Source organism: Astyanax mexicanus, unplaced genomic scaffold (assembly GCF_023375975.1).
Source record: "Astyanax mexicanus isolate ESR-SI-001 unplaced genomic scaffold, AstMex3_surface scaffold_37, whole genome shotgun sequence".
NCBI classification, from domain to species: domain Eukaryota; kingdom Metazoa; phylum Chordata; class Actinopteri; order Characiformes; family Acestrorhamphidae; genus Astyanax; species Astyanax mexicanus.
Window position 1 is genome coordinate 868,161 of NW_026040047.1, and position 72,089 is coordinate 940,249.

The following is a 72,089-nucleotide window of genomic DNA, read 5'->3' on the forward strand; positions in this document are numbered from 1 at the left end:
ATATTTTAAATTGGTGTGTAAATTCTGCTGTAAGGATATTTGCTAGATCTCTCTGCGTGTGATCCGTTAACAGGCTGAAGACACTGCCCCGCCCAGACCACCCCTACCCCTTCACTACGATGAGGACACGCCCCCCGCAGTCCCGCCCCTCCCAAAAGAGACGTCTATCATCAGACACACATCAGTGCGGGGCCTGAAGAGGCAGTCCGACGAGAGGAAGCGCGACCGAGAGAGCAGCTTTGTTAATGGAGACGGCAGGGTCGGTTGAGTTTACGTCTCAAAGATGATTTATTTATTTATTTATTTAATTCTATTTAAAACATGAGCCAACAAAAAACATACATCAACCCCATGCTCAATTAATGCTTACTGTCTAATCAATCACTAATGAGCATTACAAAAACAGATTCAATACTGCAGCAGTTTTAAGATAAGAATGAATGTAATGATGGATAGAGTCACAGTTTGTTTAACATGTGGAAATCATGGTTCAGCATAAGTTTAGTACAATTGGTAAAAAATAAAAATAAAACATTATATAAATCCTGCACTCATGTTTCAGTTTTTTCCATTTAGGCTCTATTTAATGATCTAAAGCTTAACCCCACCCCTCAGGGAACTCAGGGCACATTGTTAACTTACTTATGGCTTAGGTTTTTCAGGCAGGATTCAGTGGAACACCAAATGTATTAATCGTACCACCCCAGTGCAGTGTAATATCTTTACCATGGTGGTTCAGGATAAATGCACATACCGGTACCTGACTCTCTGATTCAGCTCTTAGTTCATCTCCTCATTTTCTAGTGTAATAATTCAGTTGAGATCCTGTGTGTGTGTGTGTGTGTGTGCGCAGGAAGAATTACGTTCTTACTTGAGTGAACCGGAGCTACCTGGCAGTAAGCTGATGTCAGTTCACCTTTCTGACGAGACGGAAGGAGGCTACCTCACACTCCCAAACAGAGGTGTGTTTCTGATCTACTTCTCCTACTGACTTCTTGTAAATAAATAATAAACAGGTTTGATTTTATTTGAACACCAGAACATGATAAAGAGTGACTAAAACTTTACACTGAACAAACGAAACAACGCGACACTAGCAAGACCCTCCTGACTTTATCCCGACACTGGTAATTTGTCTGTGACAGTAAAATCACTTGAAAATTGTTTGGTGTAAGCTAATAAATGAGTACTTTTAATATTATTAATTATAGTGCTTCGGTTCTGTTTATAAACAGAAATAAAAGGTCACAGCTACACATTCTAAGACAAGAAGCCACAGTAATCTACTCTCTCCTAAATCGTTTTTTTATCTGATTAGCTGAAATCTGCACTCAGTACTGAGTGGTGAATACTGTGTGTTTAAAGCCTCAGATTGTTAGATAGTAAAACAAACAGCACAGAAATATAGGATTATTGGCAGGGCCCACACCTCCAGAATCAAAATATGTTCTGTAGTATATTTTAATATTTAATACATGTCTAAATAATACACCACTGCTGCTTCCTTTCATTCAGTTTTTTAATCAGGTTTAATGTTGAAATTGTGTTTCTGAACCTTTACATTTTTTATCTGTAGCTCTGACTTTGAGATTTTCAGTCCATTTACATAATTGTTTTTTTGTTTACTTTTGGTTGAGTAAAGGCATTAGCTCATTAACATATTTGGTTATTTTGGTTGGCTGTTAGTTGGGTCATGTGTGAGGACACTGAGGACCCACACCGAATCTTATAGACAGGATTTAAATACAGTATTAAACAACTTGTTTGGTGTTTGTTTTTCCCATCGTTTGTCTGTATTTCTGAATCATGGTCTGTGTTTCTTTAGTGAATGTGGACTATAAGGGTTTTCTCTCTGTTCTCCAGGTCTGTCAGGCTCCTTGTTCAGGCTGAACCAGTCCACTGTTTCCTCTTACAGCACGTTGAGGAGAGACCCTTCAATGATGGTGAGCTACTGAACAGGCTACTGAAGATTTTCCATCCAGTATTTAATCAATAAACATCTAGTTTCTGGTGTAATTTCATACATAAGGAGCACTGGATTATAAGGCACATTATTCAACACTAGTAAGGAACAGAGGTGTTGCCATGTTTATTTTCTAATTCAGCAGGTCTCACCAGTTTACTAAACAAAACTGTACTTCTTAAACATTTTCTTTTAAAGTCAAACGAGTGCTGTATGTAAATCTACAAAGATTTCTCTCCTGAAAACTGTTTATTTGGGTGAGTAAAGCACTTTTGTTTATTTACAGTAAGCTTAGAGATCCAGATTTCCAGTAAGGCTGGGTGCAGCAGCATTAGCTGCTGAGGAACCCTCAGTGTTTCAGTAAGCCAGGGCGATATCCGCTAGGGTTTGTCCCACGTAGCTTGTTTTAACACGGTAAACACGCAGACTACAGTCTGTTATACTTGCCTCTGAACAGCTAAAGAGCTAGCACTTAGCACGATTAGCAGCTAATGCTAATAAAGCTCCAGTCTCGGTGCTGGAGAACTAAACTGAATCTCCTAGACATCTTATATTTTATCTTTTTGTAACTTTGTGTACTATATAGACCTGCTGCTGGATGTCTAGAATTTCCCCTTGGGGATCTATCTATCTATATAACTCTGTACTTCGGTGGAGTGACTTTACTGCTCCTTACCAACCTGACTGGTAGAATTCATACATAAGGCGATTAAAAAATAAATTAAGGATTTTAGGTGTGCCTTATATGGTAAATATAGTTCTAAGTGACAGTTTGGGTTCAAGCACGAATAGGGCCAGTAGTGCCTAAAAAGGATTCATGGCAAGAAGTCGACAACAGGAGAAAATGAACGATGAGCAGATTTGGGCCTGATTTACAGACAATGCACATATTCACCACTAGTTGGCAGAAACACACCACATACAACCACTAGTAAGCATGAATTTTGCTATTAGTTTGGTTTTCTGGGCATTTTAGAGGCTACTGAAAGCTGATTTGGATCAAACTTCCCTCAGAATCCACTTGTAAATGAGACTGAAATATATTTGACATACCCCCAAATAATCTATTATTATTATTATTATTATTAATAATAATAATAATAATGTGTATGTATGTGTATGTTTATTTTTTTTATTTTTTTTTTTTTTTATTTGACATGTCACAATCCTTGATAGAGTTTTGGCCAAATGACTCTGACCTGTTTGATCAAGGAGTTTAAGTCACAAATGTTAGCCTTTTTTAAATAATTATTTACCTTCAGGGTCTGAAGATTGCAAGAATATCAAATTTTATTTAATGGTTTGAATTTTCACAGACTAGTAGGCAAAGTGCAATTTTTACACAACAGGCCACTGAAGGAAAACAGTGCATTTTTTGTAAAGACATGTAATGACAAAGCTGTAAAGGCTACAGCAGAGCATATACCTGACCAAGGTTCATATGGATAAGCTATATGTACATTTAGATATAACTAATTTTCTAGTGTAGCGCTCCAAGAGCCCAATCTATTCAACACTTTAAAGCGTGATAGCAGGCCCTGATTTACATATTGTATATGAGTTTTATCCTTATTGGTGGATGTTTAGCCTGTCAAAAGCTTGCTTAAATCTGATTGGCTAATAGCGTCAACAAAAATTAACATATGAAAATATCCTTTGGTGTACCTTTAGTGCATGGGCAGCAAAGGTAGAGCTTAATTGCTTGTACAGTTGCTTAGAAACAGATATTTGTCTGTAGCCCCGCCCCCTGGGGGTGGATATCTACATGAATTTACATGGTACCTCAGAATCAAGATGTGAAAGTGCATGTCAAATGGCATTTACAAAAACATAAGCATTGAAAAGTTGTGGTTGTTAGAGTAAATTTGGCTTTGCTTCAGGATGATTCATTTGCATATGGTGGCCATGTTGTCTAGAAATGTAAAGATTTTTTTAGTAATAATTGAGGTTCACACTCTACCGAGTTGTTTGACACCAAACATGTCAGGATTGGTCAAAAATCCACAGGCTAGTTGGCAAAAGTAGGTTTTGTATATTATGCAGATTTGCTTGACCCAAAGAATAGGCCTAAAGAAGAATTTGCAGAATAGACCTCATGGATCAGGAGTTAAAAGGGTTTGCTATCGGTCCAGTGAAGGTAATCTTTGGTGGCTGAGTCACACCTACTGTACCATGTGTTCAGATTTGGTGTCTTTAGGCCTTACAGTAAAAAATCATTTTAAAAAGAAGAAAGAATCCGTACAATTACACTACAGTCTTGAACCCTAATTAACTTTCCGACCCTTAAATCACCTGTATCGTTGTCTACAACTGAGGATCTGCTTAAACCGCATAACTTGTTTCCACAGGAAAAACCAAAGAGTGCCTTGGAGCAGCTGTACTCCACGGAGCCCCGGCAGCTCCCTCAGCGAGGGAGGATGAGTGTGGAGGAGCAGCTGGAGAGGATGAAGAGACACCAGAGGGCGCTGGTGCGCGAGCGAAAGCGCAACATTAATCAGGGCGAGCGGCAGACGTCCAGCTCGCGGTCCTCCTCTCGAACCGTCTGCTCTGACCTGGGACCAGTACGTTATCCCCTCCCCCACAGACACAGCGACCTGCGCTATGCTCCGCCCACATAGGGGCTGAAAATCAGAACCTCCTCCCAGCTTAAGCAGCGCTGCTGATGCGGCCGCCTGTTCCGCGGGGCGCAGGACCCGGCTGCAGGCTGCGCTGGTCTGCGGGGCTGCTGGGGCCGGGGACGCAGAGATCAGCAATAAGGGGTGATTGTGCTGCACGCATCTCCCGGACCTCTGACTTGTGAATGTACACATACACGAATAAGACCTAATCTGCTCTGCTTATTCTCCTTCCCACAATAGATTTTATTAGATTTTTAACTTATCTTTTATGTCTCATTTTGATTTAACCATTTATTTATAAAATCATCGTAATATATATTTTCTGATAACATTTGTAAATCTATATTTTGTATGAATTTAATATAGTGGGACGACGAATTCTGACCCGCTTCCTCATGAATTAGAATCGTGCTATTTAAAAATTGTCTGTGATTATTTCTTGTTACTCTTTAATGATTAACTGGGATAAATATTTTATATGTGGAAACATTTCTCATGCTGACAAATCTGTAAAGTGCCTCCTCATGCCTGACATGCCTCATCATCCCTCTGTGCTACAATCATACTGTGTTTCAAATCAGGGGCCAGATGTACCAAAACAGAACTGTCTCTTAGACCTTAAATTAGAACTGTGTACCTTGTAAAGATCACTGTTGGTCGTTCTGAGTGCTTTAGTGACTCTAAGCTCTGTTTCTCATTTTAATGCTGCTTCTTCTAATATTGAGCAGCCTGAACTGCTTCATTTCATCATCCATTTAGTGGTGGTCAAGCACAAGTACATTTGCAGACCGTATTTTTCGCACTGTAAGGCACACTGGATTAATAAGGCGCACTATTAATAAACCTCTGTTTTCTGCTCTATTCTCATAAATAAGGCGCACTGGATTATAAGGCGCATTAAGAGACACTAATAAGGAACAGAGAGGTCACCATGTTTTCCTATTAAATTAGTTAATTCTGTAATGCTAAGCTAGGGTGACCATATTTTCATTTGGGTAAACCAGGACACCTGGTAGCGGGTGGTGGGGGGGAGGGGGGGGTGGGGGGTTTGCTGAGGGGTGGAGCGTTGTGTGTGTGCTCTTACTGTGAAACTGCACCGGAAGGGGGGGAGAGAGGGCGCCACGCTGACAGTCACACTGTCTACTGCTCTCTGGTCCAATGAAGATAATTTAAAAACCAGGACATTTCCTCACTTTCTGAAAAAAACCCAGGACGCCCGGGACAGGACGTGAAATACGGACATGTCCCAGGAAATACGGACGTTTGGTCCCCCTAGCTAAGCTAACTAAAAAAAAAAAATTTTTTTTTAAACTAGTTCTGAATATTAATCTACACAGATTTCTTTCCTGAAAACTTGTTATTTGGGTGAGTAAATCGCATTCGTTTATTTACAGGAAGCTTAGATTTTTAGATTTCCACTGGGTGCAGCAGCATTAGCATTAGCAGCTAACCGCTTGCAGTTAGCAGCTAAAACCACCCGATAGCGCTACTCTGAAGATGTGTTCCGGTAAGCTTGGCTGATATTAGCTAGCAGCTTTTCCCAAGTAGCTTGCTTTAACAAGGTAAACGTGCAAGCTATAGTCCGACATAGTCTCCTCTGAGCGTGGTTATCATATAATGCTAATGCTGCTCCAGCAGTGCTAGCCGGGGTTAGTAGCAGGCTACCGGCCGAAACTACTTAACTCTAAACGGCAAAACAGCAGCTTTTCTGCTGGAGAATTAAACTGAAACTCCTGCGTAACACTGTACTTCAGCGCAGTGTCTTTACTGATCCTTAATACCTGAGAAGCACTGACGATTTTGTGGAAATTTTAAGGATTTTAGGTGCGCCTTATAGTGAGAAAAATACTGTAAACATACCGGACCTGGTGGATAGCACTGTCAAAATAACCTGTATGGTTTTTTTGTGGTTAAAAGACTGCACATGATACACAGACATCCTGAATATTATATCATTCAGCTCAGCTTTAGTGTGATGACAGTTGATTGTACTAGAATTTACATGGTGTTTTATGGATTACACAATATAACGTAATATAATATAACAGTAGTGTAATCAGAGTCTGGCAACAGTGACTTACTAGGTTCCGGTTCTCAGCTTGGAACCTCCAGAGCCTCGTGTGTGTATGACTGGAGTTTTGTCACTGATAGATTATAGATGTGATTTACTGTGTATTGAGCACCATCATCAGTGCTGAAGACCATTTTAAATTCAACATATATATATATATATATATATATATATATATATATATATATATATATATATATATATATATATATATATATTCCAGTCAGCAGCCAGCTTCTAGTAATAAGAACAGCAGCTTAGCATTATCTACCAAAGTGCATTATCATAGTGTGTGTGCTGCTCTGGTGAGAAAGAGCGTCTAATTTAATATTTACTGTAATCATTGTCTTCACTGCTAATAAAAATCTATAGGCAGTGAGATCACTGTAAAAAAATTCTAAAGATCCTTAATAAACAAACCAATGAAATACATTAATCACACAACACATACATTTCCCCCAGATAACCAGGTTTTGGACTAAAAAACACCAGTCTTAAAAGACTGACAGTGCTTGGTGTAACACTACAGTGATTAACCAGATACCTAAACTCAGACACTCCGTAGTCACTTTATTTATTTTCTAATGTAGATCTTTGCACAAAAACAAATAAAACAAAGGATTTAAAATGAACTGGAGGTCGATTGTCATTGCTGTAGAGATAATGTCTATCAGATGTGAAAACACTGATATTTCTGTTATTTTTTTGTTTGTGTTGGCTTGTTTAGTGGAGCAAAATATAACACAATTAATCAAATCTTTATTTGTATTATTTACTACACTGTAGATTAATATTAAAATAACTATGAAGGAACACAAACACACATGGACAAAATTGTCGGTACCCCTCGGTTAATGAAAGAAAAACCCACAATGGCACAGGGTGTCTTGAGTCTGTGCAGGATACACGCTCACTTTCAGCACATGCCGGAGACTGCCCAGCCAATCACAGCTTCAATATTAAAAGTGAATTATGATTTAATTGAATGTAATAAAACAAATAACTAATATTAATAAATAATAAATATTAAATATAATAAAAAAATATTACATATATTATAAGTCTGCCACAAGCCTGCTGTCTGAATTCGGAATTAGAGGTCGTGTGCTGAGGACTGTAGTGAAGGAGTTGTCAGATGTAGCTGAAAGATCTAGTCAGTGGTTGTGGTTCAGAAGGGCTGAGGCTGTGTGGGGAAGGGAGTGAGTTTGTGCTTCTACAGCAGGCTTGGAGGGGGTGGGTCTGGGACGCCAGACTTCACTGTTGAGCCTTCTGGAGGTGTTGTGGGCCTAATTCAGCGAAACACTGAGGAAGGAAGGTGCCTGCCTGATGAATGAAGGGGATTGGTGTGGTCTTGCTGTTCTTGTAATAATTTGTCTCATGAGTTTTTGTAGACATCTGAGTACTTGGCAGTTGAGGCACGGACCATGAACATAGTTCGCTATGCTTCTGGATTCTTGTCGAGCCGGTATCAGATGGTAGTGGTTGCTGTGTTCTGCTCACGCAACTTATAATGTGATTTATTGTGTGTGATTGTGCTTAGGTAGGGTGCTGTGGTAAGTGTGTTGTTGCCATAGTTAAAGGAAGTGAGCTTAGATTAAGGAGGGATTCTGTTTGTTCATAGGTTAATTTTCAGTAGGTCTGTTACTTGGCAGTTGAGGCAATGGACCATGAACATAGTGTTAGGCTGTGCTTCTGGATTCTTGTCGAGCCAGTATCAGATTGTGGTGGTTTTGGCTATTGTTGTTAGTTGAGTGAGTAGTAGATCCTGTCTGAGCCCTATGCATAACCCCAGCTGTTAGGTGCAGGATTTGTCAATTTCCTGTATTATATTACTTGCATACATGTGGAAGTGAGAAAATATTAGTTTAAATAATATATATGTGGGCAGTTTTGTTAACTGCATAAAAGAACATTTAAGCTCAGTTCCAGTATATAAACCCAGGTGACAAAGAAAGAGCGTGTTAGCTTATCTAAAATAGACATTATATTACTGCTTTACTGGCTGTGTAAATAGATAAGGAACCTAGTTAATTAATACGCTTATAACGTACATTTTGTTGTCTTCTCCATTTTCACGTGTGGGCGTGGATGCAGTAATGTCATTCGAAATTTTTTTAACGTTTTCCAGAGTAGGATGCTCTCATGTATCCTCTGTTGGAAGCCTCTTCGAGGAGGATTTTAAGCGGCGTATTGTAGCTGTCAATCTCATTGACAGCTACAAAAATCGTTTGATCGCAGTGATTTCCTCAAAAGGTTGTGAAACAAGCATGGCTGACTTTAATCTGTTCATTTTCACAGCATTTTTGTTTATTATAAATTTTGTCTGTGACCATTGTGGGTTTTTCTTTCATTAACTGAGGGGTACCACAAAGTTGTCCATGTGTGTATATCTAATAAGTTAGGTAGTAGACATCAGAAGTGTTCGTTTCGACTTCATAAACACCTTGATGTTAAACCACAAACAAGTTGGTTGAATTAGAACTAGAATTAGAATTAGAGTTGGAGCTCAGAGTGAAGGAACAGCCGTTAACAAGAGCTCAGCACCTTTTGAACTCCTTTAATGCAGCTGAAGAACCATTTTAGGTTCTACCTCATGAAGCCACTGAGAATGGGCAAAGTTGGCATCAGAGCGAAACGAGCTACTTTGAAGAATCAAAAGCATAAAATATATTTTGGCTTGACGTGTTTTACTGCTGGGTAGACATCATATCATTTGCCTCTTCCTCTAAATCCAGCATGATTTAATGGTGATGGGTTTTCTGCATTTATACTGTGTATGATGACTCCATGCTGTGGTGATTTGTGGTGAATGAATTTATGTCTGTTTGTACAGCTTTGCACTGATGTTATCACCACTCCATCCACCCCTCGCTTGATCTACATTAGTTTGGAGTGCTCATCAAACTAATGATGCAGCAGCTGTTTGTGTTAGTAAGTCTGAATGTGATGTATGTATTTCAGTTTACAGAAGGAGTCAGTTTAATAGACAGTGTTTTTCAGGTTAAGTAATGCAGCTTTTGGTTCCTCAGTTCTGTGAATTGCTTTAGATTAATAGATCTAAAAAGCTGTTGAGGCTCCTGTAGTCTCCACAGATGTTATTGCTTTATGCTGTATGCTGTTTGTGGTGGGTGTGGTTAAGGCAGGAGCAGGGCTTTGATTTGCAGATGTCTGAAAGCACTGTGCTGAAGGCGGGGCATCAAACTGCAGAGAGGACAGGAGAGAAAGAGACGACTCCGCCCACTGGATCACAGAAACCAGGAGAATGGCTCAGGGTTCTGGCCAGACCTGTGGAACTGCAAGACCTGGAGCATGAGGACATTGATCTGGAACTCGATCGAGAAGTATGTGTCGCCATGACAAAAAATATGATCTTATTATAAATTATGATTTTCATTTATTTATTTACACCTCTTCCCAGACTGTACCCATCCCAAAGTGCCTCCAGGACACACAGCATGAGGAACCTTTAATCTACAATAAGGGAGAAGAGAGCACCCACAGTGTTAAATGATAGGTCAGTATCTAAAGAGGGATGAAAAGCACGACTTTACCTAGATGAGGTGATTTTTTAAAGAAACACTATAATATATTACATCCACTGTATATCACACCCACACTTTGATTAGTAGGTTTAGTGGGTGTGTGTTTGAGTAAGAGGACTTTAAAGCTTACTCTTAAACACTACCCTTTCCTCAGGCTGTATGTGGGTCTCTAATGAAGTTTAATTAGTCTGAAAACACATTTTACAAATGAAAGACCTTTAAAATAGCAGACTGCCTTAGATAAAAAAATTAGTGGAGGGCAGGAGGTCAGATATTGTGAAGCGTGCTGAAGAGCTCGTTACCTGCTGCTGAGCTGGATCACTTGGACACATTGTGGGTGAGAGTTGGCTTTGTGTGTTGTCTAGAAATTTCATATAAATAAGCATTTACGAACCAAAATTGTATCATATGATACAGAATCATGACATTTCAGTGTTCCACTTCTAAAATCACAAGCCATTAAACCAAGCTAAACTGCTTGAATTTTTGCACCAGGAGTAAAGCAGCATAAAGTTATACAAAAGCAGTGTGTAAGACTGGTGGAGGAGAACATGATGCCAAGATGCATGAAAACTATGATTAAAAACCAGGGTTATTCCACCAAATATTGATTATTTCTGAACTCTTAAAACTTTATGAATATGAACTTGTTTTCTTTGCATTATTTGAGGTCTGAAAGCTCTGCATCTTTTTTTTTTTGTCTAAATCTAAATGACAACAATTTAATTTATTTGGAATTTAGGAGAAATGAATCGAATAAAACAACAATGTTCATTTTACTCAAACATAAACCTATAAATAGCAAAACCAGAGAAACTGATTCAGAAACTGAAGTGGTCTCTTCATTTTGTCCAGAGCTGTAGATAACATCAAATACTAGTGCATCTCAATATATATAAATACACTGCTCAAACAAAATCTCAATTAATAAAATATTCCAGTTTCTTTATTACATATTGGAATGCGTTGAGAACAAAATAACACATAGAAATATAAAAATAATATAGATTTTATTTTATATAAAATGAAAATATAAAAATAATCAATGTAAATCAAAATTATTACTCCATGAAGGTCTGGATTTTTAATCGTACTCAAAATCAAAGTGGAAAATCAAATGACAGGCTGATCCAACTTCAGTGGGAATTCTTTAAGATGAGTTAAAATGAGGCTCAGTGGTGTGTGTGGCTCCACGTGCCTGAATCATCTCCCTACAACGCCTGGGCTGCTCCTGATGAGGCGGAGGAATCTCCTCTCAGACCTGGATTAGAGCTTCAGTCTGTGGTGCAGTGTGGTTCTGCTAGATGGAGCGAGACATGATGTTACAGATGTGCTGGATTGGATTCAGGTCTGGGGAATGCTGACACACTCCAGCCACGTGAGGTCCTGCATTGTCCTGCATCAGAAGGATACCAGGACCCACTGCACCAGCATATGGTCTCACAATGGGTCTGAGGATCTTATCCCGCGGTCAGGCTACCTCTGGCGAGCACATGGAGGTCTGTGCTGCTCTCCAAAGAAATGCCTCCCCACACCATTACTGACCCACTGCCAAACCGGTCACGCTGGTGGATGTTGCAGCAGCAGAACGTTCTCCACGGCGTCTCCAGACTCACGTCACGTCTGTCACACGTGCTCAGTGTGAACCTGCTCTCATCTGTGAAGAGCACAGTGGGCCAGTGATGAATCTGCCCATCCTGGTGTTCTCTGGCAAATGCCGATCACCCTGCACGGTGTTGGGCTGTGAGCTCAAGCCCCACTTGTGGACGTCGGGCCCTCATACCACCCTAATGGCGTCTGTTTCTGACAGTTTGAGCAGAAACATGAATATTAATGGCCTGCTGGAGGTCATTTTGCAGGGCTCTTGCAGTACTCCACCTGCTCCTCCTTGCACAAAGGTGGAGGTAGCGATCCTGCTGCTGGGTTGTTGCCTTTCTACGTCCTCCTCCATGTCTCCTGGTGTAGTGGCCTGTCTCCTGTATCTGCTCCATGCTCTGGACTCTGTGCTGCTGACGGACACTGCAAACCTTCTTGCCACAGCTCGCATTAACATGCCATCCTGGATGAGCTGCACTACCTGAGCCACTTGTGTGGGTTGTAGAGTCCGTCTCATGCTACCACGAGTGTGAAAGCACCACCAACATTCAAAAGTGACCAAAACATCAGCCAGAAAGCCCAGGTACTGAGAAGTGGTCCGTGGTCCCCACCTGCAGAAACTTTATAGGGGTTGTCTTGCTAATTGCCAACAATTACCACCTGGTGTCAGTTCCATTCACACAACAGCAGGTTAAATTGATTCTCAATCAGTGTTGCTTTCTAACTGGACAGTTAGATTTCACAGAAGTTTGTTTAAGCTGTTCATACACTACACAACTTTGAAAAGACTCTGAAAAGACTTTTAACAGACTGAAGTCTCACACCCTCTCACATCTGAAGACTCGTCACAGACTTTTTACTCACAGAATAAGATTTTACAACGACTGGGGATCAATCACTGCAAGACTGCAACTAGATTCTTTCTGAGATTATTTCCCATCATGCTTCTGGTGGAGTTTAAATACAATACATATTACATATAAACTTACAATTAATGTGTATTTTTAATATTGTGATTTATCAGAGACTCACAACTTTTGTCCCCATCAACAGTTTATTTTTCTGCCACACTGTTAGTTCTTGATATTTTTTATAGAATACATTTGCCTTTGTTTTATAAAGAATTTATGCAATAAAGAGCATCATTCTTGCTAAATGTGTATTTATTTGTTTGTTTGTTTGTATTAAAAATAACACCTCACAATAAAAGTAACTTTGAACATAATGACTTTAAAGTGCTACCTGTGTTTAAAAATACTGTACATATTAAAGTAAGAACCATATCAGACCTATGAACTGCTAAATGTGTTCTTTTTTAAAACCGTCATGTGAAATAATATTGTGATAATATTAAACACGGTTGATTTTATCGGAGCTCCAGGACATGAACCTGACTGACTAAAACTTTCAGTTCTAACCACCCTCACACTGAACCATCCAGATGATGCGACCGCGACTCGACTCTGGACAGACAGAAATTTGTCTGGGACAGGGAAATTGCTTGGAAGCCGGCATTACTTGGAGTTATATTGTGTTGTGTCTTTTTTAAAAAGCAGTGTATATTTAAACATCCATTCCGAAATTCCTAATGCAAACATAATCTAAGACAAACCTAAGGAACAAATGTAGAAAATAAAATCTACATTAATATTTTTCTTTTTTGACACTGATGTGTTTGGGGATGTAGAGGGCAACCTTTCCCTTAGTGCCAAAACATAAAGAGACAGAGTAAATATATAAATCTAAAACAGTTATGGACCTAAAGATAACAATGCTCATTTCAATTAAACCTGAAATTGGTATGCAGAGGATTACGGCTCCTTTCCTGCTGTAATGAGGAGAAGCTGAAAAATAATTACTCCAGTAAACTATAGATAACCAACATTTCTACTTCAATAACGTAACAAAGTATTTGTACTTAGTCACTTGACACGTCTGTTATCATGTTGCCTGCACCTCTCAATGATTTTCTAGACTGAAAGAAGTTTTTTTTATATTATACAGATTTGTCATTAATTTATATATATAATTTCATGTTGCTTTAATATAGAATGTATTACTATTCATTTAATTGACTTATGTCTGATTTTTCTTTTCAGCCAAAGCTGCAAATGAAGACGTATGAAGATTGATTGACCATATAGTCACAATTTTATGATCACCTCATTGTTTCTACACCCATTATCCCTTATTGTTTCAGCTCCACTGATCATATATAGTTCAGTCTGTTCAGTTCTATAACGACAGACTGTAGTTTTGTATCTGTTTCTTTGTATACTTTATTATTATTATCCTACTTTCACCCTGTTCTTTAATACTCAAACGCAATTTTCTAAAGCAAATTTTAGAAAGTGCCTCCCCTTTCCCCTAGTATGCCTTCTTTTTCCTTCCATTCAGCTTCTGTTCTTCTTGGAATAAGAATGAGTCTCAACATCAGATTTAGACCTTCCACAATATTTGGGGATTTGTTGGGTACATGACTTTTTTTATAAGACAGCTGGAGTTCTTGTGATAATGAAAGTACACGACTGCTCAGTGACCAATGCAGGAAATACGTGAAACATGAGCTGCGTTCCGAGAAGCTCCCTATTACAGAAATATTACACTACTAGTGCATCTCAGAAAATAAAAATATCATTTAAAATTTACTTTATTTCAGTAATTGAGCTGAAAATGTGAAACTCATATAGATGTATTAAACACAGAATGATCTGTTTTAAGAGTTAATTTCTTTTATTGTGATGATTATGAAGCTTGCAGCCAATAAAAACCCAAGAATCTGTATTTCAGAAAATTAGAATATTATATAAGACCAATTGGTACTTTTGGCAGTGTGGGCAGTGTGCCAAATCCTGCTGGAAAATGAAAACTGCATTGCGTCTCTCTCCACTCTTCCTCCAGACTCTGATCTCTTGATTTACTTTAAATAAAATGTAAAATTTACTGATGATCAGTGATGGTTTGGAGAGCCATGTCTGTCATCTGCTGGTGTTGATCCACTGTGTTTTATTATCAAGTCTAAAGTCAGTGCAGTTTTGTTTTCCCACAAAATCTTACAGCACTTCATATCTTACAGCTTCCCTCTGCTACTGACAACTTTTATAGAGATGCAGATTTCATTTTCCAGCAGGACTTGGCACACTGCCAAACGAAAGTACCAATTGGTATTATATAATATTCAGATTTTCTGAGACACTGATTTTTGGATTTTATTAGCTGTAAGCCATAATCATCAACAATGAAATAAATAAACGCTTAAAATAGATCACCATGTTTAATTCATATTTATAATATAAGTTTTACATTTTCAACTGAATTACTAATATAAAGTAACTTTTCAATGATATTCAATGTTTTTGAGATGCACTAGTATACAGTGTCACATTTTGTAGTGCTGTTTAAAATCAACAGTACACTTTTATTTCCTATATAGCTCACAGTTAAGCACCCATAATGCATCACAAAATGTACTGTACAGACAACGTATGCTTTAATATCCAGTGTATATTATAATGCAGTGCTGTGGTGTTGTGTCTGACCTCCTCAGAGTGCAGAGAGTGTGTTTGGTCGTTCCATAATCAGTTAAACAGTGAAGGAGTTAATAAATGAATCATTTTGAACAGAGGTGTGGTGTTTGTTCCAGGTCATTACATGATTTTCATACCTGCATGTTCTGTGGATACAGCAAGATTAAGATCCACTCAGTTTAAGAGCCATTGTCTCAGACCTAAAACAATGTACACCATACACTCCCTTTAAATTATCTTTAGCCACCTCAATCTAAAATCAACATCAAACTGGCCGAATCAGCATCTCTACACACCAAAGAGCACGACATAACTGCTTCAGTGTTTTAATGTGTACTGCTCTCGCTCATCATCTCTCTACTCACTGATTCAGATACTCCTATAAAATCATTTCTGATGGAATGTGCTGATTTAATTATGTAATTTCCTTTGTCTTCATTTAAATATTATATTTTGTCCTACAATTGCCTTGAAATGAAAGTAATGTCTCACTACTGTGGTAGCTTTTGTGATAATTGGTTTTGAAGTTACCAAACACTGTCTATGTACAATTAAGATAATTAAAGAAAATGTATATACATTACAGTGCAAGTGTTTTTTGTTTTTACAGCAATTCAGAATAAAAATGCTTAGAGGTATACAGAATATTCCATGTGCTCTTTTCTTCCATTGCTGGTCTGGCTACATTATACATCAGAGCCACGTTAAGTTTAGAGTACCACTGGAACACTAAATGATGATAAGCCTGTGTGTACTAAACACAAATAGTGCAAATTAGCTGCATAATCTTTATGCCTTTTATGTGTAAAGACCAACTTTATTTATATTGAATGTCTAGACATAGAAAACAAATTAGGCAGCCTCTTTTTACCACCTAAAAAGACCCAAACTGCTGGCACAAGCAAAAATGACTGAAATCACATATTGGGTAAAAAATTAAACTCGGTCAAGAACTGGAGAAGATTTGTAGGGAGTGACCAGAACAAATCAACTGATTTTTAAAAGTCATTTTCTTTCCATATTAGGAAGCCTTTACAAATGCATTTTTGAACGTTTTTTTCCTCTCCTCCTTTGAGTCCGTGTTTGTTGATTGTCCCTGTTCTTCTTGGTCTTTGCTGGGTGAATGTCTCCTTTCCTGCTTGTCTTGATCTTGCTCCTCCTGTTCCTGTGTCTTGGCGGTCTTGTCGGGGCTGTCTGATGTTCCTGGTTGGACTGTGCTCTGATTCTCAGATTGTGGATCGGGCTGCAAGATGACAGCATGTTTACAGATCAGGCAGGCTTTTTCCTTTAAGAACATATTAATCCACAGACTCATCAATCGCTCTACTTACAGGAAAGAACTGTTCAGATAAAGAATTACACACACACACAGATATCCAGACTCTCACCTCACTGAATCCCAGCCCACAGTGTCTCCTATTACGGCCAGAGATTTTACCATCTAAACCTTGTTGGTACTGATGCTCCAGCTCAGAGTTCATCCTCTGATCTTCTGCACCTGGACAGACAACAAGACAATACAAGGAGGAGCTTATTTTTATGAAGGTAAACAATGATCATACATTTCCTGGTAAGAAATCATGTAGAACAGAGAATCTCCCATCTACTTCTGCTACCCTCTGGAACAGATTTCCCACTCAGAAAGTGGAGAGAGCCTCAAAACCCAGAGCTCAGGATCCAAGACTGAAGCACCGCACAGCAGCAGCAGTGAACGCAGTAGTGTAATTCTGCATGTAAATAAGGACGTTTTGGTCTGTTTAAAACGAACTCTTTGTGTGGTTCGATTGAGAAGAGAAAAAAAACAAACTCCCCTAACAGGTCTCAAACAAACTGTGGAGTGGTTTGCTTGTGGTGAAAACGTGATCTGGTCTATATATATATATATATATATATATATATATATATATACTGCTTTTATTTGAGAGAAACTGCTGATTATGTGCAGTTTATTCTGATATATTAGCCAGATAACACTAATTACCACTGCTATGAACAAACACTGTCTCTGCTGCTCCATGCTGTTTACACACACTGCATGTGTAGCGTTCGCTACTCGAGGCCACACAACTTTGTTTACTATGTGTACATCTGCCCTGCACATCTCCTTAAAAATACTGTTTTTAAAAGCACAGAGTTTCAGAGTTCCGAGTTAAATATATGTAAATATATGTGCTGTGCTTTTCAAACAATTCCAGGCAATGTTGAGAGTCAGAAAAAAAAGCTTAAAAAGGCTTTAAATTTAAAATTAAAAATGTTTGGGCATACACTGGGTGAAGGGAGGTGCGCGGACTCCCCTAAGATCCCACTAATTGATATTTTAATTAGTTGCCAACTACTGTAACTATTTAAATTGTTTAGAATCGATTATTAGTTATTGAACTGTCCAAAATACTGCATAATACATCATCAGCTGACAGTGCTAACCTGGGATAATACTGACAATAACAACCTTTAACATAAAAAGTAGGATATATTTGGATAAATTTGCCATAAAACACCAACAAGAGTAATCAAACCAGCTGTGATTAACCGCAACATCTTTAAGCTTTTACTTTTTTGGAAATGTTTTGATATAGTGTAAAATGATCAGATTGTTTAACCTCATCAACAACCTCCCTTTAAATGTCAGCATGACCAAGATGTTGATCATGGACTTCAGGAAGCTCTAGTGGTTGGAATTATATGTTGCCACTGATAACGATTATATCAGGATAATGTGATTCTGCGATTCTGAATACATCACAAAACATTTCTCACAGCATCTGTGTTACTGAAGAGAATAAAATACTCCTAAATAAGTAAATACCAAGAATTATGGATTTATTGGTGTCAGTTTCACAGAACTTCACAACCAATATTCTTTAACACAGGTTTACCGTATTTATTTGATTATAGCGCCACCATGTGGAGTAATAAAGCAAAGGGGGGGGGGGGGTGGAACTTAGGGAGTATGTTACAATAAAAGCTGATATTTGAAACCACATATTTATTGCGACCGCAAAACAATTTAATAAATAGCATTACTAGTGCTGAGTGATTTTACGATTAATTTGATTATTCTGAATTACAGTGTTAATGCAATTTTTTAAATGATGTAATCGCAATTTTACATACAAACATTTTATCTTTTTCATCCAAAATATCCAAAAGCACTACTCATATCTAAAGTGTTTAGCTGTCTTACCTTGGATACCGGCGCCTCTCACAGACTAATGCTCATACTTTTCGTACCGAAAAATGTTCCAGCACTTTCCACTCAAAAACCTAATGGAGTAAAGCATATATAATAAATCCTACCGTTTCTAAAAACTGCAGCTTGATCACTCTTTGGTAAAGAACCATGATTATTTGTGGAAAACAATAAAAATCTCTCTATAAAAGATTTTTCTGTGACTCGTTTAATGCGCTATTACTCAATTTTCAGTCACAGACCCACGTTCTGAAGTATAACCCAGTGTCCATCAGTGTAACTCTGTGTAAACACGAGGTCAGCGCTTGATATGAATGCATGGACTTGTAAACAATGTTTTGAATCATTGATTCACTCAATGAGTCGACTCAACCCAAAGCTTCTGAACAGGTAAACTTAGGTTTGAACAATTTCTTTGTCATCTGTAGTTTGATTTTTAGTAGGGGGGACAATAAAATTAACTATAATCGAAAATCAGATTTTTTGTAAAACAAAAAACATTTTTTTAAGGTCATAATCGCCCAGCACTAGTGTTAACCACATTTGTCCTAAATAAGCTGTCCTACATCATATGAGCTATGAATTTACTGAAGAAAGCACAAGAGGGCCTCTTCTTCCTCAGACAGCCGAGGAGTTTTGGTATGGATCCTGGCATTCCTCAGTACCTTCTACAGGTGCACTGTGCAGAGTATCCTGATGGGGTGTGGGACCTGTACTGCACAGCCCAGCACAGCACATCACCCAGGTTCAAATCCCAAACCTTCTGCACTTATTGCACCAATCGCTGCCTGAGGAAGACCAAGAGTATCATACAGGACTCCACCCACCAAAACCACTGCCTGTTCTTACAGCTACCAAATGGTAGGAGGTACAAGAGCACGAAGACCAGAACCAGCTGGTTTAGAGGCAGCTTCCCAGGTGTAGTGGTGTTCAGTTCGTAACACACACAACTCCTCACATCCATCTCACTACAAAGAGAGCACATTCCCACACACTCTTATTAAACTCAATATGCTCTTTATTGTACTCACTGCACCCAATAAGACTTTTTGTATATATATCCAGCTGTGTATGTCAATAGGTTCACATATACTTTTATATTCAATAATTCTACATTACTAATTCATTAGTGAAATTAAGTATAGTCTAAGTTATGTGAAATTCTATATTTTCTTTATATTTTCGCAAGAGATTTCTTCACACAGAAAAAAAGGGTTTACTCAAGATACAAAATCACACTTCAAACAAACTTTGTTAAAAACCAATTAAAAAGCCTACAGTTCTACAACAAGATTACCTAGACAGATAAAACCAATAATGGCATGTTTGTTTTGCAATTTATATGTTTGAGTAAAATTATATTTTTTTGTTTTATTTTATAAACTGTGGACAACATTTATCCTAAATTCCAAATACAAAATTTTGTCATTTTCATGCATCTTGGCATGTTCTCCTCCACCAGTCTTACACACTGCTTTTGGATAACTTTATGCTGCTTTACTCCTGGTGCAAAAATTCAAGCAGTTCAGTTTGGTTTGATGGCTTGTGATCATCCATCTTCCTCCTGATTATGATTTTTCCCAGAGCTCTATGTATGTATGTATGTATGTAAGTATATATATATATATATATATATATATATATATATATATATATATATATATATATATATAGTGTATTTTTATTCATTATTTTACTCACCTGTACGGAATTTGGATGTTGATTTGTGATCTCCAATAACAAGTCGTCCAGTGTGTTCTTTCTAGTAACAAATTCCCCCAAAAAATACATATACAATTTTCAGATGAGTAATTAATAGCTTAATGAGTGTTTAAAACACTAGAGCTGGTTTGTGTATTAATAATGAACATTTTGGAGACTGAGATACAGGTTTATACTCACCTTTCCTGCTCCCATCAACCTTAGAAACTTCTGCTTCCTCTCATCCGTCCCCAGGTCCGCCGATTCCCACTGCGTGGATCCGGCCTGCGGAGCACATAGGCCGGGTTCAACTCCTGGATCCTACCGGTGTTTACCCCCGGAGCTCGCTTAGCTAACCCGGCTAATCTTAGCAGGAGGCTAGCGCTAACTGACCAGCTAGCATGTTAGTTATAGGGGGGGAGGTTCAGATAAATAAATTCAGTTTTATACTAATGCCAGGAGATTAGTTAAAATGTGTTTATTATTTTAATAAACGGAATATTCCGATTTATTTAGCTAAAAACAGTTTCTTTATTAGAATGAGACTAACAGTGAACGCAGCTAATGCTAATCCAAACGACTAACTGTGGATACATGACTAAACCTGCAGCCAAGCTCATATATAGTTAAATAAACTATATAAACACTTACCCACAGATATGACTATAACATATATAATATATTAGCTTTATACAGAGGCCAGTTTCACACTGCAGGATTTATTAACACCGCTAGCGTTAGATTAATACAGAAGTTAGCTAACCTTAGCTAAGCTTGCCAGATAACTAACCTACAATTAGCGGTGGATAACCCCAGGTCCAGAATGTAAAAATCCGTCCCATGGTTCTGTACCTACTGGCTGGGCGGCTCTGTGTATAGCAGAGCTGCGGCAGAGCCGCCCAGGCAGTTGGTAGAAAAACCCTGGGATGGATTTTTACTTTCTGGACCAGGGTTATCCCCTTCTACCTACAATCTCTAATTATCCCTCAAACACAAACCCGACACAACTCACTTCATCATCTGGAGACGCGGAGCGCTTCCTCCCTGTACACCTTTCTCCCGGAGAGCTCATTTTACACAACCCCCAGCTCCCACAATCACACACACATCTACACACACTCACACTGATCTTCTTCTCTTTCTGTGGTTGTTTTTGGTCAGTTTGCTATCTTAGTACATTACTCCCATCTGCTGGACTGATGTGTGATCACACTGGTCAAAATAAATAAATAAATAAATTTAAATTTTCTGCAGTTTGTGTTTCTTTTATGAACTGTAGGCTTCGTACGTATGGAAAGTAAATCCTGCCAAAAATTAAACTGAAATGAAAACACTTTTTCCAAACGTGTGAAAATATTACGACAAAATTAAAAACTAAATTAAATCACTTAGTTTTCATTTGAGTATGGATCATATGTGACAAAAATAAAATTAAAAAGGCTGCCACTATGTTTAGCCACTGAGATCGCCGATTCGAAACCTGTTCATGCAGCTTCGGCTACTGGAGCCCCGGAGGGCGCTGCGGGTGATGCTACTCAGTAGTGCTGCAGTTTAAAAAGAGCTTTTCAAAAGAGAAGTTCAAAAGGCATCACTAGTGATAGGGGGAGTCCTAATGAGTCAGTTAAGTTATTGGCTGTGTAAATTGGGGAGAAAATAGGGGGAGAAATTGATTTTATTTTCATTACCATACGGAAATTTGACTGTCAAATCTAAAATCAAAAAGCTAATTGTGAAAAAAAAAGCTTCAAGTGCTTTAAGTGTCAAAATAAAAAAAACAAACGCAAAGGAAGATTAATGCTTTCTGCAGACCAATTTGATATAGTGTACAGCGTATGGTCTGAGCACTGACAGGCGGACCGGAGTGGTAGTCATAAAAACGTCTGTTTCTTCCGACCACCAGAGGGCGCTTCTGAATGAGTGCAAAATGAACAGGGTTCATAAGAAGAAATTCCGCAAAATCAGAGTTTATAAACATGTTAATTTATATAATGTAAAATCCTCAACACAGAACAATATTAAGTACTGAGGAGATCATTTTTAATCGTTTATAAACATAAACATGCTCTCGCTGTAAGTCTTTACTGGCTGAAAACTGTTTACTGTAGAAAATTTGAAATATACAGGTTTTATATTTTAGCTTTTATGTGATATACTTTATTCTACTTTCTAAAATTAAAGGAATATCTACGAAAAGTAGTTAGTTACTATTTTAAAGAATTTATTTGAGTTCATAGCTTTTCAGCTATAGGAAACTGATCCCTCCCTCACTACACACACACACACACACACATACATACACACACACATACATACACACACACACACACACAAACACACACACACACACACATGGATTCCAGTCAATATCAGCAGATTCTTCAGAACAATGTTGAAGAATCAGTGAGAAAGTTGAAGTTAAAGCGCCGGGGCTGGATCCTTCAACAAGACAACGACCCTAAACACTAAACTCTGCTCTAAATCTACTAAAGAACAAGAAAAGAGTTCTGGAATGATCATCTCAGATCATCTCAGACCTGAATATTATTATAAATCTGTGGTGTGATTTAAAGCAGCTGTTCATGATCAGAATCATCAAACCTGACTGAACTGGAGATGATTTATAAAGAAGAATGATCCAAAATATCTTCAACCAGAAGAACCAGACTCTCATTGGAAGCTGTAGGACGAGTTTAGAGGCTGTTATTTCTGAAAAAGGAGGATCTAATAAATACTGATGTCATTTTTTCTTTTGGGGAGCCCACATTTATGCACTTGTCTAATTTGTTAAAATAATTATTGATCACTTCATTTCACTTCGTAAATATCACTGTGTCCATCTGCTATATGATATATTTAACTGAAATTGATCTAAAAAAACAATGATTTATAAAGAAAAATCAGGGGATCAAGATTGATCAGGGGTGCCCAAACTTTTACATACCACTGTATCTCTGCACTATAAAAGTCTGAATCAAGGTTCACTTAAGTTCTTGGCACAGAGTTGCAGTTTTTCTGCAGCATATCGTTTCTCCCTCTACATCGTTCACTTTATTGTGATTTGCTGATTATCTGACCCCTCTGTCGTCTCTTTTTCAGTTGGTTAAGATGAATCTGTCTATAGAGTTTCTGAAGTGGGGAGTGGAAAAAAACGTGTCCGCCTTAAACGGGGGGCCGTCTGAGTTTCCCTCCTCCAGTGATCTCCTGCCTGTGTGATGAACTGTGCTCAGTGTGCAGCAGCTCATTCTTACTTGGATGGTTCTTGCAGTTTTCTGTGGACAGCTGATGCTCATTTCCAAAACTCACTTTACATCCAGCAGCATTTTATCATACGCAGGAGGATCTTCACCCAGCCATGGTTCTAACGGGCTGTAATCAGTGCATTAAATACATGCTCTTCTTCTTCAATTTCATTTTTTGGGTGAGTTTTTATTCTATTTTATTCTAATAATTCTATGACCACCACTGTTGTAGAATTTGTAAAATCATGAGAATGAGAAGATTTTTTACAGGAGCTGACTTTTACTAAAATATTATGTACGGCAGAAAACTCCAGCAGTTTCATGTTTTTGTGTAAAGATTTGAGCAGAGCAAAGATTTGAGAGCAGAAGGTAAAAATGAATTTCTGGTATTTATCGTGTTCTAACTAAGACTGTGTCCAATTTTATTCTTGTACTGATTTAAGTTTTGGGGCTTGTTTTAGAGGACAGTACAGAAAGTGTAAAAATACAGAATTATTTTAAATTAGTCTATATAAAAAGAAAAATACACAGCGTTATTGAGTTACATAAAGCTCATTACTGTGTAACTCTGCATTTAATTAATTATGCATGTCGACATCTAATGGTTTTGCTCCCAAAGAAATGAACAGTATACCAATTTCAATATAGTGGTTTTGGTTGTGTATATTATATATGTATAACATGAAAAAAAAAAAAAACAGAGGTTTGAATTTATATCCCTTTTAAAAGAGAGTTACTAAACTGACGAAGCTGACGTGTGACATGTGTGTGATGGGAGTTCCTAACATCAGATGAAAGATAAAATTATATTCCATGTTTCTGGATGCAATTTCCCTGTTTCTGTAATTCTTTCCTGTTTTCTTGAGTAAGGGTTTGTCTTATTCTGATAAGAAAAATCCCCATTCTGGGGAGTATAGATACAGCTCTGAAAAAAAAAATAAGAGACCACTTCAGTTTCTGAATCAGTTTCTCTGATTTTACTATTTATAGGTTTATGTTTGAGTAAAATGAACATTGTTGTTTTATTGTATAAACTACAGACAACATTTCTCCCAAATTCCAAATAAAAATATTCTCATTTAGAGCATTTATTTACAGAAAATGAGAAATGACTGAAATAATAAAAAGATGCAGAGCTTTCAGACCTCAAATAATGCAAAGAAAACAAGTTCATATTCATAAAGTTTTAAGAGTTCAGAAATAATCAATATTTGGTGGAATAACCCTGGTTTTTAATCACAGTTTTTATGCATCTTGGCATCATGTTCTCCTCCACCAGTCTTACACACTGCTTTTGGATTTACACCTGGTCCAAAAATTCAAGCAGTTCAGTTTGGTTTGAAGGCTTGTGATAATCCATGATTACATTTCAGAGGTTTTTAATTTGGTAAAATTGTATCTTTTATCTGATATAGGATATATAGGAACTCCCAGCACACGTCAGTTCTCTCAGTTTAGTAACTGTCTTTTAAAAGGAATGCAAATACAAACCTCAGGTTTTGTTTATTTCATTTTATACACACAGAATATACACAACCACTATCACCATCTCTCTTAGGATCTGATACAATACAATGTGAAAACCATCCTGTATCAGCGCTTCCTCGTATTGTGTTCCTCTGGGGACAGCCTCAGTTTTCAGATTGGTGCCGTGAGTTCCTGCTCTTCCACAAACAATGCCAACAGTCAGTGATCATAAACAGTTAACATCCGTAAAGCAAAGAGCTTCTCCTTCACCCGCTAGATGTTGTGAGAACATTGCAGCCAAACCGGAAGCTTACTCAGAACTGACAGGCCTGTTATTTGTGGAAAAGGTGACCTGAGAAGATGACTGGTCCATCCCTAGAGAGTTCTGTATGAACGCTGTACAGTGTACCGCACACTCCTCTCACGTGTTTTTCTCTGTTCCAGCTCGCTGGGGGTGTTATACTGGGAATAGCTCTGTGGCTCCGACATGACACTCAGACCAGTAACCTGCTCATGCTTCAGTTTGAGGGAACCCAAGCTCCAGGAACTTTCTACATCAGTAAGTCCTGAGAACCAAACAGGCCAGGCTTTTATTCTGTATAACTGCCCTCTATAACTCTCAGCCGGTTTGTTTTTGTCACATCCAAATAAAACTGGATAACATCCTTAACCCTGTTTAGTAAAGGGTTTAATATTCAGAATTATTATTACTATAGATCAACGTGATTGCTGAATGAATCCGTTTTCTCAAAAACAACAGGACTAGTAATGGGTAATTTGTGGAGAGTCACATATTTTGTCATTTTGTCAGATGATTAAACATTGTAAACTTAGCTACCAACTATAACTATAAACTGTATGTACTAGTGCATCTTACAAATTAGAATAGTATTCAAAAGTTACTTTATTTCAGTAATTCAGTTCAGAATGTTCATATATTATATAGATGTATTAAACACAGAGTGATCTATTTGAGGCATTTGTTTCTTTTATTGTTGATGATTATGAAGCTTACAGCCAATGAAAACCCCAAAAATCAGTGTCTCAGAAAATAAGAAAATTATATAAGATCAACTGGTACTTTTGTCAGTGTGGGCAGTGTGCCAAATCCTGCTGGAAAATGAAATCTGCATCTCTATAAAAGTTGTCAGTAGCAGAGTGAAGAAGCATGAAATGCTGTAAGATTTTGTGGGAAAACAAAACTGCACTGACTTTAGACTTGATAATAAAACACAGTGGATCAACACCAGCAGATGACATGTCTCTGTGTGTCTCTCCACTCTTCCTCCAGACTCTGATCTCTTGATTTGTAAATGAGATGTAAAATTTACTGATGATCAGTGATGGTTTGGAGAGTCATGTCTGTCATCAGCTGGTGTTGATCCACTGTGTTTTATTATCAAGTCTAAAGTCAGTGCAGTTTTTACAGCACTTCAGGCTTCCCCTCCCAGATTTCATTTTCCAGCAGGACTTGGCACAATGCCCACAGTGCCAAAAGTACTGTCTTATATAATATTCTAATTTGGCTGTAAGCCAAAATCATCAACAATAAAAGAAATAAACACTTAAAATAGATCACTGGTCTTATATCTGTGTATATTAATGATTTGTCTCATATTGTTGAGTTGTGATTAAATTGATGTGTTGAGAAGATAGAGGCAGGAAACAGGACCTGCGTATATCCTCTGCACTCATGATCTGTGTGTGTTTTCACCACTACAGGCAGAGTTTATACACTCATTACATAATGAGCATATTTTGATTCACATGTTATACTCGAGTGGGATAATTCTTGGCCAGCTTTTCTTTTTTATGTATAAAGGAAGGTCATCGGGGTTAGCTTCCTATCAATACTCTGAATCAGGGCTGGACTTCTTCCTAGATCAGCCCACTACCATCACTCCTCATTAAAGGAGACGTTTCAGAGCTGGTCACTGTTTACTGGAAAATATCGAAAAAAAGTTTTGACTTAAAAAAAGTTTGTATTACCTACATAATATTTAATATGTAATTTGAATAATTATGCATGTTCATGTAAAGCTTTAAATACATATTTTAATTAGGTGATTGTTTAGTTGGCAAGAAACAAGCTGATTTTTATGTTTTAAAACAGTAAGAATGAATAAATCAGTTATTTTCCATTGTTTAACCCCTTAAAATGCCCTGTCCAGTATACGGGCTACAGGTTTAGGTGGTACACGACCTTTTTTTCTGCAATAATATAGATTATTTACATTCTTTGGGAAAACTTTGAGGGCTTTGAAATCTCCTACAGGACACTTGGGCCGGACGCACTCTTTACTCCACTTAATAATTTTAGATCAGTAACAGGAATCAACTCAAATTCTGCAGGTTTAAAAATAGACTTAAAAAAATAGACAAATGTGAAGAAACAAAAGGTTTGGAGGACATGAACTGTTTGATTTGTATTCAGAAAAATATTGATTTTAAAATGAAGTTCAGGAAAGGGAGAATTTTATGATTTTATCCATTATATTTTGGCAGATTGACTTAAATATTTTTCTATACTTTTCTATTACAATTACTATAATGTTTTTTTTTTTTTGAGTAATGTTCTTTATCCAACATGAAAGCTTTTTATGTAATGCTTGAATAGAAATCCTCAAGATTTAGTGGTGTAATGTCAGGCAGACAACGGACAAAAATCCTGGCCTGTTAAAGGGTTAAACTTAGATTTTTTTTTTTTTAGCACAACATTGTACACTTTATAACTGTACACTTTAACAAGATCATTTATTGTTTTAAGAAGCTGGGAGATACCTCCTCCCACCACCCTTTTATATATATAGCTGTGTATGGAACCACACCCTGGAGAGTATGGCGGAGAGTGACCCTAATTTTAAACTGACCAGGAAAAAGCCACATGTAACCACAGGGTGTGTTCATACTCCACCCTTACACACACTGACACACACACACACACACACACACACACATTCATATACTCCTTCCAAACATTGTACACATCTGCCGAGGATGCAGAGTTCAGAAGTTAGCGGCCATTAATTTGCATCGGGGCCGTCAGCGTGTCTCCCAGCGTTCAGTTTAACTACAAGGAGGCAGTGCAGTCTCTCCGCCCTCAGCTTTTTATAGAACCAACGCAGGCTCTTGATTTCAGGGGTTGGTCGGCTGGTTTGGCCCACCCAAGCAAAGAAAGAAAAAGATCAAAACTTTATTTTTCTTCCCTCGTCCCTTCAGTCCTGCTCCGGGCCTCCGCTGCACACCCATGTGTAATTTCAATAACCCCACACATGTGCTCATTACTCCACAAATTAGAACGTGCAGTGGATGTTTTTAGTAGGCAGGCTTGCTTAACCGCTGGTTAAACTGTTTCAGGAATAAGCTCAGGCTCGGCCACCGAGGCAAATCATTACAGCCTCCAGATGTTCAAAGCTGAAGCTGGAGTCAGCAGCCGTGATTACCCTGTGAAATCCTGCCCTTTTTTTATTCCACCTTCTGTAAAATACAATACAACCTTAGCTTTTTCATGTTGTTTTTCTCTTCTTTTTGCCATTAAATCCACTTAGAATTTAGAAACCATTCCCATCTGGTTTCAGTTTCCACACATCGGCTTCGATGCTGCAGTTGGTCTGCAGGTTTAGGTTCAGCAACAGTATGTGCTGAAAGAATGAGGTCAGCTGACTCTACCTGAATATACTGAATATAGACCAGATTATTACAACAATGGATTTATTTCTTTCCTGATGAACACGGCCATATTCCAAGATGAACAATGTCAGGATTCATGAAGCTGAGTTCAGGGTTCAGGGAGCATGAGATCATCATTTTCACACATGGATTGAGAGAGAGTTCACCACAGAGTCCAGATCTTAACCTCATTGAGAATCTTTGGGATGTGCTGGATGGAGAAGCGCTGCTTTGTGCAGCGGTTGGTCAGACTCTACCATCATCAATGCTGCTGCAAGATCTTGGTGAAAAATTTATGCAACACTGGACTGAAATAAATCCTATGACGTTGCAGAAGCTTATTGAAACAATGACACAGTGAATGCGTGCTGCAATCAAAAGGCAGTCCAACCAAATATTAGTGTGTGACCTTTTTTATTTGGTTAGGCAGTGTATATTCTCTATGTAATAATTGAAGGATTTCTTTCAGTATTTTTTTATAGTCTTTAGAAGTATCACATCAAACCTTAACTTTTAGAATAAATGTGTGTCTCACAAGTTCTGTGTAAGTTTTGCATATTTTAAAACATATATATATATATATATATATATATATATATATATATATATATATATATTTTTTTTTTTTTTTTTTTTTTTTAATTTAAAGACACTATAGGTTCTTCCTTAATTACACATTATGTGTTGTAGGAACTATACTTCGTTTGTGTTTAAGAGCCGAAAATGGTTGGATTTAACTCACCTGTTCTTTGCCAGGTTAAGTAGTTCTGATCAAGCAGAAAACGCTTGATTGCCTGCCTATGCTCTGAGGCTTCTGATCACCATCAAATTGACACCTAATTTTCTGTTTGGAACAGACTGTGACTCACTGAGGCTAATTTAGATGTTCTTCAGAAATGAAGAACACTAGAGCTGGCTCCCTGTGAGAGATGTGGTGTTTAGTCTAGTCTTCCATATGGTTGTGATTGCTCTCTTGTGTGGGCGGAGCCTCTGAAGCCCCTCCACAGTGTCTGTTATTATGGTGATGAAATGCTCAGTCCTCAGTAAACTCAACATCACCTACAAGAAAGAGAGAAGTGAGTGGACATGAGGATGTGAATATTTAGCATACTTAACTGCGACATTCAATAATGCCAGGTGTAAAAAGCCTCTGTCTGTAGCCATGGTGACAGGAGTCACCTGCTTCCATCTGCAAGCAAAGAATGGCGTCTCAGTTAAGGGGGAGAGAGACGTTCTTTGCTTTCAGGTAGAAGCAGGTGACTCCCAGGTGGACTTTTTCTAAGATCAACAACAATTTAAAAAATAGCATTTTTAAGTATTTTTTTTCAGATTTAAACTGCAGTGGGTAAAGTGTCCTGTTTTTAATAAAAACATTAAAAAAGACTTTACCCAAGTCTTCCCTATCATCTTGGCCCTTATCCTTTGCACCATAAAGGTATACAATTACAAATCAGCAAAGGGTCAGAGTGGTCTAGCGGTCTAAAGTGCTGCCACTATGATTAGGAGATTGCTGGTTTGAATCCCGTTCATGCAGCTTGCTGTCAGCTGCTGGAGCCCAGAGAGAGCACAACTGGCCTTGCTCTCTCTGGGTGGGTAGATGGTGCTTTTTCTCCTCATCACTCCTAGGGTGATGTGGATCAGCACAAGGCTGCGTCTGTGAGCTGATGCATCAAAACGCGCAGTGGTGCTACTCGGCAATGTTGCATCAGCAGCAGCTCAAAATAAGGCGGAGTCTGACTTCACGTGTATCGGAGGAGGCATGTTTAGTCTTCACCCTCCCAGTGTTGAAGCATCACTGATGATGGGGGAGCCCTAATGAGTGGGTTGGGTAACTGGTCTTGTAAATTGGGGAGAAAAAAGTCAACTTTATACCTCCCCCTCAGACTAAAGGTAATCAGGAACATTAGAGAACAGTAAAGATTAGAAGAACTGAAGCTATTTAAAGTCCTGATCATGCACATAAACTTTTGTTCGTTCCTCTAGGTGTGTATGTCCTGATAGCTGTTGGAGCAGTCATGATGTTTGTTGGATTTCTCGGTTGTTACGGAGCCATTCAAGAGTCTCAGTGCCTTCTTGGAACAGTGAGTACTGTTTTATCTTTCTGACAACAGGTAACAAACTTACCATGAAATCAGATTTCACACTATTATTGGAAAATTTTTATTTTTCTACACTGTGTAACTCGAGTCTAAACGAGCCAAGAATATGTGGTTTCTGTTTACACTAAAAACTGAGATACAATAAATGGAATAATGATTCAACTGTAAGACCTGGTCTGAACCATCAGAATAAAATCTTCTGTTCTAGTTCACCCTGGATTTCTGTTTTTCTCTCTCTCTCTCATTTAGTTCTTCACGTGTTTAGTGATCTTGTTTGCCTGTGAGGTGGCCGCAGGAATATGGGGCTTTATCAACAGAGAGACGGTAAACAACATTACGTTACATTGCTGTGCCTCTGTATTCTCCTTCTGATGAAGCTAACTGATGTTTTTCTATTCAGATCTCCACAGAGTTAATCAGCTTTTATGACGCTGCCTACATGAAAGCTGTGGATCCAGTGGAAACCCCCAGTAAACAAGCTGCTGCTAAAGTTCTGGGAGTCTTCCACGACACTGTGAGTATTAAAGGCTGCGGAGCTCCAGCTCGTGTTCTGGCCTTGCTGTAGGACACATAGCTCACTAAGACTTGGTTTTGTTAGGCTGCTTTGATGCAGATTGTGAGAAGCTGAAGTTTGATTTTTTTGAGGTCATTTACAGCATGATTTCTGTTTCAGCTGGAGTGTTGTGGTAAAGGAGATGATAATCAGTTATTCCTGGCGGTTCAGTCTTCTCTCTGTCCTGGAAGACCAATAGACCCGCTCGTCTCTCAGGTACTGTCTGTTACAGTTAGAAATGGTTTGTTTGTACTTTTCCTGTATAAATCAGCATTGTTTTGGTTTATTTTAAATTAAATAAGACTTACAATTCATTTACTGTGTTTTTCGCACTATAAAGCGCATTTAAAATCTTTAAACTTTCCCAAAAATCCTCAGAGCGTCTTATAATCCGGGGCACCTTATTTATGAATTTTACCAGTCAGGTATTAAGGAGCAGTAAAGCCACTCCACTGAAGTAAAGAGTTACACAGGAGTTTCAGTTTAGTTCTCCAGCAACTGAGACTGTAGCAGCATTAGCATTAGCATTAGAATTGCAGTTTTGTTTCCTTAGCTTAGCTAAGCTTTACAGACCTGCTGAATTAGAAGGAAAACATGGCAACACCCCTGTTCCTTACTAGTGTTGCATAGTGTGCTTTATAATCTTGCGCTTTATAGTGGGAACATTACAGTAAATTAATTATTTTTATTTTATTTTTAATATTCCTTGTTCTCTTTAAAAGACTGTAATGTGTATGAAGCTATTAATATTATTTTCCTGTTGCATGTGTATGATATGATATTACCGCTGTCAGTGGCTGTCTCGTGAGATGGGGTTAGATAAGGTTTCTGTATTTTGGAAAGTCAGCTTGAGACAGGATTTAGAATTTTAAGGCTTGTTTAGCTTGAGGCTTCAAAAATAGCTTTTGTTCACATAGACCTGCTAATTTCCACGAGCATACCCTTTTTATTCTAACATCTAGAAAACAATGGTAAAATGTAGATTTTTAAGGAAACTAGTAGCAGTAATTTATATAGTTTGAATGAACAGTACCTAAATAAACACTGGACTTACATAATGTTCTTAATTACTATGCAAGTGATATTGTCTTTCTAATTCTCCTGATTTTCCTAAATGGTCAGTGCAAATGACCCGGATTTTATAAGTATGAATCCAACTGTACTAAAATCTCCCAATGATAACAGTATTATTTTTTTTTTATGAAATGACTGATATCAGAATATAGAGAGGCTACATACAGAAAAACAAAGTACAGAACACATGTAAATCAACTAAAGGAAAATAGTACATTGCACATGTAAATAAACCAAAGAATCAGCACAGATTACATAAAATGGGGTTTACTTGTGTAGTTCGGAAGAATGAACCCTGGGGAATACAAAAGCAGGAAGAGAATAAGAAAATTGAGACATGATTGCATTTAATACATGAATACAATTAAACATTTTGGAAACATTATCTACATTTTATTATTATTATTATTTAATATAAAATGAAGACAAGAAAGATGATTGTATTAAAGTTGTTATATTTTGTATTCATTATTTACTTATTTTATATTTATATAAAACAAACAATAACACACACTTATATTTATTGGGTTTGTTTTTGGCACACTATTACTAGTGCATCTCAGAAAACCTGAATATAATGAATTTTTTTCTATCATAGTTTAATAAAAAAAAATCTGTCAAATTTTATAATCACTACATATAAAGAGACATATCCCAAAACTGTTTTTGTTTTACTTTTCTAAAAGCTCATGAAAAAAACAGAAATAATAAACCCCTAAAATATTTCATTTAAAACTTAAAATATAAATTGTTAGATGTGTCACTGTACGCATAATTAATACAAAAGATGACTGTTAATTAAACAATATTAAACATTTCTTTTGAGATGCACTACTATTAAACATAACTAATTATGCTATCTTAAATTACACATGCATTGGAAAGTGTTTTTCCCCACTGTTGACAATATAGCCTATATCCTTAATCAAACATATATAATAAAATAAATATTGGTCATATCACCTTAAATCATATCTCTGTTAAATTAGTAGTTACTAAGACAAACAGTAAGATAGCTAGTTAGCGTTAGCTACCTGAGCAATAGGTAGCTATCATTTAGCTAAATTCTGCAGTACTACTTAGTACTTAGTTTCCACAGTAGTCTGTATTTAATAAGCATTTATCTCTTGTTAGTGTTTAAAGTTCTTTCTGAAATGAATAGAGTTAAGCTTTATTTACCTAGCTAGTTAGGTTAGCATGGTCTACCTGGATATATAAGATATTTATTTAGTTAGCTTAGCATGGTCTATTTGGACATACAAGATATTTACAATATTTAGTTAGCTTAGCATGGTCTACCTGGATATATAAGATATTAAGATATTTAATTAGTTAAGCATGGTATATCTGGATATATAAGATATTAAGATATGTACTTAGTTAGGTTAGCATGGTCTATCTGAATATATAATATATTGATATATTAGATACTTACTTAGTTAGGTCAGCATTGTCTATCTGGATATATAAGATATTAAGATATTTAGGAATTTACAACTAATAGGCTCTCAGTCATTAATGTTAAATGCCAGTAACTGTATTCGCGTTGTCCTGGCATAGATTTACTCCCCTAAATCTGCTTTTTAAGAGGGGGTTAATTCACTAAAATGCTTCAGTGCACATGTTAGTTTGATTCTGATGTCCTGATAAAACACAATCAGATTATTTAAGCGTACTAACCTGTAAAAGTGGACCACACATGGTCTGTCCTGCTCCAGCTTCACTGTGCTGATAGTATTTGCTGCTAACTTCCGGGAACTATTGACAGGCTCCACGGTCCGCCATTGCTGTAAAAAACTGGTCCATTGGAGTGAACGGAGTTGACGCAACTCTCTCTCTCTATGGCTCTGATGGTGGCCATCCACCAACCATCCAGGGTTACACGAGACTCATCAGTAAACAAGACTGTTTGGACATGAGTCTTCATGTATGTCTGAACCCACTGCAGCCGTTTCTGCTTGTGAGCTCTAGTTAGGAGGTGAATAGTAGGTTTATGCACCACAGCAAGCTTTTGAAGCATCCTACATCTTAAGGTTTGCAGGACTCCAGAGGCACCAGCAGCTTCAAATACATGTTTGCTGGTTTGTAATCACATTTTAGCAGCTGCTGTCTTAACTCTTACTGCAGATCCAATTTTATGCTCATTTTCATGTGATTTGCACTACTATGCTATAACACTGAATATCTTAAGTTTTACATATAGCCAGGGGCGGATCTAGCCATTTTGGAGCCCTAGGCAAAATATAAACAAGGGGCCCTCATTCTTGAAACACACACATAAACCATATAACTAGAGACGGAACGATCGATCGGCAGTGTATCGGTATCGGCCGATTTTCAGCCAAAATACGGTATCGGCGATAGGCAGATATTCTACTGATTTTAGCCGTATATGATTTTACACATAACTTATATCTCTCCTATGAAGCGTTTATTTTGGTCAGTAACACTCGTGTTTATTTACTAGCAGCGCAAATTACCGGTGTTTGCTTAGGCGTGGATGTAATGAGGGTAATCTGTACCAGGTTTGCTTGGCACCTGTGTGGCATTAATGTGGCATTTGGCCCCGGCCAGTATCGGTATCGGGGTGAAAGACGATCGGCGATCGGAATCGACCCCAAAAACACTGATCGGTCCAGGAGGTGTAAAAAAGGAGGTGAATTTTGGCCGTGCATCTGCGATTCTTTTGCTCTCTGTCTGTTTCTTTCGTTTAGCAGAACCACTTTCATAACTCCGCTTCATTTTCACTGTGACAGCTCTCACTCTAGTCGCGTACAGTTCCCGCTGTTTTGGTTTGAAGTCACGTCGTGTGGCACATTGCTACGTCATCATATTATGGACTAGTTCAATGCAAGCAATGGAGGGGGGTATGTGTGTTTTGGACAATTAGTATTTAGACATTAATTCGGTATTCTACTGATATTTCTGTTGTTTTTTTAATAGAAATATGATTTTTCTTTACTTTACATAAGTAACAAATTAACATTGTTTTTGGTGTATTTACTGTAGCTGGGATGGTCAGATTTGGGGGCCCCTATGGAGGACAGATTTGGTCGAGGCCCTAGGCAAATGCCTAGGTTTGCCTGATTAAAAAAACGCCTCTGCATATAGCACAGGCACCATTCAGGACTTAAACTGAAGTAGGCACTTGGAACTAAACAATAATTCCAGACTTTAATTTCAATTATTTAGGTTTCATTATGTGACCATCAAATGCAGAAGATAATGTAAAAAAAAAAAAAAAAAAAAAAGCGCCTGTTATATTTGGAGTTTACAATGTGTGTACGGATTTTGGTGATGAAAAATCACTTATTCTATACATTTCCTGATTCAGTAGGGTCTTGACAAACAAATGACAAAATGTGTTTGTTTGTGATAAAACAAATTAATGTAAGTCCAATTCAGAGTAATATTAATATTTGTTTGATGAAATGACACACAAAGCCACACCTGTACGCGCTGTGTGCGCTTTGGGGTTCAGAGGGGTTTTTGTGGTGACAGCGCACCATGTGATGACGGTTTGGTATGCCCCACCCCAGCCATTAGGAGACCAATCAGGGCAAATTACGTACCAGTGTTTTCGTCTGAGGGTGGACTATTGGATGAAATAGGTGTCAATCACTTTTGTGACCCTGGAGCAAGGCCATGACCTGATTTGATTGGACACCTCTAAACACCAACGTGGTCCAGTGCTTACGCTATTAGTGCAAAAGACTGTCACTCAAGAAAAGTAGTTGTTTGTGGACCAATAAAAAACTAAGAATCTAGAAGAGGACATCCTTAGCTTTGTATTCACGTACAACTTTACGTAAAAACCTTACATTGTGTGGTCGCTAGGAGCTTGAGAATATGACATTGCGGCCGCACTGAAAATAAACGCATGTGTGTGAGGAGGAGTGAGCAGGAGAATAAAGGACTATAAGGATATTTTATCTGCGGTTCAGTGCTGTATTGTGGATGCTGTGATAGTAAGTGAATTTTCTATAATATAATATGATGTTATTTCACATACTAATAATATTTTATAAGGCTATTTTGTTGGGGAGGCGTGTTCCCCATGTAAATAATGTGAAAAAACAGGCTGTTTTCAGTTGGAGATTTCTGGCGACTGGTTTCATGTAGATGGCTGTAAATGCAGTTAGTCATAGTATTACTAAGAAATATGAGTCGGTTAGCATTTCACTTTACAGTCAGAACAGGCCCGCCGGCGGGCCCGCTAGAGGGCGCTTCTGCAGTAACAGGTTAATCAGATGAACTTGCTTGGCAGAAACCTTCCTTATTTCGTCTTCATCTGCATGAATCCGTCTGTGCTCTGAATCAGCCACAAATCTCTTCACAGTACGATGATCACGCAAGTTTTCTTGAAATATCTAATGTTTTAACACCTTGTCCAAGGCTTTGCACCATTTGCACCACGCTTTTTTCAGCAGTAGAGAGATGTTGCATTTCGTACATAGTGTGTATACTTTTTCTGACCATTTAAAAAACCTGTTCGGTAACAGCTCATCTTATTCAGAATCAGAAAGTTTATCCACAAAAAACCTCATAAGATAAAGTAAATACATCAGGACTACATGTCCTGTCTGTTTAAGATGATGACGTTTGACAGCTGCTGAAAATTTAAAAGCTGACCAAGAAAAAAAATCCAACAGGAATCTCACTAGAACCACAACCACAAAAACACAAGATTTTCACATATTTCACAAGATGAACTGATGCAGAAAATGTTCCCTTTGCCTACAGCGAATGGCTTTTTTTTAAGTAATTGTGCTTTTTTTTTACTGTTGCAAAGATTAAAATATTTAGTTTTAACATGCTAAAAAGAACTCTGTAAGAAAATTGCTTAGTGTTTTTTTTTTTTTTTTTTTTCCCAGGTTTATTTAGTATTTTTATCATGTAATTATACAGAACAAAATCCAATCCAGTCAAACAGAACTAAGCAGAACTCGGGGGAAAAAAACAGCAAAAAAAGGATAGCTAAGACATATAGTATCCTAAAAAAGAGAAAAAAAGAGAAACATATATAACATAATAGAAAGAAAAGAAGGAAAAAAAAACAAAAAAAAAAAAACACAAAGGATTGTAAGCTTTTCACATATGCAAAGAAAGGTTCCCACATTTTCTTATAAGTGCTCAAAGAACCTCTAATGGTGTACCTAATTTTCTCCATTTTAACACATCTCAATATTTCCATGATCCACTGAGAGTGTGAGGGTGGGGAAGAGGATTTCCACCTCAGTAAAATTAAACGCCTCGCCATAAGTGTAGTAAATGCAATAAAGTCTGCTTTATACTTTGAGAGTGAAATATCTATAGGGGGAACACCAAAAAGAGCAATTATTGCATTAAGGTCAAGGGGAGTCTTAGTACAAATGGAAATAGTTTTAAAGATTTCTGACCAGTATTTATGAAGTAATGGGCATGACCAAAACATATGTACATGTGTGGCTGGGGCTTGGTGACAACGATCACATGAAGAATCAACATCAAAAAATTTTGCTAATCTGACTTTAGTAAAATGAATTCTATGTACAATTTTACACTGAATCAGCCCATGCCTTGCGCAAATAGATGAGGAATGAATGCGACGTAAAATAATCTCCCAAGTCTCAGTTGAGATCTCACTCCCCAACTCCCCCTCCCACTGTCTTTTAATGGAAGGAAGTGTACTGGGACATAAAGAATGGATTAAATTATATAATGTGGAAATAAGTCCACTGGCTGTTGATAGGGGAGTTACAAAACTATCTAAAGAAGTAGTGTTTGGGAGGTTAGGAAAGATGGGATTTACACTGCGAGCAAAACTACGAATCTGAAGGTATCTAAAGAAGTCCCGTCTGGGGAGAGTATACCTCTCTGAGAGCTGTTGAAAAGATGCAAAAATATTGTCAATATATAGGTCTTTCAGAGTGTTGATGCCAAGAGTGGACCATGAACCAAACGTGCCATCCATTAAAGAGGGGCTAAAAATTGGGCTTGGTGTTATAGGGGTAAGAGATGAAACAGTTTTCAAATTAAAGTGGCGTCTGAATTGGTTCCAAATTCTGAGTGTAGACTTGACAATAACATTTTCCAATTTAAGTGAAGAAAATGAGTCTAAGGGGGCGTGAATAAGGGAAGTTAATGAGGCAGGTCTAGAGGAGGAAGCCTCCATATTTAACCACGATGGGCAACTTGGTGATTTCTCCAGTTTAATCCAGTATTGTAAAATTCTAAGATTGGCTGCCCAATAATAAAATTTAAAGTTGGGCAAAGCCAAGCCTCCAAGAAGTTTAGGTCTTTGTAGTAAAGCCTTACTCAATCTAGCAGTCTTTTTGTTCCAAATAAATTGTGACACCATGCCATCTAATCTGCGAAAGAAGGACAGAGGCAGAAAAATAGGTAGGCATTGGAAGAGGTATAACAATTTTGGCAAAGAGTTCATCTTTACCGAATTAACCCGTGCTGCAAGAGATAGGGGTAATAGTGACCAACGCTCAAAATCCTCTTTTAATCGGGTCAACACTGGGTCATAGTTAGAACTATACAGTTTTTCAAACTTATCTGTAATTTTAATGCCAAGATATGTAAAATTATGTAAAGCCACTTTAAATGGAAAATTTTGCAATGGATACTCACGGGCTGCATTATTTAGTGGAAACAATTCACTTTTATCTAGATTAAGTTTGTATCCTGAAATTTTACCGAATGAAGAGAAAACATCAATCACTGTAGGAATAGACACAGATATATTAGATAAATACAGAACAAGATCGTCTGCATAAAGAGAAAGCTTATGCTCAACCCCATCCCTAATTACTCCTGTTATGGAAGAATTTGATCGAAGTGCAATGGCTAATGGCTCGATCGCAATAGCAAACAATAGAGGACTCAAATTGCAGCCCTGACGTGTAGAGCGATGCAGAGGAAATTGTTCTGAATAAGTGTTATTGGTTCTGACAGAAGCTGTAGGGTTAGTATAAAGCAATTTTACCCAGGTAATAAATTTTTTGCCAAATCCAAACTTTTCCAAAGTGTAAAAAAGATATTGCCATTCCACACGATCAAATGCTTTTTCTGCATCTAATAAAATTATAGCTTCTGGAGTGTTACAGGAAGTCGAATTATAAACTATGTTAAGAAGTCGTCTAATATTGAAAAAGGAGTGTCTATTTTGGATAAATCCTGTCTGGTCTGGGGAGACTATAGATGGAAGTACTGATTCCAAACGTGTGGCTAATAATTTTGATAAAAGTTTTAGATCGACAGATAATAAGCTAATGGGACGATAGCTAGCACAGGATAATGGATCTTTGTTTTTCTTTAAAATAAGTGAAATAGAGGCCTGTGTAAGTGTTGAGGGTAGTTTTGATAAGATAAATGATTCATTATACATGTCAATCAGGATGGGTGCTAATTTATCAATGAACGTACGGTAAAATTCAACTGGATAGCCATCCAGTCCTGGGCATTTTCCTGATTGCATAGAATAAACGACTTTCTTAAGCTCATCTACAGATATCTCCGCATCTAACTCCTCTATTAAGTCAGGGTCCACTCTTGGCATCTTTAACAAATCAAAAAAGTCATCCATAAGTGAAGAAAGACTGGTGGTCTGCTCAGACGTATACAAGGACATATAAAATTGCTTAAATTGTTCATTAATTTGTATAAGGTCATTTGTTTCACCAGATTGAGTTTGGATCTGTAGAATCTGATGGGCAGCGCAGGACTGTCGCAGCTGATGAGCTAATAGTTTACCTGCTTTGTCCCCTTGTTCGTAGAAGGTATGCCTAGATTTGAGTAGCAGGTTTTCTACATGAGCTGTAGAGAGGACATCAAATTCTGCCTGAAGAGTGAGACGCTCCTTAAATATATCGGAGGATGGAGAATGAGCATAAGCACTATCTAGCCGAGCAATTTGTTTAGTCAGTGTGGACAGTTTCTCCTTCCTAAGCTTTTCGCTGTATGCAGTATATGAAATTATCTGACCTCTTAAGAATGCTTTTAGTGTCTCCCACAATAATGATGGTGAGATTCCAGGCGTTCTATTAGTATCAAGGAAAAAATCTATTTCTCGAGAAATAAAGTTAACAAATTCCACATCAGATAATAGATTAATGCTAAATCGCCATGGTGGGCGTGTGCTATCTCTGTGCTTCATACATAGATCCATTATAACTGGGGCATGGTCTGAAATTACAATAGCATCATAAGAACAAGAACGTACAGATGGAATTAATCGATTGTCAATCAAAAAATAGTCGATACGTGTAAAAGTGTGATGAACTTGGGAGAAGAAAGAATACTCTCTCCCAGACGGGTGAAAAAGACGCCATGGATCAGATATGGAAAATTCCTTCATAAAGGATGAAATAATCTTTGCAGATCTCAGAGGTGTTCGAATTTTGGTGGAAGAGCGATCTAATGAGGGGTTGAGCCAGCAATTAAAATCCCCTCCAAGTATGAGAAGGTGAGAAGAAATATCAGGTAATTTGGAAAATAAAAACTGGAAAAAGTTCTCATTGTCCCAGTTGGGACCATAAATGTTGGCAAGCACTACAGGAGTGCCATGAAGTTGTCCCGTAATAACTACGTATCTCCCATTTGGATCTGTAAGAACATTAGTACAAATAAAATTAACCTTTTTGTGAATTAAAATTGCAACTCCCCTAGATTTACTCTGAAATGAAGAGTGATACACCTGGCTAACCCACCTTGTTCGCAGTTTGGCCTGATCAGACAATCTAAGATGTGTCTCCTGAAGGTAAACAATGTGTGCATTTAAGTGCTGAAGATGATGGAGCACTTTACTGCGTTTCACTGGTTGATTTAAACCTTTACAGTTCCAGCTACAGAATTTAAGTATACCCACCCCTGCTCGAGTTATATTAGGTTGAGCCATATATCAGATACAGAGGTACATAAAAGAATATCCTGGTATAAGAATGTACATACAGAAAACAAATACAAAATGTACATGCCAAACAAAAAAAAAAAAAAAAAAAAAAAAAAAAAAAAGGGGGAGAAAAAAATAAATAAATAAATAAATAAATAAATAAATAAATAAAAAATACCCTCCCTCTCCCTTGCTGAAGCGCTTCCCCAAACGAAACGCGCGCAGAACCCATTTTGAAACTTACAAACTAACCTCCTTCTATCCATTCCAGTAGTAATGCTCCGTGAGATAAAAGTAATGAAATGAAAAACTATTAAATCCAGCACAACGTTTTAGATGAGAACGGCAATCACAACATAAAGAACACTAGCCATATCTTTCCAGAGAGTACCATTGGTTTAGTAACACTGGTGTCCAGAACGGACTGCATACCTAACGAGTCCAGCAAGGCATCTCTTGGAAAATAACCTGCACCTATACGCAAGAGTATTTATTTCTTAATACTTGCGTTCACAAAGTCCAGTGCCGTTTCTGGGCTGTCAAACGTGTTGGTGGTTCCATCTGGCAGGGTAATTTTCAAGACAGCAGGGAACAACAGCCCGAACTTGAAACCAGGGCAGGTACGCAGCTGACGTTTCACAGGTGTAAATGCCGCTCTCTTCTTTGCCACAGAGGTAGTATAATCCGCGAAGATGAAGATTCTCTTGCCTTGGTAGTTTAGCGGGGATGCCCGGGAAATCTCACTTGCGCGGCGTAGAATTTCATTTCTCACATGAAAGAAATGAACTCTAATGACAAGGGGCCGAGGCGCATCTCCCTCTTTGGGTCTGACACGCAGTGTGCGATGTGCTCTGTCGAGTAGTGGCACCTCATCCATGTTTAGGAGATCTTTTAACAATTGTGCAACAAATGTAGTAGGACTATGAGCCTCTAGCCCTTCCTGAAGCCCTACTAGTCGAATATTATTTCTTCTGGATCTTCCCTCCAGATCCTCACATTTATCCATCAGCAGGCTCACCTGGCTCTTCATCACGTTTACAGCTGATTCCAATCCCGTCAGCTGATCACTGTGCTCCGTGCACGCATTTTCCAGCTCGCGGATGGTCTGGTCGTGGGCGCTGATTTTTTGTACTAGAGGTTCTAAAGCGTTCTTCATCTCTTTTTGAACGGAAGAAATTTCCCCTCTAAGTTCTGTTGCCAAAGAGTCAATTTTCCCACAGATGTCATCTTTTAGTGAGTTTAGCATACCCTGTAACAGGTCAACATCCGTGCTGCTAACGGTGTTAGCCACGCTAGCGCCGGATTCTGGCAGCTGAGGCAGATCAAGTGAGTGCGAGGCTTTACTGCGGCCTGCGCGCGCGGAGTCAGTTTTTTGCTTGGACGTTGACATACTTTCTCTAGGGTCGAGAGAAGCGTGCCAAAACCGACTCTGATAACTTCCTTACCGACCACCAGACACAGTTTGTTGACAAAGTTGTGTTAGAAAATCAATATTCACCGAAGTCTCACGGAGCTGCGAGGAAACACGTCCTACATGTTGAACACCTAGGCCACGCCCCCCTTAGTGTTGAATAAAGTGTTGATTTGTGGACTGTATATCCAGCTTTATAGATGATTTCTGGTGCTGTAAGATGATGCTAATGGTTGCTGTTCTCTGTTCTCAGAGTTGCCACATGAAGCTGAGGGACCTTTTCACTGAGAAACTCCATGTGATTGGTCTGGCTGCCCTCATCATAGCAGTCATTATGGTGCGTACGCATACTTCATGACAAACACTCACCGACCACTTTATTAGGTACACCTGTCCAACTGTTTCTTAACGCAAATGTCGAATCAGCCAATCACATGGCAGCAACTCATGGCCAAGCTAGTATAAACCTTCAAACTGAGTATCAGAATGGAGAAGAAAGGTGATTTAAGTGATTTTGAACGTAGCCTGGTTGGTTGTTGATGCCAGACGGGCTGAACTGAGTATTTCAAAAACTCCAAAAAATATCCAGTGTGGGAGTTCTGTGGGAGCAAATGCCTTATTGATGCCAGAGATCAGTGATCAGAGGAGAACGACCAGACTGATTCCAGCTGATAGAACGTCAACAGTAACTCAAATAACATGCAGAAGAGCATATCTGAATCACAACACGTTCAACTAGAATTTAGTATTAACTACATGAAAGCATGGATCCATCCTGCCTTGTATCAGCGGTTCAGGCTGGTTGTGGTGGTGCTGAAATGGTTTGGGGGAGATTTTCCTGCCACAATTTGGGCTCATTAGTACCAATTAAGCATCGTGTCGTTAAGCAATTCCACAGCCTACCTGAGTATTGTTGCTGACCATGTTCATCTCTTTATGACCAGAGCATGGGCGTGGTAGTGGGGGGAAAAGTGGACCTGACTACACAGGGCCCGAGTAAAAAGAGGGGCCCATGAAAATCCACGTTCATTGTGTACTGGCATGGACAGGGGCCCACTGACATTGAGAGTGTACAGGGCCCAGAATTTGCTGCTACGCCCCTGGACCAGAGTGTACTCATCTTCTGATGCTACTTCCAGCAGGATAATGCTCCATATCATAAAGCACGAGAATTATCTCAGACTGGTTTCTTAAATACGACAATGATTTAATTCACTGTACTGGAATCTCCTCCACAGTCTCCAGATCTCAGTCCAGTAGAGCAGCTTTGGGATGTGGTGGAACGGGAGATTCTCATCATGGATGGGCAGCTGATTAATCTGCAGTAACTGCGTGCTGCTGTCACGTTAATATAAACCAGGAATGTTTCCAATATCTTGTAGAATCTGTGCCACAAATGATTAAGGCAGTTCTGAAGGCAAAAGGGGGTCTAACTCAGTACTTGCAAGGTGTACCTAATAAGTGGCCAGTGAGATAAGCAGAAATTGTGGTTTACATATAATAATAAAAAATAAACGTATACATAAGGTTGTAAAATGTAGAGCTACAGGTCAACAGCTTTAGATTATAGTTTTAGTTTTCTGTAGTCATTTCTGTCTTTCATTTCTGTTTTTTCTTTGTTTGCAGGTTTTTGAGATGATCTTTACCATGGTACTGTGCTGTGCGGTCCGTAATGCTGCCCCAGCTTACTAAGAGGTAGACTGACCCTGCGTTAGTCCAGGAGTATGCAACGTCCAGAATTCCAGCCAGTGATTCCACTTTATTTTAAGTTTTTAATTTTCTGTATTCAGAAGTCTGTGATTTTTTTTCTTGATTTACACATTGTGTCTGATCAGGTTTTATTTGTGTACTTCATGTACTTTGCATATTCAGTCTTACACAAAGTTTGCGCACTCCTGATCAACATCTGTTTGCACATTTTACAGCACTGTCTTTTCAGTTTCTGAATTTAACAAACTGAAAAATATAAAACAGCAAGTCTAATGTGATTATGACTTTTACAAATTACACAAATTTGTGCAGTGTTAACTTAAGCTACTCTTAACAGTAATTATGCTTTAGAATGTGCTAAAGTGTATCCTCTACAGAGGATGTGAATTTATTCTAATTTATTTTCCCTTAGAAAATAAACAGCATGTACTTTGACCAGAGGGCACAAACGTTGCATGAGACTATATACACACAGCAGCCTTACAGTTTCTTTTTTCTTTCTTTCTTTCTTTTTTACATTTTTGTGACATTGATATTTTTCAGATTATCAAACAAACTTTAAAATCAGACAAATATAACCTGAGTAAATATAAGGGCAACTTGCTGTAATAGATGGAAGCAGGAATTCTGCTGTTTATCAGAAAATCCTGAAGGAGAATATCCTCCATCTGTTTCTTACTGACCTCAAGCTCAGGAGTACTTGGGTACTGCAGCAGGACAATGACCCAAATCACACAAACAAGTTCACCTCTGAATGGATAAAAAAACTAAATAAAGGTTTTAGAGGGTCTAGTTAAAGTCTTTTTTATATTTACTTAAGTTATATTAGTCTGATATTAAAGTTAGTTTGAAAATCGAAAAAATATCAGTAGACAAAAAAGCAAAAACAAAATAAATCTGTAGGGATGCAAATACTTTTTCAAACCACTGTATGTATATTTTTTTCCCTAATTAAAACCTGATATTCTCATGCAGCCATTCTGATACATGATCATAATCCTCTGTAACGCTGCAGTGAGGAGATAAAACCATCACATTAACGCAATTTCAGTTCTTTCTGACTGCAGCTTTATGGAGTTTTTCTTTATAAATAGACATTATTCACCAGTCTTGATTTATTTCAAAATGTTGAGCTGGATGCATTTTTAGTTCGTTTGTTTTATTTTATAGTAGTGAAAAGGCAGTTAACACTAGTATGAAGTATTGTGACAGTGTTTTGTTTCTCTGTGGTTGTTGGTTAACTTTATAATATAGTGTATCATTTTAAGCACTTATGGATAATGTTCTTTTCTTTGCAGAATTACAATTTAAATTAACTTCATATTGACATTAAAACATATTTAACCGTAATTTATCTTCATCTTTGTGTTTAAACATGAAATGTCCCATTTGTGCAAGTTTTATGGATGTTCTCAGGGAGTGTGTGAAACGTTCACATTTACCATCCCCACATCATGCAAATGCAGCGGTCCAATTCAGATTAATTACTCATTAAACTCAATATACAAGTCATGTGTTTGTTCTTTTAGATGTTGTGTGTTTGTGATTACAACCCCAACTCAAAACAACTTGGGACAGTATAGAAATGCAAATAATAAAAAAGCTCCTTGCATTTATTGGATTTTTTCTGGAAGTACAGAGAGAAGCCCATGGACTGATTATGGACTGAATGGACAACTGTTAACATTTATCAGTATGATGGAAAGCCTAAAGTTTGGAGAAAGAAAGGATCTGCTCATGATCTCAAACATACCAGCTCATCTGTGAAACACAGTGGAGGTAGTGTCATGGCTTAAACTAGCATAGCTTATTCTGGGACAGGCTCATTCATCTTTTTTGAAGATGTCACGCATCTGCAGCAGTACAATAAACTCAGAATTTAACAGAAAAAGTTTTTGTATATCAATTTAAATAAAGACGCAGCCACACTTTTTGGGAGGTGCAGCAGGATAATGACCCAAACAGACTGCCAAAACTACAAAGGAGTTCATCAGGGTTTCAGATCTTTGTTAAATGAAACCCTATAGAGCATGCATTTTACCTGCTAAAGAGGAGACTGAAGGAGGAGACTAAAGGGAGTAACCCCCCAAAACAAACACCAGCTAAAAGAGGCTGCAGGGAAAGCCTGGAAAAGCATCACAGAAGAAGAATGCAGAAGGTTAATGATGTTAGTGGATCACAGATGTGAGATATAAGAAATATTTACAACTAAATATTAGTCTTATGTACTTTAATTTGCTTTAAGTTTATCTGTTTTTCATAGGAAAAATGGGTGGGTTCAGACAGAAGGTGCTGAATCTGATGCGTATCAGATCCAGATGTTAATACCTGGAAATAAAAACTGAATTGTTGATCTTTTGTCTCATTTTCACCTTTTAATGTCAAAACCAAATGTTTTCAGTCTGAAGAAATAAACGGATCAGCCTCACAGTCCCAATACTTTTGGAGGGGACTGCAAAAAAAGTGATTTGATTAGAGTGTCGAGAGTGGAGGACGGTCTCATATATATATATATATATATATATTATTTTTTGTTGTTTTGATCTGCTGTTTATACCACTTTTGGTATTCCCCACAGCCTCGCTATATATATATATATATATATATATATATATATATATATATATATATTCTTTCTTTATTTTTTTCCCGATCTCTGATTGGACGGTGGTAAACTGCTGAGTGAAAGATGAAAGTAATCGATGGAAAGATTTGTGTAAAAATGAAGTTTAAATATAGTTTTTATTACAGTTAAATAAAAAATCCTGCTGTGAGAAGACCCTCTCTCTTCACTGTTTATTTCTGTTGATTGGATGGGGTAAGAGGTGACGCGCATAGATGGGCGGGGCAGGTGTTCTGTCGAGTTATGCTACCTATCGTTGCGTGCATCTTGTTTTTTTTTTTAATAAAAAATCTGTTTTGGGGGGCTTTATGTGCATTAAACCTAGACTCACTGTCATTGCACAAAAGTGTAAATGGATAATAATTAATACAACAATTATTATTATTAAATAAATAAAAATACAAAAGCAGTTTGTAATGATCTCTCATTGCCATAATTTTAATATGATACAGTGATTTATGCTAGACAAATATACTAACCTACATCTACTGGGATTTCTACAGAAAACATGCTCTAATATAGTGCTTATGTTGTATTTGTACAGCTAAATACACACTATGGTAGCACGGTTTGACAGGGTAGCACAACTCGACAGAACACCGGACGCGCGCTGGGGGTCTAAGCCCCGCCTCTTCCCGCAGGCCTCCGACAGGGCGGCTCGGTGATTGGGTGCTGTGTGTTTTGGGTAAGAGGCCCGGCCCCGGCGCTGGTTCAGTTTCGGTTCTCCGCGGGCCCGCGCTGCTGCTGAAACTGAGCTCGGCGGGGAGAGATGGGCTCCTCGATGGATAAACCCGCCGCCGGTACCTGCCCGCTGTGTCTCCGCGAGTGCCGGAACCACGTGACGCTGGGCTGCCGGCACCGCTTTTGCCAGGGCTGCATCGGGGAGCTGTGGAGCGGCTCCGCCACCGGCCCGTACTACTGCCCCGAGTGCAAGTACGAGTACACGGAGCTGCCCGACCTCGGAGGTCCGTACGGAGCGTCCACCTCCACCGCCGCCGCTGCGTACAGAAGTACCGCGCGCTGCTTCACTGCTCTTTATATCAGTTTTGATGATGTTTGTTCATGTTTAATGTGGTTGTTTATCCGGTTTCTCTGCGGGAGCTCCGTGTTTACTGCGCGCGGCCCGCCGCTAGGCCTGAGAACTGTTAGCCTGGCTGCTAACCAGCACTTTAAACTGGCGGGAAATTACAACAGCGGCCTGAATCTCTCAGACTCAGAATCACCCACTGTAAACCGCACTGTTATTAAAACCTGTTCTTTAATCCGCGCTGCTGTAAATCAGCTCTAATATTATAAACTGATCCAGCGCGCTCGAGGATCACTCTGAGATTTACTCACTTCCTGAAAACTGAAAGCAACAGCTCGACTAATGCTAATCATACAGTAGATTATTTCAAAACAAGACTCTGAACAGACTTTTAACAGACTAAAGTCTGAAACCCTTTCACATCTTCAGACAAGCCACAAACTTTTCACCTACAGACTTTTTACTCACTCTGATCAGTCTAGGAGTCTGATGATCAGTCTAAGAGTCTGAAAATAGGCTCCTCTCACTATGATCAGTCTGAGAGTCTGTTGATCAGACTGATTAACTTTAGTAGCTGTATTTCATACAAAACAAATGAGGTGCATTATACTCATTTGTATATTCTGGTGGTTGTGAATACTGTAAATGCTCCAAGTGCTTTGTTAAATACGTAAACTGAAATGAAAAATGCCTTTTAGCCGAGTTTAGAGGAGATGTTTAGTGGCACTAAAATGCCCAGAGGAAAAGTGCATTCTGCCCTTACATGAAAATGGAAACAGGAAGAATGGCAGGTAAAATGTGTAGTTGGAACCTGCCTCTTGTGAGTTAAAAAGTTTCAGTTTCAAGAAATCTACTAATATCTGATATTTTAATGGAAGTGGTGTTCTAATATTTAAGTTGTGAACAAAGGGATCGCCTTATTTTGATAGCTTTTTTGTTTTGATGGTTTATTGATATCTGTTTTTACACGTTTTACAATTGTGCTGTCTTTCCTTTATTTATAGATTCTGCTCTTGGGAAGAGACTTTCTGCACGCTATTCCTCCAAAAAAGTTCTTGGGAAAAGGAAATTTAGTTCATCTACCTTTAGATACGGCAGTGAAGGGTACAGACTTGGCACAGGCCCATCCAACAACAGCCCAATCGTGGTCAGTGACCCTGATCTTGACACACCACCAGCCAAGAAAAAGGCCACAGGAGCCCCTTCATCAGAAGCCCATGGAAAGCATTCTATGTCAAAAACGTCCTCAACCGACACTACTCATCTAGCAAACAGTTCACAGTCTAAAGAGCGGACAGCTTCAGTCGGTGAACCATCATGGAGAGGAGGGGAGGTTGGAGAGTCATCCTCTAGTGCAGTAGAGAGGCCTCCACAAAAGTCAGCATCACCAGCTGGAACGTGCACCCAGGAGCCCTCCTCAAACGCTAAAGGCTCCCCCAGCAGTCGCAGGGAACAGTTAGGTCAGAATAACAGCTCTTCAGATTCTGCTAAGACCTCAAATGCTTCCACTGGGGGCTCTGTGCTCTGCCACTACTGCTCCAGTCGAGAGCAAAGGGCAGCTGTGAAGACCTGCCTGGTGTGTGGTGCGTCCATGTGCCCGGAGCATCTGCGGGTCCATTTGGAATCACCGGTTTTCCAGAGCCATCCGCTCGTGCCTGCTGTGGAGGACGTGTCACCTTGGAGGTGCCAAGAGCACCAGGAGATGAATCGTATCTACTGTCGTCCCTGTGGGGTCTGTGTGTGCACCGTTTGCACTGTGATTGGCTCACACAAGGACCATGCCTGCATCAGCATCCGAGAGGCTGAGAAGGTGCTCAGGGTAAGCAGACAAACTTGTAGTTCGTTTTTGCCAGAGATGTTTTGTCTAAAACTGCTTTTAATAGTTTTTAATGTCCCAGGAATTAATACGCCAAAAATTACTTTATGCCATTGATATAAAAATAATATACCAAAATTATAAAAAAAAAATTCTCGTGGGATAACAAAACTGCCATATTTTTGGGACTATAAGGCACACTTAATTCTTCATTTTTACCAAAAATGTTCAGCACGTCTTATAATCCGGTGCTCCTCATGTATTAATTTTCCCAGTCAGGTATTAAGCAGCAGTGAAGCCACTTCGCTAAATTACGGCATTATAAGGTTGAGTTTTTCAGTGAAGTTTTGTTCAGCAGGTTGAGTGCAGCAGTATTAGCATTAGCTGCTAACTGCAGCGCTAGCTTTTTCGCAGTTTAGTGGAGAGTATATTGGACTGTAGTCTGCATGTTTCACATGTTAAAACAAGCTACATAGGATGATCCCATAGCTGATGGCGCCCTGGGTTAGTAGAACACTCAGTCTAGCGCTATCAGGCGACGTTTATTAGCACTGATTCCCTCACCAGGCATTTTGGTGTTGTTTACTGTTGTTCTTTCTAGATATGAGCCAGATGTGGTAAATATAAGTTCCTGTTGGAAGAAAAGAACCTTCACCTGATGCTTGTTTCACACTGAATATTATGTGTTGTGAGGAGAAATTGTTTTTGTTTGACTTGCAGAAGAAGGGAAGCTATACATTTGCATAAGTATATGGCTTAAATAAATTGTGGGAAAGCAGTAAAACATGTCTGTACCGATACATCTGCTCTGTATGGAATGGCACTCAGTCTTCATCGAGGGGGGTGGGTTCCTTCCTTGGTTCCTCCTAAGGTTTCCTCCTCTTAATGTAAGGGAGTTTTTTGCCACTGTTGTCTCCACAAAAATTGACCTATTTTTCTATTTAAAGCTGCATTTACAACTTTTGTTGTAAAAAGCGCTATATAAATAAAATTGAATTGAATTAAATTGTTGTAAGCACAAAGCTAATAACTGAACTATTGTTTTGTCTTACAGGCCACACTAAGCAATGAAATGAAAAAAATACAGATTAAAGAAACAGCTGTCTCAGAAAGACTAACTGAGCTCACCGAGAGAAAAAACTGTGTTCAGGTAAGTGAAAATAAAAATATTTTTTTATAATTGCAGATATGTAGGTCGTGTAGGTCTAAGAGCTGAGGATATGAATGTGTACCCATCACTCACTCTCAGTAATTCGTGAGCAGGAGGTGGTAGAGGGCACACGGGCTGCTGTGGTGCAGCAGTACCAGGCCATGCGGGAGGCTCTGGAGCTGGAGGAGCAACAGGCTTTACTCTGTGTGGCCCAAGAGGAGAGCAGAGTACTCGGAAGCATTGATGAACAACTGAGCACCCTGAACGATGGGCTCAGAACCATCCAGACCACTTTCAACTCCCTGCAGAGGCTCGCAGATGCAGAGGGGGCTTCACGGGCTCAGGACCAGGCCTTTATCATGGTACGACTAGCTGCAAGTCCTGCTCAGAAAGTTTCTGAATTTGTAAAATCATGTTTCAGTAGGAAAATTTACACAATAACGTTTCTTTCTATTTTCTTTCTTTTTAGGAATACAGAAAAATGGCTGAAGGGTGAGAAATGTTTGTTTTTATTCAAGTCAGATTTATTGTTTTTTAAAGGGTCTGTAGAACTGAGCTGCACAAAGCATCACATGAATTCTTAAACACGTATTTACCATCTAACAATACAGTGGTGTTACTGATATATTTGTGCTGAAGTGAAGCATGATTAGTTCTGGTCTGCTTTTTGATTAAGGCTCAATATATGGCAGCCAATCGAAGCAACAATAATTTTTATTTGCTAGTTGTGAAGGTATCAGCAGTTTGGACTGTGATCAAGAATAAAAGATAATTATGGCTCTTTTTGGTTCATAAAATCACATTATCATAAGCAGACCACGGGGGGGGGGGGGGGGCGTTTAAACCATAAAATGCTCCGGATGTGACTGCAGTTCTCTTCATAATCATCTGTCCATGTGCTCTGATTTTCTGAACAGTATTCAGTAGGGTAGAGGCTGTTTCTAAAGTTTGTCTAATATCTGAATACTGTTATTTAGGCAGTAACAGTCGTCCCTGCTGTTCCGTATGTTCTCTAGTTTGAATAGCCTGTCAGACCCTGTGCAGAACCTGGATCCAGTGGAGGAGCTGAATCAAGGCAGACTGGATTGCCTGCAGGACTGGACCGAGAGAAGACTCGATATTGTAGTAATATCAGTACCTCACAGAGACCCGTTCAGACTGCTCTGTAAGTTTTCTGCTTTTCTAATCTTTTTAAATAGAGCTCTGGTGTGAAGTGGACTTGGGTTGTTGTGAAACATGATACCAAGTACAAACTCAATTTAACCCCAGCATTACCAAATACAGAACTGTTAGCCGATGCCCCCAACAGGCTTACAATGCTAGTGATGGGGGCATGAAGTTACCCATGCAAGGAAATGGCTATTTTCACACCATTAACAAGCTCAAAGACGCTCCACACTTTATTGTAGAATTCTGAGGACCCTGATATTTAAAATGAGGCACTAAGAGCTTTGAAATTGCACAGCTAGTTTATGGAAATACACTGTTTTTTACACACAGTACCTTCAGGTAGTTTATTAAAAAACACTGTTTATGAACTACCTCAAGGTAGTTCTCTGGGACACGCCTATTGGACTGTTGAGCACAAACGAATAGGTAGAATAAGGGAACAAATTGCAAAATTAATGCACCAACCTTATAGAGATATTTTCGGCAACAGCAGGAACTGATTGATTTATCAATTTTTTTATGATTTATAGTAAAGAAGAAGAACTACTTCACTACTGTACTAAAATACTGTAACTGTACTTTACTGGAGTATTATTTTTTTCTCCTACCTCCAACTTCATATTTTTCCTGTGTTTTAATAATTTTACTGCAATACATTTTGTGTGTCTGTGCTCACGCATGTGTGTGGCCAGCCAGTCAGTCATGGATACTGGGTTGATTTTACAAAATAAAGGGCCATATTCATTTTGATGTAAAAAAAAAAAACACAAGGTGGAAAAAAATAATAATAGTAATAATAATTAATAAATAAATAATACCCCTAAACCTCTGATTCTAGAACTGTTTAGCTTTTTTATGGTATCGCTAGCATTGTAATCCTATTGGTATCATCAGCTAAAAGCTCTTTAGTTGGGAATTCTGGGAGAGAACAGAAGCGAGCTCTTTTACTTATTATGATTCACTATGTATACTCTAAGGGTAGACACATACTTGCTGTTTGCTCATGCGTTGGCGTAGACCAGTGGCTGATGCTGGTCTTTCAAGGAGGGGAAGCTCAATTTCGGCCTACATCTTAACATATGTAATTTTATTTATACGTAAATTCTACTCTCTGAGAAGTTTTTTTTTTTTTTGTAAACAAAAGGCATTATTTTCAAGTTTTCACTACACAACAAAAAGGTACCCATTCTTTACAATAAACAATTACATAAAAAAGACGCTATGACATGAATAAACATAAAATGATCAGTAAAAAAAACATTACGCAAAATCTTTAAAGTTGGTAAAGGAAAAAAATGCAGGTAAATTTATTTCCTTTTTGAACAGTTTTAATTTCCTTAAATAATCCCTTTATTAATTTAAATTATTTAAATTATTTTTAATGATAACACAATACTTACTACTGGCCCCTGTTCATTTATGAGTTTCATTAAGAGGCGTGGCCATCAGTACATTTTATTTGTTACAGCACTTCCAGTCAGCCAGCTCACTTTATCAAACCAGAACAGCTGAAAATACCTGTTACTTTTCCCACCTTTTACACTAAATTAATCTGAGCAGTTGATCTGTTTTGCTGTTTAACTGTTTAGCTGTTTTTCTTCGTATGGAAGACTATCAAATGGCTTCACCAAAATCCGTCCACAACATTAAAACTGCCTGACGAGGCTAGTGTGAAGTGTGTCCGTCTGTGAGTGCTTTGTGACGGGCTGAGCAGCACCCGCTGGACAGAAACTGCGATAGAAAAGAGTGATAGAAGTCAGAAAGAGTGATAGAAGTCAGAAAGAGTGATAGAAGTCAGAAAGAGTGATAGAAGTCAGAAAGAGTGATAGAAGTCGGAAAGAGTAACAGAAGTCAGTCTCCAAACACAAGCAGCTACAGAAAAGCACCAGAAATAGAAGCTGGATTTGTCGCTTGTTGTTTTTAATAAAGAAAATGCCGCTATAAGGATTAGGAAAGTCTCCGGTTCAACTCAGAACAGAATTATAATGCTCCCAGCGCGGATGTTTAAAGATCGCTGATTCGCTCATTTCGCTGTCAATCAAAAAGGGACTCCGCCTCAGACAGATCATCCAATCATCATGCAGAAGCTGAGCGTCCGGGCCGGCCGAGGCCAGCCCACTGCTCCATAGACCCCCAGAGACGCTGAGCGTCCGATGGGCGGGACAAAGCCCAGCATTTATCCAATGACTCGTCTGGTTTGGCCGCGCGCTTTGCTCCGCTATTGAAGTCTGTGCACTGTTTAAAGCAGCGCTGTGAAGCTGCGGGAATGAGTGAGAGGAAAGCCGCGGCGTTACCAGTGATAAGAAGCTGATTCTGAACTAAGTTCAGCGCGGTGTAGCGCATATTTAATCAATGACATGTACACACAACAGTATATATTTAATCACTTATTTTTTTACATTTTAGGGCAAGCTGAGCTTCCCTTGCAGTCTTAGAGCAATCGCCACTGGCGTAGACATCCGGCTGCATTGTGAATGTGACTGAGAACATATTAGCGTATGTGCAACGCATGTAACTGGAGGCTTCCAGTTGAGGGCGGAGCGTAGAAAGGGCTTCGGGGTTTGCACAATGTAAACATGGCAAAGAGCTTCTGGATGTGAATGATGCAAACATGCTACAATGGCTACACTGCCCCTAGCGGTTTTGTGTGTATTGCACCTCACGTACACTTCACGTTAATTTTTGATGGACGTACACGACCTATTTTCCAATCAGACGCAGGATACGTGAAGCAGCCATGATGCGTACGTGAACGCGTAGTTAACAGCTAATATTTCTCTACCTTAAGTCCATTTCAGACCTAAGTCCTTCTTTAAATGTTTCTTTGAGCCCAACATTTAATTGAGTAAATAATTAGGAGTGCAGTCAGTAAGATTTATAATTTATGTCTAATATTTGAATATATTTTCTTTGGACTCAAAAAAGTATATTGTTCTGTCAATGGAAAATATCCATGTGAATTGCTGTGTAGTCCAAAACTAGGCTTAATCCCCTGTCTGTGTGATTGCCCTAAAAAGGTGTAGAGATGGAAAAATCTTATTTATAGATCTGAGTTCTAAAAACGTCTAAAGTAGGATTGGCAAATATATTAGCATTTATATGGAGAAAATACTGGGACACCTGCTCATTTACTCTACTGTCCAAGAAGGTTTTCTACTAGATTTTGGAGCATTACTGTAAAGATTTTATTTTATTTAGTGTGAAGAGCATCAGTGAGGTCCAGATGGTCCCCAACCTCCCATCACATCCCAGAACTATTGGATGAAGTTGCATTGTTCCAGAGAACACAGTTCCAAAGCTCCACAGTTCAGTGCTGGGGTGCTTTATGCCTTGCATTAGGCATGATGCCCATAGCTTCATTGCGTTTATGCTCCCAGGAGTCCTATTGTATTATTTGGACTTTTGGTTTATTAATAGGTGCTACTATAATAGCTAAATGGATTCATTAAAAGGGGAGTCCGCTAGGGTAAGTGATGTGGCTCTGATGTTTTGTATAAAATAACAATAATGTAACAAAATAAATAATGCAACATAGAAATAATGTAACACAAAAATCTACCACAATTCTAACAAGCAGAATATGCAAAATACCCCTAAAGCTCCACAATAAATAAATGCTTATATAATAGACTGCTTTCAAACAAAAAAATAATAATGATATGGATATGGATTTTTTCTCATTAAAAATAATGATGATATTTCTATGATATGGCAGAGCACTAGTGTCCACTAGTGTATATTTGGATATACAACTCTACTTTCTGCACCAGGAGTAGAGGCATAAAGTTATCCAAAAGCAGTGTGTAAGACTGGTGGAGGAGGACATGCCAAGATGCATGAAAACTGTGATTAAAAACCAGGGTTATTCCACCAAATATTGATTTCTGAATCTTAAAACTGTATAAATATGAACTTGTTTTCTTTGCATTATTTCTGCCATTTCTCATTTTCTGTAAATAAATGCTCTAAATGAGAGCATTTATTTTATTTGGTTTTATTTGGAATTTGGGAGAAATGTTGTCTGTAGTTTATAGAATAAAACAGCAATGTTCATTTTACTCAAACATAAACCTATAAATAGCAAAATCAGAGAAACTGATTCAGAAACTGAAGTGCTCTTATTTTTTTTTAGCTGTATAGTGTATGTATTAAAATCTATAACTGCTGTATACATCCTGTATGATTATTCCCTATTCCTCTCATTTGGCAAACCCTTTATTATGATGTTATTACATTTTATTTTTGTGTTTTATATCTTTGCTGTTTTTTTCCCTGCAGATGGTTTTTGTCCAAATCTGAACCCTGACACTGCTCATCCGAAACTGCTGTTATCTGCTGAGAACAGACACGTGGAGTACAGCGAGTCTCAGCAGCCCTACCCAGATCACGAGGCTCGCTTCTCCATCTTCCCCCAGGTGTTGGGCTCTAAGGCCCTGAGCCAGGGCCGCCACTACTGGGAGGTGGAGGTCTCTCTGGACGAGGGCCGCTGGAAGGTGGGCGTCTGCGACGGGCAGATAGTTAGAAAGGGCCAGAAGGACAGCTGCCGTATCGGCTTCTACACAAAGTCTTGGTGTCTGGTGTGTGAAAAGGGCAGGGTGGAGGCCCTCCACGATAAGGTGACCTCGCCCGTGTGTGCTACTGGACTGCAGAAGGTGGGGGTGCTTGTGGATTTTGAGGAGGGCTGCCTGTCGTTCTACAGTGTGTCTGATGGGGGCGCTCTTACCCTGCTCTACAGTTTCCAGCAGGAATTCTCTGAGCCGCTTTACCCTGCTCTGGCCGTCTCCAAGACTCGGCTGTCTGTGTGTGACCTGTTTGCCAGGCCTGGAACAGACTAGTGAGCTGGTCCTCGTGAAGAGCGATGCCATTATGTGGCTTATTTGGCTTTTATGGGGCATCAAATGAAATGTGGGTCAATTCTGACAGCAAGAATTTTCTGATACTGTTATTATATACATTTCTAAAATGTAGATACTGCTTCTTGCTCCACCTGGAGAAGCTTTACAAAAGAAAAGTAACACTTTTTTGTACAGAGTTACAAAAGTAGTAAAAAAATTAAATGCTGAAATGTTAAGGATAGTAAATACAGAAAATATATAAGACACATGTAAACATCAATCGGATGCCATAATATTTGCTGAGATACTGATTTGATTCCAGCATTTTTTTTAGTCCTCCCGTCTCTCTTTCCAGGGTGAATATTTTAAAGTGCAGTACGTTTCTGTGGGGAAAAAATCAAATCAAACTAACTGTTTGTTTTATGATGATCTCATTTTTAAAATGAAATACTTAATACACAATATGAGCCTTTTCCAATACTTCTCATCATTCCATTTCTATACAATTGTAGTAATCGTTTTAAGGACATGTACAAAAATAATCCATTGTTATAAAGGTAAATGCTTTTTTTTAAAACAAATCTAATTGAGTACAGTTATGTATTGTATTTCTGTATTACGATGATTGTAATGGTTTGGTTTATTAAATAAACAGTTTTCTGTGTATTTGTTTCATGTTTAATGTGCTGTTTTTCTCTGTGCCTGGTAATAATGAATTTTCTTAGAATGCATTTCCACAGTCCAAAAGTCATTTTTCATATTTACTAGCAGGTGTGAAACCCTGATTTGAAGAGCTTTTGTAATTATTGCACCGGACTGTAGCTGTGCTACTCAAACTGCAAGTTACCTTTATTGGGTTTTCAAAAAAAAAAGAAATAGGTATACAGAGATAAGCATGTTCTCATATCAAAAGAAACATCAACTCAGTTATTGCATTCAAATCATCCAGCATTCAACTTGTTCTTTCCTTGCAAATCAGATATTATGAGATATCTTGGAGCAGCACTTAATTAAAAATACAACATAAACTTAAAATAAACATAAAAATAAAACACCTACAATCAAAACAGTAATGGTTTCTCTATTTTGTCTAAGGTTAGCCCAAATCATTTCACCGTTGTGTATAGTTCAAAAAATACAATCTCAAATGTATAATTCACACAGAGTAGGGATGGTTAGTATCCAAATAATAAAATAAAATAAATGTAAAATACTGCAGACGACCATTAGTAATTACTCCTCTTCAACCATCAGATCCATACACTCTAGATATTCCACGGAGGGCCACAAATGTTTTAAAATAATGATAGTTTCTCCTATATAATGTAATTATTCTTTTCCATATTTCATTAATCCTTAATCAGTTAATAAATTTTGGTTTACTAGTACTCTTCCAACTTCCATGAGAGGGCTATGACTCTTCAGTCATAAGTCTGGGATAGCCCCATTATATTTATTAAGCTTTTCTGGCATCACATATGTGCTCATTAGCCAGTTATATTGCAGTACTTTGAGGCGTGTATTGGTAGTTTGTGTTTGTGCTTCAGCACATGCCTCTGCCTAGTCCTCGGAGGAGAAGTTCTCCTGCAAATCTTCCCTCCAGGCTTTAAGTTTACATAAAGAGGAATCTGAGGACCTCTTTACTGGTATGCTGTATAGCTTGGAGATAATTCCTTTTCCATATGGATCCTTCTTTATTTTAATTTCCAAAAAGGACAGCAGAGGAATTGACATACACTGATTTTAAGATGATATGATAAAAAAAAAAAAAACTGCATGGACATTATTAGCACAAATAGCATCTATTCCTTGTAGTAAAATGGTCTCTGGTTCAGACAAACACACAGTATGAATGGCAAGCACTGCCATGACCTCCTCAACAGGAACCTCGTCGTTTATAGAAGGTGTTTATCTTCTGAGCTGAGATGAAGCCATGTATTCTTTTCTCTCCCGGGTCTCTGAGAGTCTCCTGAAATCTGGATGAATCTAAAACAGTGAGCAGGTTCAGCCCAAAGCAGCTCTGACTGACTCTCAGTCCCGTGTGAGCTTTACACTTACAGCACCCAGAGTCTTCCATCCAGATTCTGTGGGGCAGTTTTCTCATCAAAGGGATTAAGTTTAGTTTAATACACTAAATTTCCCTTTCAGTGGAAAATCTCATTTCAAAATGCTGTGAAGTCCAAGACTAGGCCTAATCCTTTTCTGAGAAACTGCCTCCATATATCCAGCGGAACTGAAAGTTATAAAACTTGTCCTGGAGGTAAATAATCTAAAAAAAAAAAAAAGCACAAAACCCAAATTTACTGTAAATGAAGAACATGCTATTAGGAGTGGGCAATATGGCCCTAAAATAATATCACAATATTTAATGGTATTTCCACTATATCAGTACCCTTGGTGATATGACAAAACACTCAGTTAAAAACAAAATTCTAGAATACACTACTGCAAACAAATTAAATTAAATTTTATTATTGCATACGATGTGATATAGCACCCCTAACTGAGATATTAAAAAACACAAGAATTTTATCAGATTTGTAACAGACGTCAATGATTCAGAATATCATAATAATAATAATAATGCACTCCAAATATCTCTATATATCCAGGTTTATAGTAAAATAAATGATACTGTACAGATATAATCTATATCTATAGTACATATATAATGGAAAATGAGAACAGTGTGGATTTTTCTTTTAACAGTAAAAAGTAGAACCCTGATGTGATAATACTTAGGGTGGGTGATATGACACCATATTTCAGGGTTTAATATCATTCACCATTTAAAAAAATGTTGGTGATATTTTTGCATATGATACACTATGTCACACCCCTACATCCCATCACACATTTCAGCATGCCGTGTGTTTTTCCTCAGGTCTGTGAGTGTTTAAGCACTGCATGTGTTCAGTTTCTGTGAAATGTGCCGTGTGCTGCTGGGCATCATGAGCATCACTCTTTACAAGCTGTAATGTTCACTAATGACCAATCAGACTTATTTTTTTATGGATACAAGATTTAATTTGCTTAACAGGTTATATAACAGCTTATGCCAGTAAAAATGAAAAACTGATTGATTTTATGTATAAAGGAAATTACTTCATTAGGGTTCAAGTGCGGGAACCCTATTGTAATTGTTCTCATTATTATTATTATTATTATTATTATTATTATTATTATTATTATTATTATTATTATCCTTTTTTTCGGTTGAAGCGTGATCTACAGCAAAAAACTGTAAGGGCTAGAAGCACCAAATTTGGACACAAGGTACAGTAGGTCTGAAATAACTCAGCCACCAAAGCTTATCTTTGCCAGGCATAAAGCACCACAGCATTAATAATCAAATAAAATGTAATATTGTTAGAATCCACCCCAGGTTTTTGTTGGCTGAGCCGCAGCAGAGCCGCCCAGGCAGTTGGTTCAAAACCTAGGGGTGGATTTTTACTTTCTATACTACCTACCTCTGTGTGTGATTAACTTATTTACCCTGAAGGAATAATTATCATAATTTTCATCATAAAATACATTGATCAAACAGGTACATGAATGCCTTTTCTGAGTCATTTGGCCACGACTCTGTCAAGGACTGTCACATGTCAAAAATATTAAACAGTCTCATTTACAAGTGGATTCTAAGGACGATCGCCAAGTTTGAGCCAAATCAGCTTTCAGTAGCCCCTATAATGGCCAAAAAAACAAAATAATAGCAAAATTCACGCTAAATATGTTACTTTACAGCATGTGTAATAATGCCCTGCTTAGTGCAGTTCAGCCACTGACCTAGTTTTAGAGTCTCTGTAAAACACCAAATCCACCGGAGATCCTATTTAAACCTATAGTTACTTACACACAGAGGTGGGTAGTCCAGGTCCAGAAAAGAAGAATCCACCCCGGGTTTTTGTTGGCTGAGCCGCAGCAGTAAGCTGTTAGCTCTTATCTGATGAGACGGCATCACTGCCCGGCTTCAGCTCTGTCTGTGGGTTGATGTAGACACAGTGCTTTTCCTGATCAACTGTTTTTTTTTTCCTGAATATTTTCTTTTCTTAGTTGCTTCAGAAAATTGAGTTTAAAGAGCAGCTTCATAAACAAATCAGAGAGACCTGCTGTATTTCACAACCACAACAAGAAAAAGTGGATTTTTTCAAATTTCTTTAAACAATTGGCTGATGCACAAAATGACAGACAGGTACTTTTAATTGGCCAATGCAAGAAATGAATCCCAGTCTGTCTCTGTTGTACAATTGGCTGATGCACGAAATGATTGACAGTATCCCTGTCCATTAGTCTTCAGACTGCAGTTACACATACTGCACAGAGAGCACCGGGTAAAAGAACCGGGATCAAACTTAGCCGTTAAATAATCTAACAACATCTAGACTGGCCGATGCAAAAAATGATAGATAGGCCTTTCTACTCTCAATGCAAAATGTGATTGATGGCTTAGAGAAAGAATTTAATTGGTTGATACAAAACATGATTGACAGGTCTCGAGTCCTGAGTCCTCGCCCATCTAGGTCTCTGATCTGCAGCATTACTCTCCTCTCTCTGGGGGTAAACAGGTCTGTTACAGATCTGAGAACAGATAATGTTAAAGCGTGGCAGTTTTCTGCTAAAGTTAAAGGCCAAAGTTAATCAAATTTATATTGAGAAGAATAAAGGAAATCAGACCTGATTATCTGCTGAAGAATTAAAACAGATGCTTTCATTTTTCCCTAATTACCTTAAAATCAACAGAACTGAGAATTGCCTGTGGATGGTGTTTTTAATTTCCTTGCAAACCAAAAAATGAACAGTGAACAGAACACAACATAATCATCACAGAAGCAAATATGTTTTATTATAGTATTTATTATAGTATTAAATGATATTATTATCATTTAGGAAAGAATGGAGGTGATTCTACACTAAACACTAAAATACAAAAGTCATTTTCTGGCAACTTAATTATCTGTATTGAACAACTTCATTTTCTCCTCCATCTGAATTCTTCCACTAGTACATGTTGGAGATCACTCTGGAGAAGTACTGAATAAAGTTTATCATACTGTTTAATATTAACATTGTTTAACTTTATTAAGACAAACTTCAGCAAAACTGACATTATAGGAGCAATCGAGAATATATTCTATGAGCAAATCAACAATATTAATACATCAGTTTTTGGTAATGATAGGCTGCATTAAAAAACAAAAACTTAAAATTGTTCTTCTTAAGGTGGTTTTTAAATCAGCTGAACAAGAAATATTGAATTTCATCATAAACTATAGTAAACCTATTACCTCAACTAACTGAGCTCAGTTTAACTCTTTAGTTAATCGGGGTCTACTGAGCAATTCTGCAGGGGTTTCACCTGATGTTGGTCACACTATTTGCATATTGGGCGTGTCCTCCCTCCTCTCTCTCAGCATCAGTGTGTATTTATTCTCCACAGGCTGCTTCTCTAGTGAATCTGATATGTGTTCTACAGTAACTGTCTGCTCTCAGTGAGATTATAAGAGTAAGTTACTGTGTTTATAGATTATATACTGTCTGAGTTTAGATGATCATATCTGTATTACTGTAATATTTATATGACTGATAATAAGACAGATAAGTTATACTTATACTCCAGTCATACTTGTTAACTGAAAAGTTTGCATAGCTGCTCCGATACTCGTGTTTTATGCATTGCCTGGTTTGGAGCTGTTTAAGATTAGCTGAATTAACTGATTTGTTGTCTCCTTAAAAACATCAATTTCTCTCTGTTTTTCTCTTTGATTTTTTTATTTTTATGTTCATCTCGTCTTTCTCTCTAGTTTCACTGTTTATCTGAATAAAGTGTTGATCTTCTGCCCCTGCACTTTAAAAATGAAAAAGCTGAGAAAACTCAAAATTTCAAGGCAATTTACTGCACTAGTTTTTTTTTATTTTGAGCCTTAAACTCAAACTTTTAAAGAAAAAATTTGATGAAACCCACCAACTCCAAATGTATTAAGTCTCAACAAATAGAAAAAAAAGTTGGTCTAATTTAAATTCTATTAAATATGTATTGCAAGTTCTGTTGACTATCCTTAACATTTTACATTAATCAAATTCATGCAGTGGGCAGAACATTGTATTTTCAGTTACTTTTTTTTTATTTTATTTCTAATTTTATTACATTTTCTCCTCAATTTACACGGCCAATTACCCAACCCACTCATTAGGACTCCTCCTATTACTAGTAATACCCCAACACACCAGGAGGGTGAAGACTAACACATGCTTCCTCTGATACATGTGAAGTCAGACTCTTTTTGAGCTGCTGCTGATGCAGCATTACTGAGCAGCATCACAGCTCTAACACTCGGAGGAAAGCACAGCGACTCGGTTCTGATACATCAGCTCACAGACGCAGCCTTGTGCTGATCCCCATCACCCTAGGAGTGATGTGGGGAGAGAGCGCCATCTACCCACCTGGAGGGAGCAGGGTCAATTGTGCTCCCTCTGAGCGCTGACAGCTTGATGGCAAAATTATTTTTAGTTCCTTTAAGTTTATTTAAGCAGCTAAGAACATTGCATTTACTGACTTATATTTACTGACATATCTGCCCCATTGTCAGTCATATAAGTTGCTGTAATATAAATGTGACCAGCTAAATTAGCTAAATAACTTACATTAGATAGTTGCTAGAAATGGCCATGGGCAACGTTTAAAGTTAATCGTTTTGAACGTAACAAATCCCTTAATATATAATCACATTCAGAGATCAACTAATCTATGGGTTTCATCACTGCCGAGGTATTAACCAGGTGACACGGCTGCTCCTCCGTTCTCATTGAGTTCAGTTCAGGTTAGAATGTGTAGCATGACTGTGTTATCCAGCATTAATTTTTAAATTAATTTAAACACCAGTCCCTAGTAAGCACATCTAGTGGTGATGATAAAGTACCTGACTAAATTAGCTATAACCCGTTAGCTTACACCTGTTCAGGGGAAAAGAAGCAGCTCTGGGTCGGTCTTGTAGTATTTTTAAGCTCTAATTCTTCTCCACCTTTCAACTTATTGCTCATATTCACTCTTTTTATATTCCTTCTTTGGTCACTGAGCGAAGGGCCCTCGGCCTACTATGAAGAAGGGGTGGGTTCCATCTCCTGTGATACCTGTGGGGAAGAAAATAATAATGTATTTTATTAAAAAATTATGTATACTTACCTTATAGTGCACTATGATAATAAGACATGTATATATGTATATATTGTTACTGCAGTAGATTGTGTAAAAGTGTGTATGAGATTGTGTGTGATTTTTATTCCAATCCCTGCTTGTTAGCACTGGTTCAGTCCTTCTTAATTTGGGGCAGGGCTACAAGTTTAAAAGGGGCTACCTTTTGGAGGGAAAGGGGGGTAGTTTTGGGCTAGATTGCTAGTCCTACTGGCTGCTACAAGTCAGTATTATTTATTTGATAGTACTGCTTCCAAGTCCTCCTGGACTTTATTACTTACTATTTCTTTATTTTCTTTTTGTACAGTTTTTTTCCTTCCTCTTTTTGATTTTTTTTCATTGTTTGTTACGGCTGTGGAAACACAAATAAATTCACTGGGTTTTGGAACTCACCTGGCAGCATTCGTCTCACTCTTTGTGGCGAACCCCCTCTTCAGAGCCTCCACACGGCGGCACGTTCACAGAGCCCACTGGACAGAACAGTTCTTTCTGGACTCATCACAGATTGTCACAGTGCTGCATGCTTTAATTACCTGCTAATTAGGAAAGCGTGGCAGTGTGTGTGTGTGTGTGTGTGCGTGTGTGTGTGGAACAGTGTGTGGGTGTAGTGGGTCTCCTCGTGGCTGATGTGGACTCAGTGTGAGCTCAGGGAGGGTCATTAGCACTGTCAGCTTCTCTTACACTCGCTCTCTTACACAGCGCTCTTCCTCCCCCACAGATCAGCTCTACAGGAGATCAGCTGTGACTCTCTCTCTCTCTATGTCTCTCTTATTTCACATTTAATTGCTGACAGTCTTTTGTTTTCCAGGTCTAAAGCTGGTCTTTTGCAGAGGGTATAATTTTTCCCGTTCTACTTTAAAATAGGTTAAAGCTGTAGAGGTGATTCAACAATGCATCTGCAAATGTTCTCAGTTGGTATTTAGAATAAACTTTCTTCATGCCCACAATTCCCACCCTCACCACCTGCTGTACAGCAAGCTTCTGAACCTGCTGCATTTCTTTCACAGGGTTTGTCCACCTACTCTTTACAATCTTGTCTTTCCATCAGTGAAAAGTCATCTAAGAAAGGTCATCCTCTAAGAATCTGCCGTTTTCTCTCCTTATTCTCGTTCACGACCGGTGACTGTAAGACGTGGGAGCTAGTTCATACACCAGAATCTGCTGATGATCCGAGTGAAAACATTTATTTTCTTCTACAGCAAAATGTTCAAAAACTAGCATGAGAATTATTTTAGGAAAGAGATGCTTTATAGTGTTTTTTGCTTTCCCTAGTTTTTCCTCAGCTTACACTGTAAAGTCTACTTTCTGAAGTTTTTAAATACTTAAAAAAATGCTGCTCAGGATCTCATGCTCTAGTTCTGAATGTTAATAAGACACATCTCCTTTCTCTGGCTGCTCTGATCCTGGATTCACTTTGTTCCAGATGAGTGGAGAGGAACTGTGTGACGAGGAGAGGAAGGTCACGCTGGAGGTTTTGTTCTCTGCAGTGAGTGTATGGGGGGATGGATGTTGCAGGAGAGGAGAAGAGTCTCCCTCTGCCACACAGGTCTGTCTTGCATATTAAGGCAAAAACTAAAATAATTACAAAACTCTTTTTTTCATTTTTTTTTGTTGAGCAGTAGAAACAACCAGAAACAATTCTAATTCAACATTTAGAAAATATTAATTTCTAGCTAGCTTTATGGATTTAGCTATTTTAATGAAACATTTTTTATAAAACGTAATAATAAAACTATGCAATATTTATAGCTTATGCACTTTATTACTAAGCAGGAAACTTTATACTCTAGTAAACTGTGAATAAGCCCTAAATGGATGTTAGTTCAGTGAAGGGAGTCTAGTTGGAAAGTAATTCAATTGCCTAAATCACATTACTTTGATAGACCAATGCCGTAAGTGGGTAGAATCAAATGATCTGATCAGCTGAGGGTGTAAGAGATGCAGCATCATAGGAAGATGATTTAGGTAAAAAAAAAAAAAAGGTAAAATTTTCCAAAACGTTCAGTAAGGATACGATATGGAGAGAAGTGTGTGTGTGTGTGTTCTATGGGATTCATTATTCCAGACACTTCTCTAACCAACACTTCATCTGGATCATCAGGATGCTGATTTCCTTCACCTTAAAGGTGCCAGGGCCATCACATCATATACTGATCTGTTAGGACGGTAGGCGAGCTGTATAGGATCCACTGTCTCTGGGATCACAGAGTTTATAGATCAAAAAAACAATATCTCCATTCACTTCATGGCGACAGCTGTCAGCACTACTGGCCTGAAATCATTCATAGTGTCTGTATGTGGTTTCTTAGGTTCTGGCACTATCAAAGAAGATCTGTGGAACAATTTCTAATCCAAGAGACGTATTAAACAAATATGTATAAACACCCACTAGCTGTTCTGCACAGGTTTTAGGTTCTCTTGGTGCCAAATGTATATCGGCAAACAGGACTCTCTCTGCTCTTTTCAATGTTAACTGATATTGCAAAGGGAAAGTAGACCTGTTTAACAAGACTACACACTGATGGTGGGTCAGTGACATTAATGATGCCAGGAATCAACAGGAAAGATGGATTTATTGTTTCAAGGGGCACAAAAAAAGGAAGAAAAGGCAAAAAAAAAAGGGAGGGGTAGTTAGGGAGGGTCACATTGGGTGATGTATGGGTTTAGAAGCGGGGCAGGAGGAAGAGCTGATTGGCTGAGCTGCAGTAGCAGCAGTGTGTCTCTGATAGAGGTGAAACGCAGATGATTGGACATCAGCAGGAAATATTATTGATTCACTGATCTGCACATTGTGATGTGTCTGCATACCAGAATACCCGGGCACATCATCCACACCTATAGCACAACTGAACCTGAGAGGAAATTACCACAATAAATGCTCTTTTTGAAAGTTAGGAAATGTTTTTAAAAATGTAAGCAGGACTGACATGTTTCATTGCTTCAAAGGAACACATTTCAGTTATCAATGGAACAATATGGTTAATTACTTTTTTATTAAAAAAAAAATTCTGAAGAAGTATTATAATGGCAAAGGCGGCTTCTGCCAAATATCTCACAGCTTAGACTACATACTCTACATCTACATACAGTATTTGTGGATAGATATATCTAGGATACTTTATGGTAAATGCCTTCATAAATAAAATAATTTCTAAATTCTACAATTACTGAATTATCAACTGTGCTCAAAAACATAATCTATCAGTTCATCCTCAGAAAATAACATAACGAGTGACATAACCAGCTTTACTATCAATCATAAAATTAAATAAAGTTTCACTATGTGATGATGTCAGGGCCCTGAATACATCACCACCAACTCCAGAGTCATTCTATCTGCAAAGACATTTTTACACAAACACAGTACTTACCTGGATCCTGTGGAAATGGTGGCGCGCGAGCCACCCGGGTCCTTAAGGTCTGGGTAGAGACCAAGGGGTGTCCTGGGGCAGGGGAGTCTGGGGGTACCTGTGAAAAAGAGAACAGAGAAAATAATACATTAACATTGTAAAATTATCATCAATACTTACCTGGACGTCCAAATGTTTACATGCATGTCACTCTGTTTGTAAATATGTTAATATTGTACATATACAATCATGTATAGTTGTCTTACCCACCTGCCCTCAAGTTAATTACTTGTTGGTTTAGCCGGGGATGGGCTAAAAGTATTTAAAGGCAGGCGGGTACACCATTGGGGGGCTGGTTGAGCGTGGCTGGTATGCCGACGGGAGTTTATTGAGCTGAATATTAGCATTTGTGGTGGTAGCTGCCAATCCACCGTTAACTCCTACCAGTGTAGCGTGTAAATAGTTTGTATATATATTGTAAATTTCGTTTTGTTTTCATTTTTGTTTTTGGGTTCGGATGCTTAATTTGTCACAATAAACACTTCAAAAGGGATTCTTACCTGGTTCCAGGCTGTTTTTGCGTCTCTGCCTCACCTCTCTCCGGTAACCTCCTGACCACTTGTCCTCACACTACCACACACTATTTAATTCATAATAAATTACTAAAATATATTACATTAATAAAATATATTAATATTAATATAACGAATAACTCAGTAACTTACACAAAACATAGTTAATCATGTCTGTATGTCGGAGACTGACAGCAAGAAATTAGACTGTAATCAAACAATTCTGAGTAATATTATTTTGCTGTATTGTTTGCACTGCAGTTTGTTGACAAAACATCTGACAGTTCAGAAAAGACAGACAGCTGTCTGACTCTATACAAAACACAAAGAAAAAACTACAAAATTATAAACTTACTGTAAACATTCAAAACAACCTGAGAAAACAACTTAAGGAACTATAGTGCTTTCTTTATGCATTCTGACTGCATTCCTCTCTGTTGTTTTTATTCACGTTACACTGAATATCTTCTCTTGCAATGCTTTTGAACGATGGAAGACACAGTTGTTCTTTCAATATTTGGCTGCACCCGGCGAGCAGCTTCAGCCACTGTAAGACCAGGATTTTACCAACTTTACCAACAAAGTTTTATAGAAATGTATAAATTATGCCTGAGAGATTATGATAACCTGTTCAGCACTTTTGCATGTAATGATCGAGGCAATGACCTAAAGCCTAAATGTTTTGGAGGGTAAGACAATTGCAAAATGTGAGACACAATGAGAAATTCAATTATGATGAAGTGACACAGAGATGTGTAGATTAAATGAACTGTTTTGTGAATTTCAATTCTGATCTGAGAAAAGTACCAGATTGACAGAGAAAAACTGTAATCCCTTTTAAACTGTAAATGCTCAGTGGCATTGTAAATGAGGGTCCCTATTCAGTGTAATTAATCGATTGCTTGTTTAATATTCAGTGTTGCAAACCCATTTTTTACACAAACAATAACAGAACAACTCAATAAAATTAGTTTAGAGAACTTCAACCTGAAAACTTAAAAATGCTTTTAAGGCAATAAAAAAATGTGATACTACATGTATCAGAGCTCTTTCTACAGTGTTGGTTCATACAGCTTTCCTATAGGCTCCTGGCACCATATATTTGCATATTGGGTGTGGTCTCTCCGTTACTTACCATCTTTGTGTTTTCTGTTGCTCAAAGCTACCTGATCCTAGTCGTGCATAAGCGTGGTGTATATGTCAGAGTTGTGTTGAGAAGATTTCTACTTCTGTAAATACTTAAATAAGCTACAGGTAAATAAGTACAGGTGTGATGAATCACAGTATAAACCAATAGGGTGTCGGCGTGGTATATGTTTATCCTTTTCTACATGCATTCATAAACAAAAAACAAAAACAAGCTGAAATGAAATAAGAGTAAGGAGGCTATTTTTAAAATGTAAAAAGTAGAGTAGAAAGTTCAGGTAGTTGTGTGAAAATGTAAAAAATAATAATTACTTCAGTAAAGTTTAGACTACCAACATTTACGAAGTAACGTAACAAAGTAAATCTGATACTCACCATCAGTGTGTAATTATTACCCCTAGGCTACCTGATGTGCGGATCAGACTACACGATATTAGCCCGATTTCGTCAGCGCAGGCAGATTGCGTGCATCGGATCTGAATTTCAGTGTCGTGAGTGGTAAAGCTCCAAGTAGTATGACACCGTTAAAGAGTAGCAATTTAACATGAGTGACACTGTCGGAGCGTCCGACAGGAAAGACTCTAGCATGTTCAATTTTTATTTTATTTTATAGCTTAGTTTGACACATGCTGCTCCGCGTCGCACTCCCTGACTTCTGTGGTGCACAGATCTAAACATGAGAAAAGAAAGCAGTTCTCAGGACCAGAGAAACAGAACAACAATCATCTAATAATCTACTTCATTCATTAGATATTCCATTTACAGTCACTGAAACCTAAGTAGCTGCATCTTTACCTCAGGTTCTCTCTGGAGTAACAGTTACACGCGTGATGTTCTCTTTGGGTCACTCAGGAACCCAGGAGCCCACAGTCGCTCCTCGCTCTTCTTTGTGATTTTCTGAGCATAAAAGCACCACCATCACGCAAAGCGCTTCTGTAGCCTGATTCTCAGATTCTGTCCTCCTCCCCTGCGATGACCTTCAAACTCACGCGAGGACGCGGACGATGATTGGTCGGTGACTAAACTGTAGTGTTGCCAGTTTCCAGAGAACGACACAAAACGAAGATAACTGCTTAGTCTGACATAGTGAACATCGCGAGGGATGAAAATGTTGTGTAGTCTGAATTTGGCATTAGGAAAACTTGCAGGTTGTGTGTTAAGATTTTTTGCCCAGGTTCCTCGTTTTAGACTATAAGCACTAAATGCTACTCTTGTGTTGGTTGTGTGCTGTAGAGTAGAACTTTGTATGTTTCCGTTTCTACACTGAAAAAAAAATTATTGGCTCAACTTAACTCAGTCAAGTTATCATTGTGCTTAGGAACTGTGATTTTAATGTATCTAAGAATTAAAAGTACTGAGAGCACAGTGAGAACAGAGTTACTGCAGCTCAGTAAATGATGCTGTTCTACAGCATCAACACAGAGACCAAGTATTTAATGTTAATATATGATCTGATATGTGATTCAATTCAATTTTCAATTAAATTTTATTTATATAGCGCTTTTTACAACAAAGGTTGTCACAAAGCCGCTTTACAGGAAAAACAGGTCCACGCCTCTTATGAGCAGCACCACAGAGATGCCAATTTTATGGTGACACAGTGGCAAGGAAAAACTCCCTTTAAGAGGAAGAAACCTTGGAAGGAACCAAGACTCAGTCCGAGGAACCCATCCTACTCGGGTCGACCCGCTCAGTACAAACAAACAACAAACAAATAACAGAACAAAAACAGTACAGAGAATTAATGTGAACTATGGTTAATATAACAGGTACTAATTTATGAATATAAGAATGTGATGGGCACAAACTATAGAGCTATGGCTAATACAGAAACAGATACTGAGTGTGTTAATGGTAATCAGTGCAGGGTTGCAGAGCCGGAGAACAACACAGCGGGCAGTGGAGAGCCAGGCTGGGAACATCAGGAACAGCATCTCCATACATGTAAAAGAGATAGATAGAGAAAACAGAAAGGAAAGGAAGAGAAAAAAAAAAGCAGAAGTTAGAAGGGTTGTGTAATAATTCTGATGAGTAGAAGGACAGGGCTGATTCCTGAAAGCTGGAACCACAGACGGACGCATCCAGGAAGACCGGCCGGCCGGGCGTCTCAGCACATGTGAGAAAGACAGAGAGAGAGAACAGAGAGGGGAGGGAAGAAAAAGGGGTTAGAATGGTTTTATAAAACTCTGCTGGAGTGGGAGGGGCACTGGTAGCAGCAGCTCAGGACATGGGGAGAGAAAGAGAAAGCAGATGATTAGGACAGGGTTTATATTTGCTGGATAAGCTGTAAGAGGAAGAAAATTGTAATGAGACATTACTCAAAAGCTTGAGCAAATAGAAATGTTTTGAGTCTAGATTTAAAGATTGAGAGTGTGTCTGAGTCCCGTATATTAATAGGGAGGCTATTCCAAAGTTGGGGAGCTTTATAAAAGAACGCTCTTCCTCCTGCATAGTTTTTTCTAATGCGCGGGACTAATAACAGGCCAGCATCTTGGGAGCGGAGTGAACGCGGCGGATTGTAAGGAGTAAGGAGTTCCTGTAGATAATGCGGGGCCAGACCATTGAGGGATTTATACGTCAGGAGAAGTATTTTATAATCTATACGAAATCTAACAGGTAGCCAATGTAGGGATGAAAGAATAGGTGTAATGTGATCGAACTTTCTAGCTCTGGTAAGCACTCTTGCGGCTGCATTCTGAACTAGCTGGAGTTTATGGAGTAATTTATGTGGACTTCCAGCCAACAACGCGTTGCAGTAGTCCAGCCTGGAGGTTATGAATGCATGTACCAGCTTCTCAGCATCTTCCAGAGAGAGTATACTGCGGATTTTAGCTATATTTCTTAAGTGGAAGAATGCAGTTTTGACTATGCTACATATGTGAGCATCAAACGAAAGAATT

General features: G+C 38.3%; 4 protein-coding genes across 10 annotated transcripts in view; 3 read left to right on the top strand and 1 right to left on the bottom strand.

Moving 5' to 3' along the window:
• plekha7a (pleckstrin homology domain containing, family A member 7a) overlaps positions 1–11,116 on the top strand; it is a 91,120-nt gene extending 80,004 nt beyond the window's left edge. For 2 of the 5 annotated variants that reach the window (XM_049473373.1, XM_049473378.1), the window contains 6 exons: positions 74–259; positions 854–962; positions 1,864–1,943; positions 4,312–4,524; positions 9,802–9,993; positions 10,071–11,116. In XM_049473373.1, coding sequence (XP_049329330.1) covers positions 74–259; positions 854–962; positions 1,864–1,943; positions 4,312–4,524; positions 9,802–9,993; positions 10,071–10,163 — 873 coding nt within the window. In that variant the 3' untranslated portion in view covers positions 10,164–11,116. Of the gene's footprint in view, positions 1–73; positions 260–853; positions 963–1,863; positions 1,944–4,311; positions 5,551–9,801; positions 9,994–10,070 lie in introns of those variants that run through there. The other 3 variants (XM_049473375.1, XM_049473376.1, XM_049473377.1) reach the window with 3 other exon arrangements.
• Positions 11,117–15,258: 4,142 nt separating this feature from the next.
• cunh11orf58 (chromosome unknown C11orf58 homolog) lies at positions 15,259–21,368 on the bottom strand. The gene is made up of 5 exons (XM_007242876.4): positions 21,221–21,368; positions 20,410–20,493; positions 20,209–20,269; positions 16,706–16,815; positions 15,259–16,560 (listed from the first exon to the last, which is right to left on the bottom strand). Exons 1-5 carry the CDS (start codon positions 21,278–21,280, stop codon positions 16,339–16,341), a joined length of 537 nt encoding a protein of 178 aa, XP_007242938.3. The 5' UTR covers positions 21,281–21,368; the 3' UTR covers positions 15,259–16,338.
• Positions 21,369–23,407: 2,039 nt separating this feature from the next.
• cd81b (CD81 molecule b) lies at positions 23,408–45,820 on the top strand. The gene is made up of 8 exons (XM_022686082.2): positions 23,408–23,626; positions 25,359–25,473; positions 30,567–30,664; positions 30,932–31,006; positions 31,083–31,196; positions 31,356–31,451; positions 42,852–42,935; positions 44,225–45,820. The coding sequence occupies exons 1-8, from the start codon at positions 23,561–23,563 to the stop codon at positions 44,288–44,290; spliced, it is 714 nt and encodes a 237-aa protein (XP_022541803.1). The 5' UTR covers positions 23,408–23,560; the 3' UTR covers positions 44,291–45,820.
• A 1,587-nt stretch (positions 45,821–47,407) lies between these two features.
• Positions 47,408–57,101, top strand: si:dkey-29p10.4 (E3 ubiquitin/ISG15 ligase TRIM25). Of its 3 annotated transcripts, none has more exons than XM_022686083.2 (7): positions 47,408–47,941; positions 48,963–49,777; positions 50,829–50,924; positions 51,038–51,286; positions 51,394–51,416; positions 51,941–52,089; positions 56,373–57,101. In XM_022686083.2, the coding sequence occupies exons 1-7, from the start codon at positions 47,701–47,703 to the stop codon at positions 56,927–56,929; spliced, it is 2,130 nt and encodes a 709-aa protein (XP_022541804.2). In that variant the 5' UTR covers positions 47,408–47,700; the 3' UTR covers positions 56,930–57,101. The 3 variants fall into 3 exon arrangements, with proteins under 3 accessions (XP_022541804.2, XP_022541805.2, XP_022541806.2); XM_022686084.2 differs by having other exon boundaries at positions 47,412–47,896; XM_022686085.2 differs by lacking the exon at positions 47,408–47,941 and adding an exon at positions 47,956–48,749.
• Positions 57,102–72,089: the final 14,988 nt, after the last annotated feature.

Bases quoted from the DNA above. Each gene is read 5' to 3' on its own strand.
- cd81b (XM_022686082.2), top strand. From the start codon at position 23,561: ATGGTTCTAACGGGCTGTAATCAGTGCATTAAATACATGCTCTTCTTC. The intron at 30,665-30,931 runs GTGAGTACTGTT...TCTCTCATTTAG, and splicing joins CTCAGTGCCTTCTTGGAACA to TTCTTCACGTGTTTAGTGAT. The intron at 31,007-31,082 runs GTAAACAACATT...TTTTCTATTCAG, and splicing joins GCTTTATCAACAGAGAGACG to ATCTCCACAGAGTTAATCAG.
- si:dkey-29p10.4 (XM_022686083.2), top strand. From the start codon at position 47,701: ATGGGCTCCTCGATGGATAAACCCGCCGCCGGTACCTGCCCGCTGTGT. The intron at 50,925-51,037 runs GTAAGTGAAAAT...ATTCGTGAGCAG, and splicing joins AGAGAAAAAACTGTGTTCAG to GAGGTGGTAGAGGGCACACG. The intron at 51,287-51,393 runs GTACGACTAGCT...CTTTCTTTTTAG, and splicing joins AGGACCAGGCCTTTATCATG to GAATACAGAAAAATGGCTGA.
- cunh11orf58 (XM_007242876.4), bottom strand. From the start codon at position 21,280: ATGAGCTCTCCGGGAGAAAGGTGTACAGGGAGGAAGCGCTCCGCGTCT. The intron at 20,270-20,409 runs GTGAGTATAAAC...ATTTGTTACTAG, and splicing joins GGTTGATGGGAGCAGGAAAG to AAAGAACACACTGGACGACT. The intron at 16,561-16,705 runs GTGAGAGTCTGG...GTCATCTTGCAG, and splicing joins GTGGGCTGGGATTCAGTGAG to CCCGATCCACAATCTGAGAA.